Source organism: Cheilinus undulatus, linkage group 12 (assembly GCF_018320785.1).
Source record: "Cheilinus undulatus linkage group 12, ASM1832078v1, whole genome shotgun sequence".
NCBI classification, from domain to species: Eukaryota; Metazoa; Chordata; class Actinopteri; order Labriformes; family Labridae; genus Cheilinus; species Cheilinus undulatus.
Genome location: NC_054876.1, coordinates 45478482 through 45545782, shown reverse-complemented (window position 1 = coordinate 45545782; position 67301 = coordinate 45478482). Strand labels below are relative to the sequence as shown.

The 67301-nt window shown below is 40.0% G+C and overlaps 1 long non-coding RNA gene across 1 annotated transcript; it reads left to right on the top strand.

Moving 5' to 3' along the window:
* Positions 1–19903: 19903 nt before the first annotated feature.
* LOC121519314 lies at positions 19904–20344 on the top strand. Its single transcript, XR_005992698.1, has 2 exons — positions 19904–20090; positions 20231–20344. It is a non-coding gene; the product is annotated as an uncharacterized LOC121519314 (long non-coding RNA).
* Positions 20345–67301: the final 46957 nt, after the last annotated feature.

The following is a 67301-nucleotide window of genomic DNA, read 5'->3' as shown; positions in this document are numbered from 1 at the left end:
CGACTCAAACCGTCTCTGTAAACGTATTCCATCAGCTGATGATCTGTACTGACAGCGGTTAACATCATTAAAATGTAGTTGTTTTTTTTAAAAGCACTTTCAGCTGAAACAAAGCTGTTTAATGCTTATTCCCAACTGATTTCTGTCACTCATCCTTTCTATAACTCTGCGGCTGGACCAGCAGACTTCCGCTGTCTGTGACTTCACATTCATCGCCTTTACAGCCCGCCAAACAAGTGAGGGGACAGGTGTCTGTGGAAACGAAAACTATTTTGGGGTTTAGCGTACCAAACCATACCAAACTGAACTGAATCAAACCGGACCCCCTGATGGAAACATGGCTTATTTATCTCAAATTTTGAGCCTTTAAACTTATCTTTTTGACTTCTTTTAATCTCAAAATCATTTATCATCAGTGCTAATTTTCCCCCCATAATTCATTACTGTTGAAAATATGGTTGACAGTTTACGGTCAAATGTTGACCCTCAGATTTGACCAAAATTCAGAATCTGGCCCCTGCTGTGATTGAGTTTGACACCCCCACTAGAACATAAACAACATATCAGATGAAAGTGAAACATTTTCCCATTTTATATATAAAAAAAAACATTAGCAGCAACTTATCTCAATAGGTAGTTCTGTCTCCACTGAAATTTTACAAAGTGTCCCAACTTTTTTGGAATTGGGGTTGTAATATTGTAACCGTAACCCTCAAATTCTACATACTCCATCTGCATGTTGTTGCACCTCTAGGCTTTGCTTGAGATGTTCGCTGCTCTTTTTTCAGCAGGCGCCGCTGGCCTTGGTCAGAACAAAACCACTGTGCAAATGCAACGCTCCAAAAACAGAGTATGTGCATTTAGCAGGTAAGAATGAATAGTTGGTATAATCCTGATACCCAGCATTGGGGATGATTCCTATTGTTTTTTGGAGAATAACTTGTGCATATATATATTTGCAATTTACTGCCCCAAACCTCTCCCCTGCAGGTGAAAGCAGAGAGCGGTAGAGAATCAAAGTGATAAAGACTTTTATTTTCGTCATCACGTTTCCTCTCTTTGTGAGACGGGGATACACATGATTGCACAATCACACAGAAATAAATGAGTCATTGGGCTTAAGTTCACGTGTGGCGTTGGACATAGTTAATACCAGAGAGAGTCTGGTGAAATAGTGGAATTAGCAGGTTAAATATGGCATATAGCAGACAATAATCCATTATTATAACTAGTTGCATAAAAGCTGTAACACTGTACATTTTGATGTAACAACGGGCTGCTCCTTATCTACGCTGGATCAATTCTGCGTGGGCACACAAACGATGTCAGTCATAAAAGCTGCTCTGATAGGGCATTTCCTTACATGTTACAGCAGGTTTAAAGAAGCTCTAGTCATGGTGAGTAATCTCAGCAACCAGAAATATCTGACTGAAGCTGAAGCTTACAGATAAAGAGACAAATCAAAGATATGCTGATAAAATGTAGCTGATTACTTACTGAACAGGCCAAAAACAGTGAAATACATGATTCCAGGAATATAATTTTAAGAGGAAGTTGTTTCAGTAGTTGATTATTCAAATAAGAGACTGAGCCGTGTTTATGACGTGGACATACAGACTGAGAAGTGAAGCCTGAAGTGCCTTAAAGGGATAGTTCTTGAAGTGTAGCTGTATGAGCTAATGGTCAATATTAAGTGTATCAGTCACAGGAGATGTTGGCCTTTTCATTGCATACCAGCTGGAGTATCTTCATGGAGTCTATGGCTATTTGCTACTGCAGACAACCACTGAACAGAGAAGTGGTTCCTAACCTTTTCACCCCTGAAATAAGGGTGCCAGAGACTGGAGAGCTCGACTGTACCTGAAGGTGGTTGAACACAACCATGCATGTTTAAGAATAGTCATGTACAGACAAAGCGGCCAGTAAGGGGGATAAAAGGGAGATCTTTCTGGGCCCATAGAGGTCAGCAAAATCATGGCCCATTGTAAAGTTAAGCTGTGATATCCATATTTATATTCAACCTGACTAAAAACCACTTATCAAAGCAACAAAAGTATTGAAAAAAATGAATTAAAATGGGTTAAAATTGCTTAAAGGTCACTTTCTCCACCTGTCAGAAAATGTGTGCTGTAACATGCCATTTTCAGGTTTTCCCCTCATGATGTCATGTGGGGAGTTAGCCCCGCCCCCAGGCTCAGTTGGCCCTCTGTTCTTAAAAGAAAATTCCACCCTCATCTCCTGATCCTCCTCTCAGCTGAACAGAACCACATCCATTAAGCCACATCCATTTACTTAGAGGGGCGGAGTCAGACCGCTTATTAACATTTAAAGCCACAGACACAGAAACAGCTGGTTCTGAAACAGAGGGGTTTTTAGACATGCAAAAATCCAACACTGGAGTGTTTTTTCAGCAATAAACTTCCCAGGCATGTTTTTGGGATCTCTGAGACCATTATAAACCTGTCTTAAAAGGGTAATATATGTGACCTTTAAATGGGTTAAAAATGGAAAAGAAAAAAATAAGGAAAAGGTGCTGAAATAGGATTTAGAAGTAGCAGAAACTGGTTAGAAGTAGCATAAATTAAATTAAAGTCGGGGAAGAAAAAGCTAAAAATGGCAACAATAGGTTAAAGTGGGCATTATAAGTGAGAAAAGGGGATTAAAAACTGGGAGAAATGTATTTATGATGGCAACAATAGGTGGAAAATTTGGTGAAATGGGATTTAAAAGTGAGACAAAGTGATTTAAACAGGCAAAAATGGGTAAAATGAGGCAGAAAAATAGGCAGAAATAAGCAAAAATGTGCATAATGCATAGTAAAATGTGGTTAAGACTGGCAAAAATGGGTGTAGAAAGTAGGGCTGGGCAATTAATCGCAAAATTGCAATATGGCCTGCTGCAATTTTCAAATAGCAGATGGTGCAATATTTCTTTAACCTGAAATTTGTGACAAAATATCAGTTTAGGTTTTTTTGCATCAAAGACCTTATGCATTAGGTATCATGCAATCAGTTTGGTGGCATATTTTTAGAATAGTGCACAAAAAAATTCCTATTATCTTCATTTTTGTGTTTTTCTTGTTAAATATGAGAACTATTTTAAAATATTAAAATTATCATTCCCTTTAATTCAACAGTTCATATCCAATTTTGTAAAATGAGTTGAAATCATCACCATTACATCAAAATTGTCCAGCCCTTGTTTGATCTAATGTTGTGCTGGTTATAGTACAGAATGAACTATTGCTTGTTTTTGTTGGAAAATACATGAGATGAGGAACTGAAGAAATAATTGCATATTAAATATTTGAATATCTTTTTATCCATTTCAATCCATTTTTGATCATTTATGCTATATATTACTGCTAGCTTGAATGCTAACCATCATATTGTTTCTGTCAACCAATGGCAGGCTGTTCTGTCATCATATTATGCTGCCTGAATGGATCATAATGGAAAGAAAGAGAGAGAGCCTGTGACCCCCCTATGCTATTATTTTAATATTTAGCATTAAGACTCACAATAATGAGCAGGAAAACAACTCTGGGATCACAGAGAGGCGGTACATTATGATTCTATTTGTTGAGTCCAGTTCTGAGTCAGATTTAGGGCTAAGATAATTTACTAGTCTTCCACAGCACAGTTGGTCCAGAAAGTTAACAACGGTATCGGATCTGTACTTGGTCTCAACCACCTTCAGGTACAGTGGGGGTCCCCGGTCTTTGGTGCCTTTATGTTTGGGTGTCGCGGGCTGAAAAGGTTGAGAACTCCTGCTCTAAGTGATAACGATATTTGAAGACCATTAGCTCCTGTCTTTAACACTCTCGGTGTTTTTGTCTTTGTCTCCTGTTGCATGTTACAGAAGAGAAAGTAGAGCAGAGTACATTTGCAATCATAATTTTTAATGACGAGCTTGTTGCATAACTGTCATTTAAAAGTTACCAATCAGGTTGTTTAGTTTCATTCTCGGACTGACAGAACATGACAGGGATGATTAGGGAAATAACTGGCTGTACCAATGTGCTTCTGCTAAAACAAAGAACATGGCTAGCCCAGTATTTGTACTATTCAAAAAGTATATTATTAATTTTACTACAGAGGGCACACCCTTCTTTGGGAAGTCAAAAATAGTTTGAGATATGTCAGCATCGGTTTTATTGCATCATGTGGCCTGAAGCCGGGTCAAACCAGGAGAACCACGCCTCCCTTTGGGCTCAGACTAGCTCAAGAACGTCCTGTCAGACACGGCGGCACGATTATATCTACCCTAGATTTTAATTTGCTCAAATTATAAATTGATGCAACCATTTTTAAGATTTTTTATGCTCCGTGTGTCAGAGTTCTCCTTCAGGTCAACTTCTTCTATCTGACGCCAGTTAAATAAAGAGCTGTGGTGTGAAGTGATGGGAAGTCTCTCTTTCTTCTTGCCTGGAGCTCAGATCTCCTCCAAAATGCCACTTATGTCACCCATTTTTCATCTGAACTGGTGTGTGGTCTTGGTCTGAATCATCTGTGTTGTTGGTTTTGTGTCAGTTTAGCTCACTGGGGGACTCTGATGGACATGGAGGTCTTCCTCCGTCAGTGCACAAAGTTCTCAGAAACGCTGCAAAGGTGCTCTGTTGGAGTCCCTCTATGATGCATTGAATGTGATGAAGTGCCCTTCAGGACCAGTAGCACTCTCTAGGGCAGTGATACTCAACGTGTGGCCCTGGAGCCACATGTGGCTCTTTTGTGATTATTTGTGGCTCTTTAATGTCTTAATTTTAAGTATAATTCCCCCAGAAAACCTAAAGAATAGGAAACTTTTGCCACTTTCACCATTTTTGCCACTTTCCACCCATTTAAGCTATTTTTTGCCATTGAACACCCAATTTTTCCAATTTTCTTTTTTTTTTTTTGGCCATTTTGCAACTTCTTTTTCACACATTTCTCTATTTTTTCACTTCTATCCCATTTTTCCCCCCTTTTCACCATTTTTGCTACTTTTTGTCCATTTAAGCTTCCTTTTGCCATTTAATACCCCTTTTCCCTATTTCCCACTTTTTGACCATTTTTTGCCACCTGTAACTCATTTTTTGTCACTTCTCACCCATTATTGCTACATTTTGACATTTTTTCCCCATTTTTCCTCCCCTTTTTGCTTCATTTTGACTATTTTTGCTACATTTAACTTATTTTTATTGCTACTTCAAGCCATTTTTGCCACTTTTCACCACTTAGATTGTGGCTTTTGCAAATGTATTTTTCAACATTTTAGCTCTTTGGTTGAGCAGGGTTAAGTAACACTGCTCTAGGGTCTACTCCAGTTGGAAACATGTGAGAAAATTCCCACTAAATGGCCCATCCAGTGGACTAAACACAATTGTCCTCTTCAGTGCAGTCTAATTGGCCAGTGTCTTCTAAGATGCCCTTCCATCAGACTAAATGTGATAAAGCATCGTCTAGGCTGTCCCCTAATGGGACCAAATGCAGTGAAGTCTCTCTAAGGTGCCTCTCATGGGGCAAAACGGGACAAAATGCCCTCTTAGAAGCCCTTCCAGTGGATAAAACTTGGCATAGTGCCCTCTTATTGAACTGAATGTAAGAATTTGTCTTCAAGGGTGCTCTTCAGTGGACAATGGAGTGCAGTCATTCTCAACCTTGGGGTCAGGACCCTTTTGGGGTCTGAGAGGGGGTTTCCAGATTCCCCCCAAAAAATTAAGAATATTTTTCAAGTCCCACTGTTGCCACTTTATGCTATTTTGCCAAATTTGAACCAGTTTTCATCATTGTTTTCCACAAATTTTAACACATTTGTTTTTTCCATTTTAAACCCTACCCTCCCCTTTTTTCTGCCTGTTTTTGCCACTTCTAAACCAATTCTTGCCACATAAGCCTAATGTTGCCTCTGTTGACCACTATTGCCACTATTAACCCCATTTTATAACTTTTTATGCCCAATTTTGCCCATTTTAACCACATTTCACCATCTGATATGCACATTTTTGCAAGTTTGACCAGTTTCTGCCTATCCTTTGTTTCTCAGTTAACACTATTTTTGCCAGTATATATCAATTTTACTTCCCATTTCACCTGATCTCCACATATTTTTGCCAATTTAAAGACTTTTCAGCCACTTTTTAATTCCCTTTTACCACTAGTCATGCCCATATTTGCCACTGTAACCATTTGTTTCTTTTTTCGGTTATGATTTGCCATTCTTATAGAATTTTTGCCACTTCTAACCCATTTCTGCTACCTTCTCCACCCTTTTTGCCATTATTAACCCATTTTTTAAATTCTTAACCCATTTTATTTATTTATTTATTTTTAAACAAAAATGGATTTACATTTTAAAGAAGGCTATATACTACACAAATGATTTAAAAAGAGACTTGTTCCACTGATAAGAGTGGTTATTTTTTCAGGTTAAATATAAAATATGTATATCACAGCTTAACTTTACAATAGACCATGATTTTGTTGACCTCCTAGGTCAGTTTGGCTGGGCCCCAGAAAGCTCTCCTCTTTGCCCCCTTATGGACGACCTTGTCTCCACATGACTATTCTTGATTGTGCATGGCTGTGTTCAACCACCTTCAGGTGCAGTTGGGGTCCCCGGTCTCTGACACTTTTATTTTGGGGGTCACAGGCTGAAGAGGTTGAGAACCCCTGGTCTAGTGGACGATTTTAAGGTGCCCTATTGGGCAAACACTTGGTAAAGGGCCTTAACATTGGACAAAATATGATCAATTTTCCTCTAAGGTGTACTTTCTTTGCAAAAAAAAAAAAAAAAAAAAAAAAAAAACATAATAAAATGTCTCTAGGGTGCCTTTCCAGTGAAAAAGGGTTGTAAAGTGCTCTCTAAAATGCCCATTTATCAATCAAATTGTGATAAATTGTCCTCTAGCGGTCCCAATTGGTGATCTTGGGTGCCCTTCCAATGGACCAAACTTGGTATGTTGCCCTGTAAGGTGCACCCTCTGGGTTGCTCTTTCATTGGACAAAATGAGCTAAACAGCCCTTCATCACCCTGACCAAGCCTCACAAAATAGTTAATACCAAATCACCAGAGACAGCTGCTTCAGATTGACCCAGGCACAGTCTCTGCAGCTGTCCAATGAGAGGGACGTCCCATCTGACTCAAACACATGGCCCAAAGAAGGACTACCTCTACCTTGCTCTTCACTGGGTTTATAGTGCATCTTTGTACCCACCGGTTTAACTGCATTTACCTACTGAAGGATTTTCATTTTCTTTGACTCAAGGCCAAGCTTTATAACTCCCTAGGCGTGGTGGATAAATTGGCGCCATGAAGTCCGTACAAAAAATTCATTAACCTGTAAATAGACGTTCATGTGGCATGTTCAGACAAAGAGTTTTACATTGTAGGGTTGTTATTTATTTGTTTATGAGGCATGCAATGGTTGTTGATTCACCGCAGATGAACTGAGAAGGTGGGGTGCAATCAGAGTAATTAGCTGTCTGAGTAACAGTCATTTAAGACTTTATCATTTAAACCAGTGTTACTCAACCCTGCTCAACCAAAGAGCCAAAATGTTGAAAAATACCTTTGCAAGAGCTGCAATCTAAGTGGTGAAAAGTGGGTGAAAGTGGCAATAAAAATAAGTTAAAGCTGGCAAAATAGGTGAAAAAGCTAAAAAAAGCTGGCCAAAAATGGGTGAACAGGGGTAAAATAGACAGACAATGACAAAAACTGGGTGAAAATTGACCTAAATGTGAAGAAACAGTGGCAGAAATGGGTGAGAAGTGACAAAAAATGGCTTACAAGTGGTCATAATGATAAAAAAGCAACAAAATAATCAGTGAAAAGTGACTAGAAATTGCCAAAAAGCAGCAAAAAGGTGGAGAAAATGGGAAAAAGTGGCATGTAATGACAATAGGCACCTTAAATGGGCAAAACGAGCCAAACAAGGGAAAAAAAATGCAGTTTGTGAAAAGCAAGATAAATGGGTCAAAAAGTGCAAAAGATTGCAATGGAAATATACAGACAAAAATAAAGGTGGCCAATTAAAGCCTACTGTATAAGTGTGGGAAACTAATTGCAATGGCTAATTCTGAGGTCAACATTTCCCTTTTTTATGGTTTTCTGGGGAAATAATATTTCAAATGTAGACATAAAAGAGCCACAAATCCTCACAAAAGAGCCACACGTGGCTCCAGAGCCTCGCGTTGAGTACCACTGATTGAAGCTAATCATTTATAATGTTACATAAAATCAGGTTTAATTCTAGAGTTAACATCCATACATTTATTTTCTCTTGGTTTATTCTTTGCTATCTGTTAGTTAATTGTGCATAAAAACAGCCAGTTTAAAGATGGTGGTGCACCAGTCAAACCTGCTGGAACATTTTGTTCAACATAAGAAAAGAGAAAATACACATGGGCGTTATTTTCTGGTCACATCAGTTTACTGGTGTCAGACCGGAGGACTGTATGTCATTACATACCGTGAGAAAATGCCTGTTATACTGAATGTTATACCAATAGGAACTGCCCTCATCTGGTTGAGTTTGTCCCACTGGTTGTTCTGCATATTTTCACAGTATTATAATACCGCAGAAGGCTATATCAAGCTGAAATTAAACAGAAGTATCCTGCATACTGTTTCACATATCAATGTCGCTGGAAATACTTCACATTCATCCGGGCAACACCCCATGTATGGTATTTGGGAACCTTTTATATCATTATGGGCCGATTAAAGTGACTTCTCTGCTTTTAATTGATATATTTCCACTTCGGATCTTTCTACCACTTTAGCTGTATCCATGCTAATCTCCTGACCTGCAGGCCTGCAGTTGCTCAAACGGGACAACATTCATAACGTCACCTTGAAGCTCTGAAAGATGGACCTGCCTGATTACAGACTTCGAACTGGCCAGTCCATCTGCTTTTCAGGGTGAAAAACTGATTCTAAATCCTGATCAAAACAAACTCAAAGAAAAGCCACTGCAACTAACTTCTACTTGGGACCAGCCAATAATCTTGCTGGAGCTGGACATTTGAGGCTGGCTGCAGAAACACCGGAAGTCACGCACACAACACATGTTAAAAAGTTGTTTTTTTTATGTGAGAAATAAACTGTCTTACAGCCTGGTTCAAAAACCAAACGTGTCATGCAACCACCCACAAAAAACATAGCCTGTCAACACCCTTGAAATTAAACATCAAAATAATCTAAGTTCCTGCCTGCCTCTTTTTGTCTCTGTCCTGTCTTGTTGTAACTGTTTGTACTGTCTGAATTGCAAATGTATTGTCCCCCTCTTTTCTTGTTATGTCTTGCATCACTCATTAAAAAAAAATCCCATTTTTCCTATTTTGCCCATTTTTGCAACTTCTTTTTGCCTCTTTTCCCACATTTTTGCCACTTCTATCTCATATATGCCCCCCCCCTTTTTTTTTTACCATTTTGCCACTTTTCGTCCAAATAAGCTACCTTTTGCCATTCAATACCACTTGTTTCCTTTTTTCCAAAGTTTTTGCCTCTTCTTTTTCCCACTTTGTTGCCCATTTTTGCCCCTTTCCACCATTTTTTGCTACATTTGCCCATTTAAGCTATCTTTTGCCATTACATACCACTTGTTTCCTTTTTTTTGGTGCATTTTTTCCAATCTTGACTGCTTTTTGCCCATTTTAGTCACTTTTCACTCATTTTTTTGCCATGTTTTTGCCACTGTCTGACCATTTTTGCCACCTGTAACTCATTTTTTTAAAGCTTATTATTATTGCTACTTCAAGCCATATTGCCACTTTTCACCACTTAGATTGTGGCTCTTGCAAAGGTATTTTCAAAAATTTGGCTCTTTGGTTGAGTAGGGTTGAGTAACACTGCCTTAAATAGAAGCTGTCTGATAAATTGAAGTAGGCTAAAAGATCACCACCACATTATGGTGCCATCTAAAGAAATTCAAGAACACATAAGAAACAAAGTCATATCTATCAGATAGCACTATAGACATCTATCAGCCTGGAAAGGGTTGCAAAGAGATTTATAAGGCTTTGGGCGTGTTCTATTCCACAGCATATGTGCATTCTGGGATTGCTCCTATGAATGTAGGAGTGCAATTTTAAGAGTGTTTCTCCCTCATAGTGAGACATTTAGGAATAAAAACTAAATGTGGTTGTTTCTTTTTAGACCTTATGAGATGCTATTTTTATTGAACAGTCTTCAAACTGGATAATCAAACTTGCTGCCATGGCAAAACACACCCCGTTACCCCCAATTTCCACATCCTCATGCTGCACCGTGAACCGCTCTGTAGAGAAAACAGTTCCTTGTCTTTGCGGTTCCACTTTGGTAGGACTACGGCGTGTCCCAGAAGCGCCACCACACTCTGCTCTGCTGGAGATATGCACCAGGTCTTTTTTTAGCATCGACCTCTGCCAAATGGCGCCAATTGGCCTCAGAAGATTGATCTGAACATCTGGAAAAAAGTGCAAAACATCGACTTCAAAATACAACACAATGCAAAAAAAATCACTTTCTCAACATCACGTCTCATCCTGTGGCACAAGCAAAAGCTTCCCATCAGTCAGAGGATCACAGAGCTGCTACGGCACCATTGAGGAAAAAGTTAACTACAGAATTCCAAATGAAATCACACATCCTTCATAGAAAACATTAACCTTTTAACATCTTAATGTACTCATCTGTGGTAGAAGCAAAATAATCATGTAGTCATATCACAAAGAACTGAATGGCTAATGTCTCTCCATTATTTTCCAGGACTCTATGATCTGTGATGACTGCAAAATCAAACTTAAAAAAGCTAAAGTGATCTTAAACTTTGTTTTGAAGAACATAGTAAAGAGAAATGAAAAGCAGATCATATAAAACTACCAAGGTAGAGTTAAGTGCACACAGAGCTTTAATGTAAAAACGCTTTGGTGTTGCAGCAAGTATAGAAGCTTCATTTAAACATTTAGATCTTAAAGACAAATAATAAATCTGTCATGAGGAAACCTATGAGAACAGACTTTTGCTTTCCTTCACTCCACTGTCTTGCATCACTCTGCTATTCATCATGATATGCAAATCAGACATGATTAGAGCAGTCCTGATATAAAAGGGTTCATATTACACTGGAGTTACAAAGTCTTACATGTTGAAGGATTTTATGGAATGACTGTCACTCTGTGTTTTTCTGCAGCAGTTTTAATGTTGAAGAGATCCTCTGTTAATCACAGAAGTTTGAGGGATTGCAGCATTTTCTTTGAATTAAATTTGATTCTGATGGGTTTTTTGTCAGAAAAAGCTGATTTGAACATTAAACAGCTGTCAAGCTACTTTTTTTTTTTGCTTCCACCAGTTATTCTAGTATGCATCGATCCAGGCAGGAGCACAGACAACTCTCACCCCTAAATTACACATACTCCACCTGTGCAGAGATCCATATGTGCTACATATTCTTAGTCAGTCAAATCTTTTCTTCTAAGGCCTGCTGCCAGTATGTATCTATTCAAGTAGAAACACTGGCAATTGTCACCCTCAAATAACACATACTCCACCTGTGCAGAGATCCATATGTGCTACATATTCTGAGTCAGTCAAAACTTTTCTTTCAAGGCCTGCTGCGAGTATGCATCGATCCATGCAGAAACACTGGCAATTGTCCCCTTAAATTACACATGCTCCATATGTGCAGGGATCAATATTATAGTAATATCTTGAATTTATATTGCACCTTCCAAGAAATCCGAGGACGCTTTACAAGAACACATAAGACATGGACAAACTATGTAAGGGGTAGGATGGGTGCTACATGTGCTACATATTCTGAGTCAGTCAAATCTTTTCTTTCAAAGCCTGCTACTAGTATGCATCGTTCCATGAGGAAACACTGGCAACACTCACCCTCAAATTGCACATACTCCATCTGTGTAGAGATCCATATGTGCTACATATTCCTGAGTTGATCAGATCCTTTCTTTCAAGGCCTGCTGCCAGTATGCATCGATCCAGGCAGAAACACCAATAACTCTTATCCTCAAATTACACATACTCCATCTGTGCAGAGATCCATATAATTATAATATTATATTTATATCTTGAACTTATATAGTGCCTTTCAAGAAACCCAATGACACTTTACAAGAACACACAAGACATGGACAAACTATGTCTTGTGTAGACATAGTTGTAAAGGGTAGGATGGGTGCTACATGTGCTACATATTCTGGAGTCAATCAAATCTTTTCTTTCAAGGCCTGCTGCGAGTATGCATCAATCCATGTGAAGCAGCTGGCTATGAAGGAATATGCAGAAAGGGTATTCAAACTATGATACAGTGCATGAACTCCTATTGAAAATATCATCACTATATTAACATTAAGCCACAACTGGTGGTATACAGCACAGGTAAAGAGTTAACCAGGGTCACAGAGGTAACACCATGAATGGAGAGAAATAGAGAAGACAATATATTACTAGACACCACTCATCCTTTCAAGAAAACATACACCTGAGATCACCTGATAATAACTTAGATCAAACAGAGAATAATATGTAAACGGCTGATTCCATTACTTTTCTGAGGTTGATGTGGTGTTCATTTCAATATTATTCTGGGATTTTTTTGTGAGTATGATGAAATTATTGTGACGCTCCTCATAATAAAACCAGTCACTGGTTAATCAGTATTCCTAGCTACCATTATACAATGAGGACAAAAGAACACTCTGAGCAACTCAGAGAAAAGGTTATTGAATAGTATATGTCAGGGGATGGATACAAGTTCTTTGGTCTGATGAGACTAATATGGAGCTTTCTGGCAGTCACCACAAACACATCATCCCCACTGTGAAGCACAGTGGTGGCAGCATCATGCTTTGGGGATGCTTCTAAGCAGCCAGGCCTTGAAGGCTTGTAAAGGTAGAGAGCAAAATGAATGCAGAAATATAAACAACACGTTTGCTTAGACATTTGTTTTTGCCCTTTCCCCATGTGCCACCCAGATGATGAAAGAGGTTTTTGTTGTGCAGATATGACAGTTTTGTGCCTGCGATTCTCCAGTTATTCTGCAGAAAGTCTACTGACTGTTTCATCAGTAATCCACCTGGCAAAAAAAATAAAAATAAAAAGAAACATGATTCACTGGAGTGCAGCTCAGAACAAAAGCAGAAACCTGTCAAACCACTTCGATTTTTCCAGTCGTGATTGTGCTTGTAACGTTTGTGTACACAAAACCAGAAGAAAGCAACAAACAGAGTTAAGAGAAAGAAACATACGGAGCGTTTTCATGAAAGCTTTGTTGAGCAGACAAACCGCTTCATGTATGACTGAAAGAAAGGAGACTGGGTGAATATGCTGCATTCCTCTCTCTAACTGTGGAAGTTGTTATTAAGCAGAGGGCAGATGAGGACACACTCAGCTGGTTAACGCCCTGCACATCTCTGCTCACGAGACTGCAAGCTGAGCTCGAACTCTGCTAAGAATAGCTTCTAAAACAGAATAAATCACAGGAAGTAGGGTTTCTGATCATAACAAGACTTGATTGGCGATAGTATGATTTATGTCATACCTTAATTTTTGCAGGTGTCTTTTACTCCAGAGCACAAAAATGATAAAACAAATCTGAAATGTAAATGATTTGTGTTTTATTTAAAAGAAGTTAATATTAAATCTCAGCTACATCTCAGATCAGCTGATGACTCACAGGAATAAAATGCATTGCTGTACTGAGGAATACTTGCTGCCTAAATTTCGTGTCGGCTCATGTTTCTGGCGCACGTGCAGCTGACTGTGTGGTGAAAAGGCTTAGGAAGAACATCCCCAGGAGCAGTTCTTCATCAGTCATACAAGTGTCATGACTGCATGCCACGATTAGTGAAATCATGTGGCAGTGAGGAAAGATGCACATTTATAGAACTAGAAATCTTTAACAGCTAAGCTTTCTAACCCATGATGACTCTTATGCTGACAGGCTCAACTGACCAATGATGGCATGTCTACGCCTTTCCTGTAATAAAAACAATTGTCTGATAGTGCCGGTTAGAATGGGCTCAGCCATGATTTGGGCTGGTTTTCCATAAGTAAAGAGGATTATTTATTTTATTCTAACAGATTGGATTACATGTTTAATTGTAAGGTCAGGTTAGGTATAGAAGCATATGCTGATTAAGCACTTCTCAACATCAACGTTGGTTCTGTACTGCTCTGGCCTCCTCCTCCTAGTCCTGATGGCCATCATCCAGGCCTGCTCCAGCCCATGCCCCATCTCCAGGTGTGCCCCTAGACCTGGCTGTGCCCCTGAAAACCCCCCTGAGAATGGGCCCTACCCAGTTCTGATGTATTGATCATAGCAATGCATTTGTGTTGGATCAGTAGCATTGGGGCTAGAAATCACTGTTTTGGAGTTGAAGTGTGTGAATGAATGGACGGACGGACGGACGGATGGACAGACAGAGAGACAGATGGGTGGATGGATGGATGGATGATGGACAGATGGATGGATGATGGATCGACTGATGAATGGATGGTGGATGGATGGATGGATGGATGGATGGATGGACAGACAGATGGATGATGGATGGACTGATGGATGGATGGTGGATGGATGATGGATGGATGGACAGATGGATGGATGGATGGATGGATGAATGGATGGATGGATGGATGGACAGATGGATAAACGGATGGATGGATGGACTGATGGATGGATGGATTTATGGATGGATGGATGGATGGACAGATGGACTGATGGATGGATGGATGGATGGATAATAATAATAATATCTTGAATTTATATAGTGCCTTTCAAGAAACCCAAGGATGCTTCACAAGAGCACATAGACAAGGACAAACTACGTATGTGAGGAGAAGGATGAGTGTAAGGGCTGGTTTAGTGAAGACTGTATGCTGTGGTGAACAGTTGGTGCTTGAGACGTTTTTTGAAAATGTCCAGAGATGGAGCACTACAGATGTCTGCAGGAAGAGTGATGGATGGGTTGTCATTGTCATTGTCTTATTACATGTTTATGTATTTTACTGTCCCCTAATTTCCTTTTCAGTCTGTAACAAGTTCCTTTTTCTTCAGTAAAGTTCATGTTAAAATCTCCAATCCACAAATTAAGCAGCTGTGTCTCCGAACAGGAAGTCATTGACCCCTGGTTTCAGACAGTAGAAAAATTTCAAATGAAATAATAAATGTTCAAAATGTAAATGTGATATTTACATTTTGAACATTTATTATTTCATTTGAATTCATTTGTTGTACCCCCCCCCGTCAATGGTTAGTGTCAGACCATCATCAGTCTTTCTTTTGGTTCCTGATTTTCTGAAGAGGAACCACAGACTGATCCTATCTGCTCCGTCTAGACATCAGACAGTCACTAGTGCTAACCCTGCAGCAAGGAGATCCTCCTCAGGGCCATCAGATCATCCAGATCAGGCCTCTTACCTCCACCTTTCAGCCTGGAAGGACCTACAGATGAACAACTTGAATACACAATGCCTCCAGCTTGGGCTAAAATCTGGCATTAGGGCACAAAAATGCCAGCCACAAAAGAAAGACAACCACACCTCAAACTTTTACTGTTTGTCGGCAGCATAAAGGAGACTTAAGGCCCTAATCATGCCTCAAAGCCTGCATATTCATCAGGCTTCCAAACATTCCAGTCTGACCTGTAGGGACATAAATGTGAGTTGTTATAAAGTCATCATCTGATTAGGAATAAGTGTGTTATGTAACATTTGGTCATCAGTTGTGTTTAATTCCTTATAAAGAATGAGTTATTGACTGGATAAATAAAAGATAAAAACAAAAGGAACAAAATGTGCCACAACTCTTTATTATGGACAGTAAAGAATGTGGCATAATTATGGTTAAAATAATGGGATGAGCAGTTCTTTAATTGTAGTTTCATATTTTATTCATACATGTGATGAAACGAAGGCATCAGATTGGACGTTTGGACTTGGAGTCGTCTTATTGACTCAGGGAGGAACCCGTGAACAGCCTCTGATTGTTCTCAGGAATGACGCCTCCAATACAAGCCTGTTGACTTTTCTTATGGCCAGAGCTCAAGCACTGATCCGAGTAAACTCAGAGCTGCCCAGCCTCATATACGTCAGCCATCAGCAGTATGTACAGGGGTGAGACCGTGTCAAGTTTAAGGTGAGAGGAGGGACAAAAGGAGGGCAGGGGCAAAAGAAGAGGCTGCCAGAGATAAAGAAAAAAACCCCCACAGAATCTACCTGTGAAAAAATGTCAAGCTGCACCAATCAATATAACCCATGGATTCTAATGCCTCACCAAACTACACTATATGGACAAAAGTATTTGGCTGTATCTGTAGTTGAAGAGTTCTGATCTTCCAATGGCATTAATGTAAACACAAAAACTGTGCAGCAGGAGCTTCATGAATGGGTTCCATGGTTGAGCAGCTGCCTGCAAGCCTCACATCACCAAGTCCAGTGTAGTGTTGTACTTAAGACTAGTGCCCCGCACGGGCCTATTATCTGGGCCGGAGTCCGGCCCTGGCCTGAGGGGGTGAAGCCCCAGCCCAGCCCGGCCCAACAGGTTTTCAGAATTATCAGGCCCGAACCCGTATCAAGCCCGACTTTTTTTTTTTTGCGCGCGCGCAATGCAGCAGTGCACAGCAACAGCTGACCTGCATATTGCAGCAATTGTATGCCTATTAACAAATAAACACTTCTATTCTATAGTAGAACTATTAATCAAGTCTGAACATGGCGACGTCCAATTCAACAACAGTGAGCTGCTTAACATGGCAAACTCTGTTCTTTAAACACCACAAGGATAACAGTCTGTTTACTTGGCATCATGCAGAAAAAGAATAGCATCCACAGTTTCAGGGGCAAGTCCAGTCCTCCTTTCTTCTATCACTCTTCCAGCTGTGCAGAAAGCGCGCTTGCTGCTGCTACTGCTGGCCGGGACATGTAAAGCGGACACATAGAGCGGGGAGGGAGGGGCAGAGCAGCTGCTGCGTTCAAGTGTTGCCATTTAATTTGGTTAAACACAAACACGACAAATAGCTCTAATTGGCAGGTTAAAAACAAAAGAGCCCGAGCCCGGCCTGTGTCCGAGGGAATGGTATGGTCATTGGCCTGAAGCTCGGCCCTCAGGCTGTCAAGCTGTCGGGCCCCTCAGGCCTAGGGCTCCAGTGCAGGGCTCTACTTAAGACCACACTTATCTGAGATCAAGACTCACCCGAGACCAGAGTGCACCGAGGACAAGACCAAGACTTTTGGGGGTCAAGACGAAGACAAGACCGAGACAAGCAAAGACCATAAAAATAAATTTTAAAAAACATGTCAAGGTTGAACAGTCAAAGAGCATTCCCTCTTTAATTTTAGTTTTCTTTTAAATAAATTTGGTGGATAAAAACAAGGTGTCTGCAACTCTTTCAAAGCACAACTTGCAAAAATCTAAAATCTTTACAATTTTTTCAACTAATTTCCAGCAAAAAAATAAATCTTTGCATGTATTTAGAAGCTACTAAATGCCGGAATAATTTCAAATTTTTGAAAATAAGATGTTTATCTAAAATTGTCAGGTGAATGGGGCCTAAAGTAAGTGTTCAAAGGTATTTCTGACTAGAATCTAAGTTTTTGAAACTGAGTTTTTGCAAGTGTAGCAGTGCTTCTCCTTATTATCACAATAATGAAGTTGAAGAATAGCAGATCAGCGCTGGTCTCGACCGGTCTTTAGATGGAAAATCCAGAGTCCAGCCAATCCGAGACAAAGACAAGACCAAGTAAAACTGCTCTTGAGTCCGAGACATTCAAAATGTGGTCTTTAGACTGGTCTCAAGACCAAGACCGTTCTCGAGTAATACAACGCTTGTCCAATGCCAGGCATTGGATGGAGTGGTGTAAAGCACATGACTCTTGACTGTGGAGCAGTGGAAAAGTGTTCTGTGGAGTGACCAATCACGCTTCTTTATTTGACAGTCAGATGAGCAATTCTTGGTTTAGGGGATACCAGTAGAACTGTGAAGTTTGGTGGAGGAGGGATAATGGTGGCTCCCTTATCTCCAGTGATGGCCAGTCTTAGGCCCGGCCCACACAGAGACAAATTCAGGAGTATACGCAAATTTTTTTTTGTTGTATCGGTGTTTCATCCAGAAGGAAACAGGTGACTGCAAATGATGCTTTTTGAAAATGGGTCCCAGAGTGTACAAATCCGTAAACGACTACCGTTTCGTCTCCGTGTGGACAGCCAGTTGCATCTGTCTGGAAACGATTATGTCACACATAGCGTAGCTCCCTTAAGACGCCTGCACGGGTACCACCAAAACAACAATGATGGATTACAGGGTTGTGTTCGTGATGCAGAAGCTACTGAGCTTGTTATGGCTTTTACAGCAAAATCCTCCTCCGCGAAACGCACACACAAGATTTTCTTAAATCCAACGCCGAGAACAACCAGAAGGGCAACTAGAAGAAAGTTTGTGTCCGTTTTCTGTAATCTTCTTCCCTCCTTTGGTGCATTTCCATGGCAGCAATACAGCGCCACGTACAGGCTTGACATATGCACTACAGCGTTTTCTGTCATTTTCAGTGGTTCTGTGCTTGTGCGGATATTTCCTGAAATTATTCTGTCTTTATGGGGAACTTTTTCAAAACGAAACTGCAATATAACGTTTTTTGTCTCCGTGTGGACGAGGCCTTAATGCTTCAGCGTACCAAGACAGTTTGGACAATGCTATGCTTCCAACTGTGTGGCGACAGGCCCTTTTTTATTCCAACATGACTGTGCCCCAGTGCACAAAGCAAAGACTATGAAGACTATAAAGAACTTGACTGGCGTGCACAAAGCCCTGACCTCAACCCCTTCCAGCACCTTCAGGGTAAACTGGAATGGAGATAGCGAGCCAGGCCTTCTGGTCCAACATCACCTCAAAAATGCTCTAATGGATGGACACAAATTCCCACATAAACACTCCAAAAACTTGTGGAAAGCCTTCAAATAAGAGTGGAGGCTGTTATAGCTGCAGAACTTCATATAAAAGTACATGTGTTTGAATACATGTCATTACCAGCCCTGTTGGTGTAATGGTCATGTGGCCAAATACTTTTGTATTTGGGGAGCTTTAAAAAATACATTTCTGTCCATTTTATTTCACAAGAGGCCACTACAAAGAGACATTATGTTAGACTTCCTCCTACACATTGATGGATGTCACTCAGTTACATCAGAATCTTCTGAATCACCTATACGCTGATGACGCCTCACTTCCTGTGACGCCAAAGCCTGTTAGTCAGTTTAGAGCTCTTATCTGTCCAGACACGGCCATTCACTGATCACTGCTCTAATCATTTTATTGATTGTGTTTATTGAAGATACTCAGACAGTTTACAGCTCTGTCCTTCCTCAGAAGACTCAAACCAAAACTGTAAAGACGGACAAAAGAAAATTTTAATATTGAGAAATCACGACTATGACAGGAAGAAGTGACTTCAAATCCAGGAAAGTCATTAAACATATGACAATAGACAGTTTATTGCATAACAACAGAACGTACGGGAAAAAAAACATAAATATTCCTTAATATGCAGTGATGCAGATCCCAGCATCATTTTTGTACAGGACAGTAAAACAGCTGAACATTGAAAACGATAATTAAACAATAAATTTAAGAACATCCATAACAGCTGGAGTTCATCTTTTAGGCAACTGATAAGAGACAGATGGTTTTACAGTGTGAGGCACCAACATGTCTCTAACCTGAGCCTCAGTCAAAGCATCTATGGCCTTGATAGTTTTATTTTTATTGTCTTTTTGCAAAGGTTGCAGCTCAGTTTTTCTTTTAAAACCTGAATGGGGCCACACGTGAGCTTGATAAGGCAAGCAACTCAAACTGCATTGTTTTCTTTGACTGTATGTACTCCTAGTACAAGCTACTGTGGTGTTTTTTGTCGTTTTATTATCTTATTTTGGTTAGCTTCCGGTTCCGGAGGCTGTTTCTGGCTGCTAACTTTCTTTGCTTTCCCTGAGGCATTCACCCCTCCCCCCCTGGTGCTGTGGAGAGCGCACACCTGCAGCGAATCACTCATCGAGGATCACTATTTAGGACCTGCTGCAGCTCTCTTCAGCGCCTGAGTCTTGCCAACCTTACCTTACGGTAAACGTCAGCTCCAGGCTCCTTCTCTCGAGATCTCCCAGAGAAGTTTCCAGTGCTCTTTTTGAAGAACCTTTTTGAGTAATTTCCAGTGCTTGTATTTTGCTTCTTGTTGTTAACGTGCCTCTCCCTCTTCTTTCCAGTGCCTCCTGCCCTGATCACCGCAGCCAGCTCCAGCACACTCTCACTTTCCCTTGGACTCCTGAGATCCCCCCTCCCTTTGTCACTTACCTGCACAATAAATCTGTTAAATCTGCTCCATCGTCTCCGCATCCTGAGTCCTACCATTACACCAACACAACAGAAGACTCAGGCCAGAAATGGACTCAGCGGACTCGGACACCCTGAAAACAGCAATCACTCACCAAGGACAACGTCTCGGCCAGCACGAATCCATTCTCAAAGGTATCATGCAATCTCTACAAACCCTCAACTCCCAGGTCTCCAATATCTCAGAACAGTTACTCTCAGCCACTCAGCCTCACCACCCTTCACCAGAGCCTCCACCTGTTAACAATCAGCCACCCTCAGTAGATCTTCACCTTCACCTCCCCTCCCCCACTTTAGAGAGCCTCAAGTCCCTCACCCAGATTTCTTTTCAGGAGAGATTGGTAGCGCTAGAGGTTTTTTGTTACGCTGTTCCCTAGTGTTTGACCAGCAACCCTTGAGTTACCCCACTGACAGAGCTAAGATTGCTTTCGTTATGAACTTGTTACGCGGGAAGGCCTCCCGCTGGGCCACTGCAGTATGGCATACTGAATCCCCAGTGTTAGCCTCTTATTCTGACTTTTCTAGTGAATTATGTCGCATCTTTGACCATCCCCTTCAGGGCCAAGAATCAGCTCAACGCTTATTTTCCCTCTCCCAGGATTCTAAGTCTGTGGCAGATTTCTCTATTGATTTTCGCAGTGTTGCTTCAGAGAGCGGGTGGGGGGAGGTGGAACTTAAGGGTGTGTTTTTGAGAAGCCTTTCAGAAGAACTTAAAGACGAACTAGCCTCTCGGGATGAGCCCGACTCCCTCGAGGGTCTTATATCTTTAGCCATTCGCATTGACAATCGCTTGAGGGAAAGGCAGAGGGAGAGGAGTCAGCACAGGTCATTCAGGCCCCGTCCTGTAGCACCCCCTTCTGGTCACGCCACTTCTCCCTCTCCTGTAAGACTGAGACCTCCCAGTGAGTTTTCCACTACCCCTGAAGACGAGCCCATGCAGTTAGGTCGCGCCAGGTTAACCCCTAGTGAACGCCAAAGGCGTAATCTTAGATTATGCATTTATTGTGGTCAAGCGGGCCATTTTCTTGCCAATTGTCCCCAGGCGCCAAAGAGAGGCTCACCCGTGACCGAGGGCACTCGTGTGAGCCAGACCTCCTCTTCCTCTAGCCCTCCCCTGCGCATAGCTGTTCCCTCGAGTGTCCTTTGGGGGCGCGATTCCGTCCCCATACAAGCACTAGTTGATTCAGGAGCAGATGATAATTTCATTCAGGACAGCCTAGTTCAACAGCTCCAACTCCCCCTAGAACCCCTGTCTGCTCCCAAGAACGTCACCGCCTTAGACGGCCGACTCATTGCCAGAGTTACTCACCGGACTGTTCCGATAACCCTCATTATTTCTGGTAATCACCGTGAGAGTATCCAACTTTTTGTTATCCCTTCTCCTCATGCTCCCATTGTGTTAGGTCTCCCCTGGCTTCAGTTACATAACCCTCAGATCAATTGGAAAACCGCTACCATTACCAACTGGAGCGTCCATTGTCACTCCCACTGCCTCCGGTCGGCTATCCCCTCAGTTAGTCGCTCCCCTGTCGCTCCTGCTCCCCCCGATCTGTCCAATGTTCCCCCCGAGTACCTTGACTTAGCACAGGTCTTTAGCAAGGAGTTAGCCGTCTCTCTTCCCCCGCATCGTCCTTACGACTGTGCGATTGATTTACTCCCCGGTGCATCCCTGCCTAGCAGTCGCCTCTATAACCTCTCCGCCCCTGAGAAATCGGCCATGGAGACGTACATTCATGATTCCCTGGCTACAGGTCTCATTCGCCCCTCCTCGTCCCCACTCGGGGCTGGATTCTGTTTTGTTAAAAGAAGGACTCACTCTGCGTCCTGTATCGACTTCAGAGGCCTTAATGACATCACCGTCAAGAATAAATACTCTCCCTTTGATCGACCCCTCCTTTGAGCCTCTCTGCTCCGGTGTTTTCTAAGCTAGATCTTAGAAACGCTTATCACCTCATCAGGATTAAGGAGGGGACGAATGGAAAAACTGCCTTTAGGACCCCATTGGCCACTTTGAATACCTAGTCATGCCCTTTGGACTCACTAACGCCCCGCAGTTTTTCAGGCCCTCATTAACGATGTGCTCAGGGACATGTTAAACCGGTTCGTGTTTGTCTATCTAGACGACATTCTGATCTACTCGCTCTCCAGGAGCATCAACAACATGTCAGGCTAGTACTTCAGAGATTACTAGAGAACAAGTTATTTGTCAAGCCTGAGAAGTGTGAATTTCACACCCCTTCAGTGAGTTTTCTAGGGTTCATCATCGCCCAAGGACAGTTACAGCCTGACCCAGCCAAAATCAGCGGTTACTGAGTGACAGAGTGGCCCATCCTAGCACCCGCAAAGAGCTCCAGAGATTCCTAGGGTTTGCTAATTTTTATAGGAGATTCATTAGGGATTATAGTAGGGTGGCTGCTCCCCTCACTAGACTCACCTCCTCCAGCTCCCCCTATCGGTGGTCCCCAGAGGCTGCTGAGGCTTTCTCCCGCCTAAAGACTCTGTTCACCTCTGCCCCCGTCCTCAAGCACCCTGACTCATCCCTCCAGTTCGTGGTTGAGGTGGACGCCTCTGAGACCGGAGCTGGGGCGGTGCTTTCTCAAAGAGACCCCAAGACCCAGAAGCTTCACCCGTGTGCTTTCTTTTCTCGTCGGCTGTCCCCTTCTGAGAGAAACTGACGTCGGGAATAGAGAGTTGCTGGCTGTGGTGTGGGCACTACAGGAGTGGAGGCACTGGCTGGAGGGCACGCAGCACCCTTTCATAATATGGACGGACCACAAGAACCTCGCCTACCTGCGCACAGCGCGCAGGCTGAACCCTCGTCAGGCTCGGTGGGCCCTTTTCCTCAGCCGCTTCCACTTCACCCTCTCCTACAGACCAGGATCCCGGAACACAAAACCGGACGCCCTATCTCGTGTGGACTCTCCCTCTCGTGAAGACCGCGAGCCCGACTTCATCCTTCCCCCGTCCTGCATCGTCGGAGCTGCCACCTGGGACGTCATACAGACGGTGAAGGATGCCCAGAGACTCCAGCCGGATCCCGGTACCGGTCCCCCGGGGCGTCTTTACGTTCCAGACTCGGTTCGCTCTCCAGTGCTCCAGTGGGCCATTTCCAAACTTACATGCCACCCCGGTTTTCAGAGAACCCTCAGTTTCCTCCAGCAAAGCTTCTGGTGGCCTGGTATGACGAAGGACACCCGGGAGTTCGTGGCTGCTTGCTCCATCTGCGCCCGAGGAAAATCCTCCCATCAACCCCCAGCTGGTTTGCTGCACCCCCTTTCCACTCCTGGTCGTCCTTGGTCACATATCGCCTTGGATTTCGTCACCGGCCTACCGCCCTCTGATGGGAACACTGTCATACTCACTGTAGTGGATCGGTTTTCCAAGGGCGTACACTATTCGCCCCACTCCCAAGCTCCCTTCTGCCCTGGAGACCGCTCACCTTCGTCCTTCATGTCTTCAAACTTCATGGCATTCCCTGCGACATTGTCTCGGACCGCGGACCACAGTTTGTTTCGTGTGTGGAAGGAGTTCTGCAGTGAGCTGGGTGCCACGGTCAGCCTCGTCCTCCGGTTATCACCACCGCAGAGCAACGGCCAGTCGGAGAGAGCCAATCAGAGCCTCGAAGCTGCTCTCCGTTGTGTTGCTGCTCATCACCCCACCTCCTGGAGCTCTCACCTACCATGGATTGAATATGCTCACAACTCTCTCACCTGCTCTGCTACCGGCATGTCTCCTTTCATGTGTTGCCTCGGTTACCAGCCCCCCCTGTTTCCTGAACAAGAGGTCTCCGTGTCCCTACCATCTGTGCAGCAACATCTTCAGCGCGTCAGAGAGGTGTGGCGGACAGCCAAGGCTGCGCTCTCACGCACGACGGAGCGTAATCAAGATTGGCTGACGACACCGCACGCCTGCCCCGAATACCATCTGGGCCAGAAGGTTTGGCTCTCTTCTAAGGACCTACCTCTGCAGACCGAATCCAGGAAATTGACCCCGCGCTTCGTTGGACCATTCGAGATCACCAAGATCATAAACCCCTCTGCTGTACAGCTCAAACTCCCCGAGTCGATGAAGATCCACCCCACATTCCATGTGTCATTATTGAAACCTGTATCCACCAGTGACCTGAGCCCTCCAACCGTCGCCCCTCCACCCCCCCGGATCATCGATGACCACCCTGCCTTTACTGTCTCCAAGATCCTGGATGTTCGGCCACGAGGCCGGGGCTACCAATTCCTGGTGGACTGGGAGGGGTATGGTCCGGAGGAACGTTCCTGGATCTCCAGGAGACTGATTTTGGACGACAGCTTATTACGAGATTTCTACAGGGACCACCCGGACAAGCCTGGTAGGACGCCAGGAGGCGTCCGTTGAGAGGGGGGTACTGTGGTGTTTTTTGTCATTTTATTATCTTATTTTGGTTAGCTTCCGGTTCCGGAGGCTGTTTCTGGCTGCTAACTTTCTTTGCTTTCCCTGAGGCATTCACCCCTCCCCCCCGGTGCTGTGGAGAGCGCACACCTGCAGCGAATCACTCATCGAGGATCACTATTTAGGACCTGCTGCAGCTCTCTTCAGCGCCTGAGTCTTGCCAACCTTACTTTACGGTAAACGTCAGCTCCAGGCTCCTTCTCTCGAGATCTCCCAGAGAAGTTTCCAGTGCTCTTTTTGAAGAACCTTTTTGAGTAATTTCCAGTGCTTGTATTTTGCTTCTTGTTGTTTACGTGCCTCTCCCTCTTCTTTCCAGTGCCTCCTGCCCTGATCACCGCAGCCAGCTCCAGCACACTCTCACTTTCCCTTGGACTCCTGAGATCCCCCCTCCCTTTGTCACTTACCTGCACAATAAATCTGTTAAATCTGCTCCATCGTCTCCGCATCCTGAGTCCTACCATTACACCAACACAACAGCTACACCATCACTGCCCTGACTAGAACAGTGTAACTCAACCAAAGAGCCAAGTTGTTGAAAATACCTTTGCAAAAACCACAATTGAAATGGTGAAAAGTGGCAAAAACGACTTGAAATGGCAATAAAAAAGTTAAAGGTGGCAAAAAAATGGTCCAAAAGAGGAAAAAATGTGGCAAAAAATGAGAGAAAAGGGGCAAAAATGGTGGGAAAAGGAGTCAAGAGTGGCAAAAAAGGGCAAAAGATGAAACAAGTCATATTTAATGACAGAGGGGAAGGTAAAATTGGTGAAAAAATGGTATAAAGTGGCAAAAAGAAGTTGCAAAAATGGGCAAAAAAATTGGAAATAAGTGGTTTTTAATGGCAAAAGGTAGCTTAAATGGCTAGAAATGGGATAAAAGTGGCAAAAAGTGTGGAAAAGGGACAGAAATGGGATAAAAGTGGAACCAAGAAGTTGCAAAAATGGGGAAAAAAATGTAAATAAGTGGTTTTTAATGGCAAAGGAAGCTCAAATGGCTTAAAATGCAATAAAAGTGGCAAAACATGTGGAACAAGAAGCAAAAAAAGTTGCAAAAATGGGCAAAGAAATCAGAAGTAAGTGATTTTTAATGACAAAAGGTAGCTTAAATTGCTAAAATGGGATAAAAGTGGCAAAAATTGGGAAAAGGAAGCTAAAAGAAGTTGCAAAAATTGCCAAAAAGAGGAAACAAGTGGTATTTAATGGCAAAAAGTGACTTAAATGGGCAAAAAAAAAAAAGGTGAAAAAGGGTAAAAATGGGATAAAAGTCGCCAAAAGAAGTTGTAAAAATGGGAAAAAAAATCATAAATAAGTGATTTTTAATGGCAAAAGGTAGCTTAATTTGCTTAAAGTGGGATAAAAGTGACAAAAAATGGGGAAAAATAAGCTAAAAGAAGTTGCAAAAATGGAAGAAAGTGGTATTTAATGGCAAAAAAAACAAAACAACAACAACAACAAAAAAGGTCCAAAAGTGTAAATATGGGATGAAAGTGGCCAAAAGAAGTTGCAAAAACAGGGGATAAAAACTGACATAAGTGGTATTTAATGGCAAAGGTAGCTTAAATTGCTAAAAAATGGGAGTGGCAAGAAATGTGGAAAAAGAAGCAAAAAGAAGTTGCAAAAATTGCCAAACAAGAGGAAACAAGTGGTATTTAATGGCAAAAGGCAGCTTAAATGGGTGAAAAGTGGCAAAAAAAAAAGGAAAAAAGGGCAAAAATGGGATAAATGGGACAATTAAGTTTGAAAGTTAAAGCCTTCTGTATAAGTCTGGGAAACAAACTGATCAATGTGATTAATTTCTGAGGCCAAAGTTTCCCCTTTTAAAGGTTTTATGGGGAATAATATAAAAGAGCCACACCTTGAGTATGAATGGACTAGAGGTTTAAAGATATTATAGACTGCTCTATATTAATGGTCTACTATTAATCTTTAAACTCCTGCATGTGTTCAAATAGACTTTGCCCCCCCCTTTGCAGGTATAACAGCCTCCTCTTTTCTTGGAAGTCTTTCCACACAATGTTGGAGTGTTTCTGTGAGAATTTGTGCCCATTCATTCGACAGAGCATTTATGAAGTCAGGGCTGTGAGCGAGCCACACTGAGCTCATCAAACCATGTCTTCATAGTCCTAGAAAAGGGCCTTCCCCAAACTGTTGCCACACAGTTGGAAGCATAGCATTGTCCAAAATGTCTTTGCATGCTTGAAGCATTAAGATCAGCCTTCATCTGCAGGTATCTGCAGAAGAGGAGGACAGAAAGACTTTTAAAATCTCCTTATCCTGCATGCTTACACAACCCTGATCTGACATTACTCACAGGATGTCGGCTCAAGTCATAGAGGAGGAAGATGGGAATTTCAGCCGTTCAAGTCAAGACATCTTTTGAGGTTTGGAAATTTGCAGAAACTGAATTTGCTGTACAAAAGAAAAGAATGTGATGATAAAGTATAACCTGTTTACAGGGTAGAAACGACTCTCCACTGGTCTGATCTGAACATCAGATCTCTGACAGGAATCCTGTAAAAAGACATGTGTTGTATTAAAAAGCATTAAAGTAGGACATTTATGCTTGTTAAGACAATTATGGGTGCTGATGCTGGTAAATGTTAGGTTTAACAGAGACATTGCTTCACAACGGCAGAAATGGCCCTGTCCCTAATTTTTTGAGACGTGTTGCTGCCATCAAATTCAATATGAGCTAATATTTTTTGTGAAATGGTAAAAAAGTCTTAGTTTCATGTTTATGAACATGTCTATGTTTTATTGAGAATAAAATATTGGTTTAAGAGATCTGACAGTCATTGACTTGTGTTTTTATTTACATTTTATGCAGCGCCCCAACTTTTTTGGAATTGTAGTTAGGGTTGTCTTAAAGACTGTTTTCTTATCAGAATGGATTTCTAGGAGCCGTTATTGTTGGAATTGAGCAGATAAAAAGCAGAGTTATTTGATGTTTTACTGATAGCTGCTATTTGTGAGGTTCTTTATTGACATAAATGTGATTTCTTGGAGACGTTGCCTATAAAACATGAGCCATAAAGATAAGAGCATGCTACATTTCTTCTGAGAAGACAAAATGGAAAGGAAACTCAAGCAGTTTATGGTCATATATTACTGCTACTATCGCTCTTATATAGGTCGGCATTACATTGCAAATTACTGCAAGTGCTGGCAAGTGGCAGCACATTTTCTCTCTCGGCAATTTGTCTCAGAAAAGTGCTGGAATAAAACAATAAATGTTTGATTACAGAATGATTAAAATGTAGAAGTGACACATAACTGAGCTTTCATACAAGTTCCAGAGAGTATTTACATACCAGACCAATCACACATCACATCACATCCTTCTCGGCAGAATTATCAAGCAGGATGAGAGCAACGATCAATGTTTCACAACCCTCAGGTTGCTGTAAATCCCTGCAGGATACACGACCATATTTGGGTTTCAGGAAGTCCTGGAATTCCTTCAGCTGAGATATGAGTGGGTTTATGACATCATCATGTGGGAGGGAAGGAGGAGGGGGGTAGAGTACAGGTGAAGGAGGCGACCTGCTCTCTCTGAGCATGCTGTGTTTTCCTGAAAGTTCTGATCCCACTAGGATAGACTGAAGGGTCTGGAATCATGGAGCAGGGCAGATTTCAATTTTGTCAAACAATCTGGTGTCAGACAAACAGCATGGAGTGATTACTGTCATGAAAGTCTGTGCCAGGGGTGTCAAAATCAATCATAGCAGGGGCCGGATTCTGGATTCAGGTCTAACCTGAGGGCCTAACAGGGTCAACATTTATCCATAACTGTCAACCTCATTTTCACCTGTAATAAAATATGAAGAAAACCCAGCGCTGATGATAAATCATTTGGAAATTCAAAAAAAAGTAAAAATGATAAGTTTAAATGCTCAAATCTGAGATAAAAATTTCTGCTTAATAGTTCAAAAGATCAGAACACAATATTAAAAATAGAAAAATGGCGTTTTAAAAGAGCAAATATATGAGGAGGAAGTTGAAATTATAAGTTTAAAAGTCAAAATATGACTTAAAATTTAAAATTGTGAGTCTGGTAGGTCAAAATATGCGATTAAAAAGCCAAAATTAGGAGTTGAAAATTTTGAAATATGAGCTAGAATTAGAAATCATGGCTTAAAAAGTTAAAAAAATATTACTTAAATTCAAAATTGGGAGTGTAAAAGGTCAAAATATGATATAAAAAGTACAAATTATTAATCTAAAATGTCATAAACAAGAAAAAAATTAAAATATTAGTTTAAAAGACAAAATATGACTTAAAATTTGAAATTGTGAGTCTGATAGGGCAAAATATGGGATTAAAAAGCCAAAATCAGGAGTTGAAAATTTCGAAATATGAGCTAGAATTAGAAATAATGACTTAAAAAGGTAAAAATATGACTTAAATTTAAAATTGGGAGTGTAAAAGGTCAAACTATGATATAAAAAGTAACAATTATTAATTTAAAATGTCATAATATGAGAAAAAAAATAAAATCATGAGTTTAAAAGTCAAAATATTGGATTAAAAAGCCAAGGTAAGGAGTTCAAAAGGTCAAAATATGATTTAAAATTTATAATTGTGAATCTAAAAGATAAAAATGTGACATATAAAGTCCGAATTCTGAGTTGAAGATATCAAAGTATGAAATTAAAAGTCAAAATCGTAACTTTGAGTTTTAAATTTTGAGATTCAAAATTGAAAATATGAAATAAAACACAAATTAATATCTCTACCCACATCCTTGACATTTTATGAAACGTTTTTTTCTCTTTACTTTTCAGATTTTTATGCTAAACAAGGACATTTAAAATAATCAAGCTGAACTTTACATTATTATATTGGAGGAAATCTGCAGACCTCATACTGGTGGGCCAGTTATAACACAAATATGATAAGATCTTGCGGGCCAGATATAATCGTTCCAGGAGCCAGATTTGGCCCCTGGGCCTTGAGTTTGACACCCCTTGTCTATGCAATGCATGAATAGATCCATAAACCTGCAGCATGGTTAGAGACTCTCTTAATGCATGTGCACATCTGTGTCAACATTTCTGGGTATTATTCACCCATGTTTTAGTCTGGCTCTGTGGGTGCATTTGCAGATCTCGTTTGTAAATCTCCATGTATCTAATACTCCAGTTTCGCTCTGAAAACAACAGATTGTTAAACATACTTTGACCCCTGAACACAGAAAACTCCCGCTGTATCAGGTTACCCTCCCACCTGTCTAAGAAGGAGAAAAAAGGGGGTAAAGGTGAGAAAGAAAGAGAGGAATGCCCAAAGAGCAGTGGGCTGAGCTTCTATTAACTCTGTATTGTTGGTGTGTGAGGTGGAAAATCTCCCCACTGGGCCAGCGGGATTCCCACTTCAGTCTCCAGTAGAGTATACTGGAGCCCTCTGTCATCACAGATTCATCAGGAAACTGTTAGCAATCATCGTTAGCATCGGCCGATGAACGGGTCAGAAGCTCATTTCTCATCATATGGACTATAAAAACTCAACTGTTAAATCTGTCTTTATTTACCATCAAGTGTGGGGTCTACCATTAAAAGAAATATTGGTTAAGGTTTTAAAAATCTTCTAGGTTTACCTTGTCAGCTGGACTTCTCATGTTTGTCAGCTTCACTACCTTCATGGTCGATTAGAGGGAGGCATGACGGGCTGCGGGAATCAAACAACCATGGAGGGCGGTTTCACCGCTTCAACTAGAAAATGAAGACAGTGAGGAAATTATAAAATATTATCAAATGCAATTAAGACAGTTATGAAATTAGTAGAAAAAAACTGAAGTTAAAATAAATCGCAATTATGATATAAATAAAGTCATTGAGTAAAAAAAATTAGGATAAAGAGAGTCAAATGTTTAAGGTGAGTCAAAAGAAAGCTAAAGTTAATTACTACCTTATAATTTTCAGTTTTTGACTTAAATGTCAACTATATGTGCCATAATTTGGAATTTAATCTCATAATTGTCTTTTTATCTCATAATTTCAGCTTTCAGTTTTTTAATTATGACATTTAATTAAAAAGTGTATATTTTTAATCTCATAATTTGGATTTCCACATAATTGTTACGACAACTTATATCATACATTTTACTCCTTCCATAATAATAATTTTCTCTTTATATTTCATGATTTAGAATTTTTGAATCTCATCCAAAAACTTCAAATTTTTGAGTCATAATTTTCCCTCTTAAATAGAAAATTTATACTTTTTTCTCATACTGATTTTTTAAATTCACTTTCAAATTTGATTTCACAATTCTAATTTTTTTAGTCTAATAATTTTTAGTCTTTTATTACTTTAATCTTGTCAATTTCCCTTCTGAAAACATGTTTTCGGTGTTCTCATTTAAGACTTTTAAGCTCATATTGGGACCTTTAATTTCATTTTTTACTTTAATGTAATAATTTAGATTTTTAATCTTCTTTATAATAATTTTGAAATTTTTTATCTCATAATTTCAACTTTTGATGTTTTAATTATGACATTTAATTCAAAGTTGTGTATTTTTAATCATAATTTGGATTTCCGTGTACTTTTTTTTCTTTAAGTGGCAGAAATGGTCTTCCATAAAATAGTTTCATGTTTACCAGACCACACAGAACAGAACTCCTCCATGCTGTGGCTTTCAAATGCAAAAACTAGAAAGCAGTAATTTAATTTCCTCAGACAATAAAGACCAGTGTGGATGTCCTCCCCCTCTGTTTTATATTAAAGCAGACAGTCTAGTCCACAGCAGTGGTGCAGTGTACCAAAGTGTTGCTTCATGTTATTTCCACTGTACGTGAGCTTTTCCAAAGTAGCACGATTTTCTGATTTATGGTTTTGCAGCACGTGTTTGTGTTGATGCAAGCTTAAAGAATGCTTTTACAGTTTTGTTTGTTTTTGTTTTTATTTCCTTGAGGGACATGTTGGACACTTCTCTGGAAACTCATGAAAGATGCCAACCTGTTGTCTCATTCTGTCATTTTTCATTACCTGTTATTCCTGTTTATTTTTAACCTCATTATTTGGATTTCCATATCATAAATTGACAGCCTTTATTGTAATCTGGACTTTATATGGTCATATTTTGGCTTCAATTTCATATTTTTGACTTTTCATCTTTAATTTAGACTCTTTTTCCTCATAATTTTGATTTTTAATCTAAAAATATTAACATTCATACTCATAATTTTCACTTTCAATCTAATGATTTTGATTTCTAATCTAATCATTTTCACTTTCTATTTCATAGTTTTGATTTAAAAAAAATCTTATCTCATGACTTTATGTCCTAATTTTTGATTTTTAATTTCATAATAAAAAGTTGAGTCTTGAAATATAAAATATAAATCTCATAATTTTTATGTTTTTCTTAAAATTGTAATTTTCAGTCTCATAGTATCAAATTTGATTTTTTTTACTTTTAATTTCATATGTTTTTACTTTTAACTTTATGATTTGGATTTTTTATCTAGTAATTCAGATTTTTAATCTCAGAATTTTGATTTCATTTATCTCAGTGTTCACTTTGCATTTCATATTTTGATGTTTAATCTCAAAATTTTCTTTTTTAGTTTCATAATTTTTAATTACAATTGAATAACTTTGAGCTCCTCACTTTTCACTGTGAATCTCATAATTTTCACTTTCATAATTTTGATTTTCTTATCATCATCTTATAATTTAAGATCCACAGTTTTGAGTTTTAGTTCCATAATCTTAAATTTTAATCCTAAAATGTTCAAATTAAATCTCATAATTTTCACTTTAATGTCTTAATTTAGAGTCATAATTTTAATCTTTAATCTCACAGTATTAAATTTGATTATTTGACTTTTAATTTCATATATTTTTACTTTTAACTTTATGATTTGGATTTTTTATGTAGTAATTTAGATTTTTAGTCTCAGAATTTTGATTTCATTTATCACATAGTGATCACTTTAAATCGCATATTTTGATTTTTAATCTCATCATTTTGACATGTTATCTCCAAATCTTCTTCAGTTTAACATTTTTTTTATCTAAAATTTTTTGCTTCCATCACATGATGTTTTATTGTATTTTTGACTTTTAAACTCATAATTGTGACTTTTAATTAATTTTTTACTTTTAATGTAATAATTCATATTCTTAATCTAGTAATTTTGACTCTTAACCTCATAATTTTTATTTCACTTATCTCATAGTGATCACTTTTAATCTCATATTTTTGATTTTTAATTTCATCATTTTGACATCTTCTTTAGTTTTAATTTTGTTTTGTTACCTAAAATTTTTCACTTTTATCACATGATGTTTTATCATATTTCTGGCTTTCATCTCATAATCTTTAACTTTTTATGACTAAATTATGATTTTCCTTCTGGTAATACCTCTGTGAGATATTCTTTATGATAATTACCTGACTGGCATTCTTTTTTGTCTTTAAGTGGCAGAAATGGTCTGCCATAAAATAGTTTCATGTGTACCAGACCACACAGAACAGAATTCCTCCATGCTGTGGCTTTCAGATGCAAAAACTAGAAAGCAGTAATTTAATTTCCTCAGACAATAAAGACCAGTGTGGATGACAGTTTAGTCCACAGCAGTGGTAAGGCGTACCAAAGTGCTGCTTCATGTTATTTCCACTGTACGTGAGCTTTTCCACAGTAGCACAATTTTCTGATTTATGATTTTGCAGCATGTGTTTGTGTTGATGCAAGCTTAAAGAATGCTTTTACAGTTTTGTTTGTTTTTGTTTTTATTTCCTTGAGGGACATGTGGGACACTTCTCTGGAAACTCATGAAAGATGCCAACCTGTTGTCTCATTCTCTGTCATTTTTTTATAACCTGTTATTCCTGTTGCTGGATGTATGTCAGATGTCACAATGAAGATTTGTCTGTGCCTGTTTCCAGTGAAATTTTACATCAAAAACATGAGCTCAGCAGCACCAAAAACTTGAAAGATAACATGAGAAATGCAGAGAGGAGAAATATCAGAGAGAAGTGGAAGTCTACACCAACAGCTGATACAAAAACACTCAACGTCAGGAGCTCCTGATCCATCAGCATCAGGTTCTGGTCACGGCAGCGTAACTTCACCCCGTCACGACACTCTCAGAGTGCCAACGGAGGCATAGTGGACCACAATGCACCTGTAAAACGATGCGCTATTGAATGTGTGACAGCCAAGTGGAGCTTCATTTACCAGCAGGTCAATATCAGGACACTGGATATTCAGCCAGGTGTGCTTATGTTGCGTTGTATTAAGGAGACTGAGAAGGGAAGCGAGTTCTGCTCAGATCCTGCATCAAGCGTGATTTAGGTGGTTTTCACAGAGAGCACTGCAAAAAATGAAATCCTAGAAAATGTTGTAGTCCAGTGTAATAAAAATAAATCCCAGTTTCTGATCAGAGATATCTTATTAAAGTTGAATTTGGCCAAAATCACCTGATAGGATGGGAGATAAACATTTTATCTTAAGACATAATAAGTAAAAAATCAAGTCTGGTTTGAGTTTAAGTTGTCTGGCATTGTAGCTAGCAAATTTTACTGGTTAGTAGTCACTGGTTAATCAGTATTCCTGGCTACCATTACACCATGACGACAAAATAACACTCCAAGCAACTCAGAGAAAATGTTCATGAAAAGTACAAGTCAGGGGATGGATACAAAAAAAAATCCAAGTCTCTGAACATCCCCCAGAGTTCAGTTAAAGCCATCATGAAGAGATGAAGGAATATGTCACATGGGTAAATCTGCCTAGATCAGACCGTCCTCACAAAGTGAGGGAGCATGCAAGAAGGAGACTAGTGAGAGAGGACACCAAGACACTGATGACTACTCTGAAGGAGTTCCCAGCTTCAGCAGCTGAGATGGAGAGACTCTGCAGACAACAACTGTTGGCCGGGTTCTTCACCAGTCAAAGCTTTGTGGGAAAGTGGCAAAGAGAAAGACATTGTTGGAGAAAACTCAGATTCAATCTGGACTAGAGTTCACTAAAAGGCATGTGGGAGACTCCATGGTCAAGAGGAAGAGAGTTCTTTGGTCTGATGAGAATAAAATGGAGCTTTTTGGCCATCAGACAAGACACCAAACACTGACATCACCATAAACACACCATCCCCACTGTGGAGCACGGTGGTGGCAGCATCATGCTGCAGGGATGCTTCTCAGCAGCCGGCTCTGGAAGGCTTGTAAATGTCAGGGAGGACAGATTTGAATCAAATTCACAGAAAAAATATAAATACTTCCCATGAAAACGTTTAAACTGTCATAAAGCCAACCAAAAGAAAATCTAAATTCTCATGACAGTGGCAAAAAAACCCCCAAAATCCTCCAAAACTTCTACAAAATATACAAACACATCCCCAAAATGTCCATGGAAATACTCTCTAAGCAAATCCCCCAAAATATCGAAACTAAAATTTCCATGAAATTTCATAGCAATTTAATTTCAAGCAAAAAAAATCTCAGAAGTCGTTATTATTTAATTTTTTTCCATGCTGTAGAAAAGTCAGAATGTAAAGACCGGATATGTACATGCAGGGACTTAGTAACCTGACACGCCAGATGGATGTGTGAAACACATCCATCTGGGAAAGCTTCAATAGGAAACGTTTGAGAAAAGGCAGAGGATTTGAAAAAAACTCAGAATGTCATTGGATGAATGTTCTGTCTGTCACATCTCTACGGGCCAATCAGAGCAACAAAACACGTGATGTAACAGCTATCGAGCTGCACTTGCGCTGCTACCAAGGATTGACGTGAAACATGGCATCTATAGACACGTTAGTACTCGACTTTTGTCATTTTTGAAAAGAAAACAACTCACTGCTGATCTTTGTTCTTCTTTTCATGAAGACATATCATCAACTTCTGATAAAACTGGCGCTTTAGCAGCATCCACGCTAAGCTCTTCCTCCATAACTGCACCAGCTTTTGCTGTTGCTTGTTTATGTCATGACACTGCCGTGCCTGAAAGTACTGCCCCTCGTCGCTGATTGGTCCTGTCACTGGCTAACCGAGCCCAAACAGTTCAGACGGGAGCTTAACAAGATGGATTCACCAGTGAAAAACAAGGAAACTGGTGTATCCATCTGCTTTGCAAGGTTAGGGACTTAGGAGGTTAAAGTAGTTTATTTATTTCCTCTTTGTATATGTGCACAAGATAAAAGGTGCCACAACAATCGGTGCCTAACAGTGATTCAGTATCTATTATTCTTGGATATATGTGAAGTCGAGTCAAACTGGCAGCCAATCCATGATAATCATTAAAACAGTGTTACTCAACCCTGCTCAGCCAAAGAGCCAAACTGTTGAAAAATACCTTTGTAAGAGCCACAATCTAAGCGGTGAAAAGTGGCAAAAAAGGATTGAAGTAGCAACAAAATAAGTCAAAGGTGGCAAAAGTGGTCAAAAAGCAGCAAAAATTGGTGAAAAGGGGCAAAAATGGGGATAAAAAGTGGAAAAATATGGGTGAGAATTTACAAAAAACTATGTTACAGGTGGCAAAAAATGGTCCAAAAGTGGCAAAAACAAGGCAAAAAAAAAAAAAAAAGGAAAGTGACTTAAATGGGTAAACAACAGTCAAGGGTGGCAAAAATGGCAAAGGGATGTTTAAATGAGCGAAAAATGGCAAAAGAAAAGGGTAAAAAGTGCAAAAATTGAAAAAAAAAAAAAAGTTGCAAAAAATAGGGCAAAAGTGGCAAAAACGGCTTGAAGTAGCAATAAGATGGCAAAAATGGTCAAAAAGCAGCAGAAATGGGTGAAAATGGGCAAAAATGGGGATAAAAAGTGGAAAAAGATTGGCGAAAAGTTACAAAAAACTGAGTTACAGGTGGCAAAAACAAGGCAAAAAAGAGTGAAAAATGACAAAATGGGAAATAGCAGTCAAGGGTGGCAAAAATGGGCAAAATAAAAGGAAACAAGTGGTATTTAATACGAAATGATGCTTAAGTGGGTGAAAAAGGGCAAAATTGGGATAAAAAAGGCAAAAAGAAGAGGCAAAATGGGGAAAAAGGGAAACAAGTAGCATTTAATGGCAAAGGGTAGCTTAAATGGGCAAAATGTGGTAAAAAAAAGGTGAAAAGGGCAAAAATTGGAAAAAGTTGCAAAAAGAAGTGGTAAAAATGGGCAAAAAGTAGGAATAAAGTAGTATTTAATGACTAAAGGTAGCTTAAATGCATGAAAAGTGGCAAAATGGTATAAAGGGGCAAAAAGTGTTCCCTTTTTAGGTTGTCTGGGCATTAAACCATTAAACCCATGAGTGCAATAACATAGAAATTCAATGAAAGCCATAAAATAGAATTTGTGGTATTAGTTCCTAAGAACACTCTAGTTCTCCTTGTTGACTTGCCAAAGTCAAGAATTCAGATGAAACATCTTTAATTCCTATGAAGAACCCTAAAGGCTCCATTAATCATCACAAAAGTTATTGGAGAATTTCCAGTGACTTCCGACTGCCCTAGCTGCTGCACATGGCGTGGTTTGCATCAAATCCTCACTAAATTTGACACCAGCCCCATTGTTCACTCTGTTTTCTGCTCACCTTGCTAGCACAGACACCAGACGTGCACACAACAGGAAGTAAATGTTGAACATATAAGATGGACGGCCACAAATCCAGTCCACTTTGTTTTACTGTGCTCAGACTTCCTACAACTGTACAAGACCAGACCTCCACAGTCCACATGCTAAATTTAGACCATGTGCATTGCTCTGTCCCTGGACTTAAAAACATCAGGTGGTGTGGGTGTCCTTTAAGACAGTGACAGGTCACACATCATGTGTCTGTGAGCTGATTAGCTCCAGCAGTGTTGTGTGATAAATTGGCGGACATTAATAATGAGTGAGATAATGCGTTCTGCCTGGTTGACTGTGGAACGGACACCACACTCCCTGAACCACCTGATGGACACATGTAGGTCAGGTCAATAAATATAAACACATAAACAACATTTTATCAAGGTTTTACACATCAGTCATGATCTGGGCTTTGACCCAGCCACTACGGAACATTCTCCTTGTTGTCTCAAAACCATTGCTGTACGCTTTGACATACTGGAAAATAAATCTCCAAAGCCATAGTTTTCTTGCAGAAAATTGAAAACTTGCAGACTGGATTTTTTTGTATCCATTCCCTGACTTATACTGTCCAATAGGCTTTAGTCTGAGTTTCTTGGGGTGTTCTTTTGTCTTCATGGTGTAATGTAGCCATGAATACTGACGTCTGGACCTCTTGAAATTTAAAATCAATAAAAGGGTAAAACATCCAAAGGAGTTTTTAGATCATACACTAGAAAAAACCAAGGGAATCTGAGGTCAAGTAAAACAGAGCAAGTCTTCAATCACTCAACCGTTATCACCATGGAATCAGATCTATTATAAGAACGCTGTCATAAACAAACCACGTAAACATCAGAATTATGTCTTATTGTAATAATTACCCATAATTTTATCGTTATTTGCATGTAAACGTTACAGCTGCCTGAGGGAGAAGAGTCAGGGACAATGCAGCGGCGTGTCTGAACGGATGATAGCAGAGAGAAAATCTGAGTTTGTTTGATCTTTCTCGGCACGCACCGACAGCACTGAGCAGAGCATTTCCCCCCTTCAGAGACGTGAAACTGAAAAAATATACATCTGTGACTTCCTCTGCGTCACGAGCACATTCCTAGATTTACTGGAGAATCCTGATTGGTTGACAGGGGTCAAACTAATCCATGCTGCCGTAGTGTTTTGGCAACCACATCTAAACTTTCAAGTACAATGCCGCGGGGCAACCAGTGTTTTCCACTGGAATATCCTCAGTCAGATGGGAATCGTTGCTGAGTCTGCTTCTTTCAAGAAAAACTTAGAAATGAGCAGGAAAAAGGCAGAGAAAGGTGTTAAAACTAAAAGCTGGAAATGAAATGACTTGCTGTAGATTGTTAAGACTGAGCACAGGTATATCAGTCTGGCATGTCAGAGGTGAGGTGATGCTGCTGTCCCAACAGAGAAAATTACAGAAATACGGTGGAGGACTTTGCATTAAATGCTGAAAAACGTTGTCATATTAACCAAATTCTGCTTTCGAAACCGCATGCTGCTGCTGCATCACACGCCAAACCTCTGTATTTTTGGAAAGAATTGAGGTATAACAAAAACACTGTAGTTCAGCTGGAAATGGAGAGGGACCTGGATGCATCCCAGGACCTCCACTTCACACCGGAATTCTCACTTTAACTGAACGTCTTCTGTTGTTTTCTTCGTGTATCGCCACCATAATAATAGAGGCAAGTCCACCACATAAGGAAATATAAGCAGACAAAAAATATGTGACTTTTCAGACTAACAAGCACAGCAATTACATAACATTAATTTTACTAAATTGATTTATGATCCAAATTCAAGTATCACTTTGCACAGACATAATATGCAACAGGAGTTTGGCTGGCCGGATGCTGACATCACCGCCATGTTGCCAGAGGCAAGTCCAAAACATCGTTCAATACAGCAGACAAGGATTTTGCATGTTTTCGGAAAAAAAAGCTCAAACCACAAGATTACATGGATTTTAATGAATCATTTAATAAATGATCCATCTAAAAACTAGAAAAGCACTCAGCGAGCACAAACCTCCGCCATCAGCCCTATCTCCCAATAGCAAAGAATCCTTTAAAAACATTGCTTGATCCATGCGGTGGTCCGGATCCCTCCCAAAATCTAATTCACCGATTACTCCCGCCCCAGTGGGGTGGAGACACGGTGAGGCAAACAATGGCTTCGCTATGTGTGGACTGTCATGGTGGAAGCACCCATGGTCTCACTGGGCCACTAAAAGTCATGGCAGAGGGTGAATATTCCTCTATTCCTCCCAGCATTGTGAGTATTCTCGCTACAATCCGCTGTCTTTCTCTCTGTTACACTTTGACTCGTCTCCTTGACCTGGCATGCGTATTTCAAACTCTATAAACTCCAAAACTTTGAATAGAAACACACCCAAAATGCTGCTGGGATTGAAGTTACTCATGTCCGCCATCTCCTGGTGTAAAGTGGTAACAGCGCAGAGCTCCGCCATTATCCCTATCTTCCAATAGTAAAGAATCCTTTAAAAAAATTCCTGGATCCATGCGGTGATCTGGATCAGTCCAGAAATCTAATTAGTTCTTCCTTATGCCATTTCTGACATTTCCTGAAAATTTCATGAAAATCTGTCCATGACTTTTTGAGTTATGTTGCTAACAAATAAACAAGCAAACGAACAAACCCAACCGATCACATAACCTCCTTGGCGGAGGTAATTATGGTAGTGTGTTCTCTGCACCCTGCCAAACCTGGGGTCCCTGCTTTCTACAGCTGAGAGACAGAATAGATACAGATGCATTGTTTTTAGACAGATTAACCCACAGTGGAGAAATATCATGGATTTTAAATGTCCGACAAAAACTACATTACATTTTAGTCTAGTTTTAGTCATCTTGACGAAAACTAAACTTTGTTTTTGTCAGTTTTAGTCACCACAGATATATTTTTGTTAGTCTTAGTGTAGTTTTTGTCATGGAAAAAAAGGCTGTCGACAAACATTTTTAGTCATAGTTTTTGTCAGTGAAATTAACACTGCCTCTCAGTGTTACTGTTGCCTTCACAGATGTGCAAGTGACCCCTGCCATGGGCACTAATATACCCCAACACCATCACATATGCTGCGTTACGTTGATGAGCATCTAGTGACCATCTAGTGAGGACTCTATGGCCATTATTTCTGAAAATCAATGTGAAATGATGATGGTTTTGAATGCAGCATCACCCGAGAAGGTCAGACTTTCTCTGCAGTCTTTTGTAAAGTGAAGAACCTTACATAGTTGTTGGCTGTGAATGACTGAACCTTACAGGAGTGCTTCTTTTACATTGTACTATCACCGGTTACCAATCATCTTACTTACCTGTGGAATGTTCAAGGTGTTTATTAGCATTACGCAACCTTAAAATTGTTTTCTTGCTTCTGTTCCAACTTTTTTGGAATGTGTTACAGGCATCAAATCAGAATTTTTATTCATTTCCAATCAATCAATAAATAAAGTGCATCAATTTGCCCATTAGATATCTTGCCTCATCACTGTGTTCAGTTGAACACCAACTGAGATTGATTTACAGATGACTGTCTTCTGTTTTTATTTAAATTTGAGACAGAGTTCAGCAAAGTGCAGCTCATACAGGGCTGTGTTAGGGGATGACAAGGCCTGGATCTCAGCCCAGAACACATTCATCTTAAACGGGATGTAAATGTGAGCTCGTATCACTTTAAATGCATTCATATTGGAAGATAGTACTGAACTAAACACCCAATTATTTTCAAGTTCTTGAATATTTTACAGTAAAGACACTGCAGGTCGTGTATCACATAAGAATATAAAGGTGTTTGTGGTATGCAGAGGGATAAACAGGAGAGGGTTTAAACTCTTCTCAGGTTTCAGACATCAGAAGGTGTAAAAAGCAGTCTGTCAAGCTCTAATTGGCAGCACTAGAGTTTTGTGTTTCAGAGGTTGAACTGCTGCAGGATTCCAGAGAGGAGTTTTCCACTCACCCTTGTTCTCAGTCAGTCTACAGTGCTGCTCCTGAGTCCGTTACGTGGGCGTCGGCAGTGACTGCATCGCTGACGTGTGCCGGCCTCTATTACCATGCTGACTCAGGTTCAGCAATGTGCTCACACGCGTCTGCAAACAATGCACTTTTTAAAGAGCCCGGATTGGTTACGCATGTGGAAGAAATGACGAGGAGGGAGGGAGAAACAATGGCAGGTGATGAGAGCGGGAGAAGGGGAAGAGCATGGTGTGAGATAAGACTTTAAATCTGATCCATACACCGAAACAAGAAATGTGGCAATATTCACAGATCAGAGTTTTGCTTTAACCCCCTATTACAGCCAAACAGCCTCCACTCTTCTTGGAAGGCTTTCCATAAGATTTTGGAATGTTGTGTGGGAATTTGTGCCCATTCACTCAGTAGAGGATTTATGAGGTCAGGCACTGATGTTGGACTAGAGGGCTTGGTTCTCAATCTCTGTTCCAGTTCATCCCAGAAGGGCTGGATGAGCTGGGGTTGAGGTCAGGGCTCTGTGTGGGCCAGTCAAGATCTTCAACACTGAGCTCATCAAACCATGTCTTCGTAGTCCTTGCTTCGTGCACTGAGGCACGGTCATGCTGGAATAGAAAAGAGCCTTCCTCAAACTGTTGCCACCAAGTGGCAACCTTCAGGCCTGAAAAATGAAGCCAATGCGGAAGTGCAAATAATTGCAATAATGCAAGACTGTCCACTTCAGGCTGGCTGCAGGAAACCTCACTGTGCACTGATTGGCGCATCTCATTTGACTGACAGATAGCTCGACAGGCAGAAGCTACATTTCTGTCAACCAGATTGCTAGCTAGCTAGCTGACAGGAAGTCGCACTTCGGTCTATGGTCGTGATTGACCAAAAGCACAACAAGTTTCACTTGCGCTTGAAGTAACTTATGACAGCCTCATACTTTGACTTGAAGAAGGCCACAATGCGGTTGGTCTTCTTCAGCCTCAACAGGCGGGTCTTCAGAGCATCCACTATAGACTTGGCGATATTCTCATTCTGTAGCAGCATGCTCCTACACAGCACCTCTTTACTGACGCCGTTGCAGAGTTTCATAGAGCAGCTCTGTCATGGCTGTGATGATATGGATGGATGATAGCGATGGATTTGTCAGGCATACCCTTTTTAAGGATATGTTTAATCAGTCCGGCCACCAAAATCTCACACGTCAGCCTGTCCCACATGTCTTCGTCAGACTCCTTGAATGAAGCTGGCTCTTTGTCCTCTTCTTCATTAGAGTCTGAAGCCGGCTCTTCTTTCTCTTCTTCATTAGAGTTGGAAGTTGGCTCTTTGTCCTCTTCTTCATCAGCTTCAGAAGACAGCTCTTCGTCCTCTTCGCCATTAGAGTCTGAAGCCGGCTCTTCTTTATTAGAATCTGAAGTCAGCTCTTCTTCCTCTTCTTCATTAGAGTTGGAAGTCGGCTCTTTGTCCTCTTCTTCATCAGCGTCAGAAGACGGCTCTTTGTCCTCTTCATCGTTAGAGACTGAAGTCAGCTCTTCTTCCTCTTCGTCATCAGAGTTGGAAGCACAAGAGGCGGCATACTCAAAGTTCTCCATCTGACTTTGGATTAACCTGGGAGTCCTGCTTTCTGCCACTACGCCCTCAATCTTCTTCATTGTGGCGGCAGTGTGGCCTGTTCTCCTCTTGTGCTTTTGCACCTGCTCGTTGAGCCAGCTCCACATTAGCTTCATGAAATCGTCCACTTCAGTTTGAATGAATCCCATTAAATGCACCTTTTGCTTCTTTTCATGAGAAAGTTTGCTGAATGTGAACTCAGCTAGGTGCTTCTTCATGAATTCACACTTGCGGTTTGTGATGTCTCTCGCCATTCTCCTGTATAAACATGTGACTGATGATTCAAAACCATGCCCGCTGCTTCGTTCTCACTGGCTCACCCCCACCCAACCCCTCCCCATCTCTCTCTCAGTGTTGCCAACTCCTCAGTAAGGAAAGTAGCTATTGGCTGTCATAAAAGTAGCCAGAAGTCGCTTAATGACGCCATCGCCTAATTTGCATAATCGTCTGTATGATTTAATCGTAATGGATGGTGTAGGAGAGAGGAAAAGCGCCATCAGAGACACAAAAAGTGAGTAAAAGACCCTTAATATGTGTAGAACTACAAATGCACTTGCTTCTGTGATTCTTGTTTGTATAACGTCACAATTCCAACCCTCCTCCTTTATCTGGGATTGAGACTAGCAAAAATGACTCAAGAGAAACTCAGGCAGAATTACTTTAATTTTTATTTTAAGTTTATTATTCTATTTTCTTACAAGTTTCATTTAGCTTTAAACCTTATGATCTACTTAAAAGCCTACAACAAATCCCAGTGAAACATTAACATTTTTCCCAGCGCAGTTAATCTGCACGCGAGACTTCTGACGTGCTTTCATGTCAGAGTTTCAGTGTTGCCAACTTAGTGACTCTGTCTCTTTATTTAGCCAGTTTTCAAACCCCCCTAGCGACTCTTTAAAAAAACAACTGGCGACAAATCTAGCGACTTTTTCTGGTGTTACTGGAGACTTTTGGAGACTCTGCCATCATCTGTTCTCATCAGCTTTGCACATCCGTCCGATTGCACTCAGACACACCTTTATTTTCAGCCCATCATCACGCCGTAGTCATGCACGTTTCTCTATCTCCACCTCCTCCTCCTCCGAATCTGCAGACTCATCACTCATTTCATCACAGATTTGAACAGACCTGAGATCACATTTACCTCTATAAATGTTAACAAGCATAAATGAATCTATCTTGGATTTTTGAATGAAACCTGACAACATATTACACTCATAAACCTTGTTTACACTGTAAAATATTGGCGTGATATTGCGTAACTGCATTGTCTTATTGTATAATATTTCACAGGAAGTGAAAGGGCGGTTTTCCTCACTCTTTATTTTGGTTGAGTTTACACGTTGCCAAGGTACCAGCTGCCCCTTCTGTACTGAAAAGCATGCTTTTAGCACATTTTAAGCTGAATAAGGCTACAGTGGAGTAGTAGTGAGGCTGATTTCTTTCTGGTTATGTTTTTCAGTTGTAAAGATTCATAGAAGACAAAAAGATGAAGTGAGAGACTCAGAAGGAAAGAGAGGGGATGCGTGGGCGAATGGCTCCATGATTGCTCACTTTAGTTTGTTTTCTAAGAGATTAGAGCAACAAAAGCTGCAATATGGAGCAACCTTTGACCAGGTTGATTCTGACAGTTACTGTATGAGAGTGTGATGGAGAGACGCTGAGCTAACTGGCTGTTCAAACACTCGTACCCTCTCTGTCATAGCTACACACAAACATTTAGACACAAAGCTCCTCTGCACACAAAGGTTTACTTAACCGTAACAAGTGCACACCTATACAAAGGCGTGTCAGAGCGCTTTAAAGAAATTGTGGTTGGGACAGTTCTGGGGAAGGCTACAAATACATTTCCCAAGAGCACAGTGGTCTCCAGAATTCTCAAACGGAAGATTGGCACAGCTAGGGCTCTTCCAAGAGCTGGTTGCCCGGCTGAACTTAGGAGGAGGAGGGTCTTAGTAAGAAAGGAGACCAAGAACCTGATGGTCACTCTGACTGAGCTCCAGAGATCCTGTGTGGAGACAGGGCAAAGTTTTCAGTCTGCAGCCCTCCACTGATCTGGGCTGTATGGCGGACATGGAAGCCTCTCCTCAGTGCAGAAAAACATGAGAGCCTGCTTGGAGTTTGCACAAAACTCCTTTCATGGAGAGTCTTCTGTCTAGCCCAGTGATACTCAACGTTTGGCTCTTTTGTGATGATTTGTGGTTCTTTTATGACCCCGGAAAACCTAAAATAAAGAAAACTTTGACCTCAGAAATTATCTATCGCATGTCACATTAATCTGTTTCCCACACTTATACAATCAGCTTAATTTGTCACACTTAATTGTCAACTTTTTTTGTCTGTGTATGTCTTATTTGCAGTTTTTTTGGTCACTTTTATCCAGTTTTTGCCCTTTTTAAAATCAGTTTTTGTCACTTTTATCCAGTTTTTGCCCCTTTCAAAATCAGTTTTTGTCACTTTTATCCAGCATTTGCCCCTCTTAAAATCAGTTTTTGTCACTTTTATCCAGTTTTTTACCTTTTTTAACCAGTTTTTGACACTTCTATCCAGTTTTTGCCCCTTATTAAATCAGTTTTTGACACTTTTATCCAGTTTTGCCCCTTTTTAAATCAGTTTTTGGCACTTTAATCCAGTTTTTGTCCTTTTTTAAAACCTGTATTTGACATATTTATCCTGTTTTTGTCCTTTCTTAAACCCGTTTGACACTTTTATCCTGCTTTTTTCTTTTTGCAGTCTTTTCTATCTTTTTTTTTTTGCCATTTTTCTCACTTCTCCCCCAATTTGGTTGCCTTTTGTCAATAAGTGCAACTTTTTTCTAATTTTTTCCCATTTCCCCACCTTTTTGCTGCTTTTTGGCAATTTCAGTCAACTCATTTTTAGTCACTCCACGCCGTTTTTGCTACTTTTCACCCAGCTTTTGCCATTGTATTACCATTTTTCCCTTTCACCTGTTTTTGACACCTTAACCTAATTTTAATACCTCTTTAAATCAAATTTTGCTGTTTTTTGCTGCTTTCCCTGCTTTTATTGTATGTAAATTAACCCCCTTTTTTGCTACTTTTTGCTACTTTTTCACCTATTCAAGCTGCCTTTAGCCAGTAAGTGCCACTTTTTTCCTCAGGTTTACCCATTTTTCCCAATTGTTGCTGTTTTTTACCATTTTTGGTCATTTTTCACACATTTTTGCCACTTTTCACCCAGTTGTTGCCATTTTTCAAACCTTTTTTTTTTTTGCCATTTTATGCCTATTTTTCCCCTTTCACACATTTTTTTGCCCTTTATTGCCACTTGCCACCCATTTTTGCCACTTTTCACCACTTAGATTGTGGCTCTTGCAAAGGTATTTTTAAACAATTTGGCTCTTTGGTTGAGCAGGGTTGAGTAACACTGGTCTAGCCAGAAAGCCTTAATAAGGAGCCGAACAGAGGTAAAACCTAGCTTGAAAATGATACAGAAATCATACAGATACAGATATCAGCATCTTTCTGCCTGTTTCCCTGTCTAAAAATGTTAAAAATGAATTTTGAGCTCCAATCCTTCAGAAAATCAAATTGTCTCTTACATGTCCCCAAACATCAGGTAAAAGTTGCTCACTATTGTCACTGCCTGTGTGTATAACTGCTACCACTATTAGATGATACAGCTCCCCCTGCTGGACATAGAGGGTATCTTTATTTAACCCATTATAAGTCAGGGTGAAATTAGTCAAAAACTACCCTGGTATACCCAATTTAAACTAAATGTTATGTTTGAACTTTATGGAGTACAAGCACAAACAAAGGGTCTTTAGAAAGGTAACACTCTGAAGTTTCTTCACAAACTGTCAGATTTACTGCAGCTGCTACTGGTTCTGAGTAATACACAAAAACAAAATAGTGTTTTTCCTGTCTGAAACAGAGTCGTGTTGAAGACTACCTAGGAGGAATTAGCTGCAAAACTAAAGCATGAATCCTTCAGTTCAAAGCTGAAGAGAAAATGAGGATTTGACACATTTTTTTATGAGGAAAAGTCATTTACTTTCTATATAGCAATGCTGATAATTACCTGGGAAAATACATTATAACAGCAAATAGAGTGGACTATTGAAATTAAACAAACCAGTTCATGGATTTTATGTATGTAATCCTGTTTGTGGACTAAATATTTGACTGGATCTGGATTATAAGGACTCTTTCTGAAGCAGGCCTGTTTTCTGATGGAATATTACGATCAGCAGAGCTTCTCATGGTGAGCTCTGTCACTTTTATTACACCGCATTCCAAATGATTATGCAAATAATATTTTTCTTTGATTTTCACAAATAGTCAATGCAAATGAGTCAATATAATTTTCAAGTCATCAACTGTTAAAGCATACATCAAGTTTTATTGAACAAACCTTCCAATGGTAACTTTTTTTTTTGACCAAAAAAAAAAAAAAAAAAAAACTTCAAAATGCACTGTTCCACATTATTATACACAACAGAGTTTCAGAACATTTTATATGTTGTAAAGGATGGAAAATGGTCATTTGGTGAATTTGCAACATTAGGAGGTCATATGTACAGAAATCAAAGCTATTTAAATCAAAAACATCTTAATAGGTCAAGTTTCATGTTAACATAGGACCTCTTCTTAGACATCACCTTCACAATTCTTGCATCTATTGAACTTGTGAGTTTTTGGAGAGTTTCTACTTGAATTTCTTTGCAAGATGGCAGACTATCCTCCCAGAGCTGCTGTTTTGATGTGAACTGCCTCCCACCCTCATAGATCTTTAGCTTGAGGATGCTCCAAAGGTTCTTAGTAGGGTTGAGGTCAGGGGAGGATGGGGGCCACTCCATGAGTTTCTCTCCTTTTATGCCCATAGCAGCCAATGACACAGTTGGATTCTTTGCAGCATGAGATGGTGCATTGTCATGCATGAAGAAAATTTTGCCACAGAAGGCACTGTTCTTCTTTTTGTACCATGGAAGTAAGCGTTCAGTCAGAAACTCTATATACTTTGCCAAGCTCATTTTCACACCTTCAGGGACCCTAAAGGGGCCTACCTGCCCTCTCCCCATGATTCCGTCCTAAAACATGACTCCGCCCCCTCCTTGCTGACATCACAGCCTTGTTGGGACATGGTGGCCATCCACCAACCATCCACTACTCCTCCATCTGGACCATTCAGTGTTGCATGCCACTCATCACTAAACAAGAAAATGAGTCTTCATGTATTTCTGGGCCCACTGCAACCGTTTCTGCATTGGTTAGGGGGGCTGAATAGTAGGTTTATACATGACTGCAAGCCTCTGGAGGATCCTACGCCTTGAGGTTGGTGGGACGCCAGAGACACCAGCAGCTTCAAATACCTGTTTGCTGCTTTGTAGTGGCGTTTTAGCAGCTATTCTCTGAATCTGATGAATTTGTCTGGCAGGAACCTTCCCCATTATGTCTTTATCTGCAGGAACCCGTCTGTGCTCTGAATCAGACACAAATTTCTCCACAGTACGATGATCACGCTTAAGTTTTCCTGAAATATCTCATGTTTTCATACCTTGTCCAAGGCATTGCTTGATCTGAGGCTTTTCAGCAGCAGAGATCCTTTTTCTTTCCCATATTGCTGAAACCTGTGGCCTGCTTAATAATGTGGAGTTTTCCTTTAATTGGGCTCACCTGGCAAACTAATGATCACAGGTGTCTGAGATTGATTTCAGTGATCCAAAGAGCCCTGAGACACAATACCATACATGAGTTTAACTGAAAAACTAAAAACAGAATGTTCATGACACTAAAATCCAATGTGCATAATAATGTGTTACATAGTGTATTGTTTGTTTCTAGTCTGACAGATGTATTAATTGTGGCTGCTGTGGTGGTTTTATTCTGATATGGCTAACAAAGTTAAGATCCTGGAAATCAGAGCGTTCTGGCCTTGCATAGCATGTATTTACTTTTTGTAAATTACTGAATAGTCTGCTGGCCGCCGAAAGGCCCTTGGGTTTTTATGGTGTAAAAAGACAAGCCTCTGACAAATGTTATATATATATATATATATATATATATATATATATATATATATATATATATATGAAATAAGAATAAAAGATTTTAAAGGTCATTACATCACAGTCCATTAAATTGCCGGTACATTAACAATTTAGATTATTTATCAACCCTTGTACATAGAGCATTTTTGCTTATTATAATACTGTAAAATTCAATGGATGGCTCCTTGTTTTGACATGGAGGCTTTTATTTTGAAAAGCTCAAATTTCCCAATGGGTCACATGATTTTTGATTTAATGAAGAAAACAAAATAACAGAATTGAAAAAACAAAAATTAGACCCCTTTTTAAAATGTTATTTCTTTTTCTGTTTTTGTGACCAAAATTTAAAAAATGGAAAAATGACGTGTTTTTTTGGTCAGAAATGAAAACAACAACAACAACAACAACAAAAACGCAACATCGTGAGTTTCTCCCAATTTTTGAGTCTGGTTTCAACCAGGACATGGATCTGCCAGAAAACACACTGACCAGAGAGCCGCCTTAGCCAAAGGCAGGCCGTGCTGGATTATTTACAACAGAGACGCTCAGACGGCGTGGAGGATGAGGTTCTGCTAGAAATAAATCACATCCAACAGTTGCAAATATGAACTTTCTTGGAGAGTCGTTATTGTAAGTAAAATACTAAACATCTCTCTCGTCATCATGCACGCCCTAACCAGAGACTTGACTTCTCCCAGTAATCTGTGGTGTGATTCTCTAACTTTATTTATGATTGCTTTTGTTGTATCATCCTGTTCTGAGCCCTCCTGGTGTAAAGGGGTGTTTCTCTGGGCCTTTTTATCCTCGACTGATGACAATGTTGCAAATGATTTGCGATTAATTGTGAATTAACAATGAAATATATTTATATTTTATATGAGGGCTTTAAATTTTAGTTTTAAAATGTCACCAAACATTTTTTCAGTCAGCATTCTGACTTAAAACTTCAAATTCTGAGATTTTTGAAAAATTACCTGCAGTTATGTCTCTATTTTTTTCCCCTTTTTTATGTTGGCCTAAATCCTCTTCCATAGATGTAAACTTTAACATACCTGTAAAATAATTTTAAGTTACCTGTAGTGTTTTTTTTTTCTCACAAGACTGAACCCAGTCTCCAGAATCAATTAGAAAACCTTGAACCAGAGTGAATCCCACACGTCACTCATCTCTGAAGCCCCTGTGATCTGCTCCACCACTCTGCTTCCATGTTCCCACCCACCCAGCCCACACCAGTCCACAACCAAACGAACCCCCAGGAGAGCCGACAGTGTGTGAGTGTGTATCATGGTTATAATGTGTGTCATTGTGGGTGTCCCAGGGGTGAAGGGGATTATCTGGGGTCTCTCTGGAGGGGTCATTAGGCAGCCATGATTATCTCTGATCTACACAAAGAAAAAAAAACACTCAGGCATTGATCTGTGTTGGTCGGCTCACATCTGTTAACCACAGGAGGAAATCCGACACCTCACCCTGTCAGGAGAGTGTGTTTTTATGTGTGTTCATATCTTTAATGCCCATTTTACCTCAGGATGACACAGTAGAATAAACAGACCAAGCCTCGCTGACTTTGTACCAACATGTCAGTTATAATGGTGTGAGTGGGCAGCTGCACAACTGTAGCAAAATCACATCGGCTGTCTTACAGTCACTGTTCTTTTTAACTGATCTGGGCTTTAAGGCGGAGCCGCTACACAGAAGCCTGTCCTTAATGCAAAATGCACAAAAGCTGGATTGGCTTTCACGTGGAGTTGTTTGCAGGGTCGAGGCAGCTTTTCACGTGTTTTGCATGGGTTTCTTTGCAGATGACGTCACGTTGGGGGGCAGGAAGTGATTTCTGCATAGAGAAATGCAACCAAAGGCCATGTTTGAGCTGTTTACTAGTGAAACTAGTGAAATATTCAGGCAAAAGAAAAACCTTCAAACTCTTTTTGCATTCTTCGTACGGGATGGATTGATTATTTTAAATATCCTTGTTAAGCCATAAAAATCTGACAAAGTAAAGAGTAAAAAAAGAATTTCATAAAAAGTCAAGAATGTGGGGAAAGAAATTAATTTGTGTTTTTATTTCATATTTTCAATTTTGCATCTCAAGATTACGACTCACACCTATGAATTTGACTCTTCATTTCATTTTCAACTCACAATTTGGACTTTCTATGTCACACTTTATCTTTTAGATTCCCAATTTTAAATTTAAGTCATATGTCGACCTTTTCAAGTCCTTACTTTGGCTTTTTGATCCCATATTTTGACTTTTAATATCATGATTTCAAATTTTTCTCATATTTTTACATTTTAAATTAGTAATTTTTACTTTATATATCATATTTTGACCTATTATACTCCCAATTTTAAATTCAATTAATATTTTTAACTTTTTAAGTCATCAATTTTAATTCTAGCTCATATTTTGACATTTTCAACTCCTAATTTTGGCTTTTTAATCCCATATTTTGGACTATCAGACTCGCAATTAAAAATTTTAGGTAATATTTTGACTTTTAAACCAATGGTTTTAAATTTGATCTCATATTTTGACCTTTCGGAGTTATGATTTTAACTTTCTCCTCATATATTCTCTCTTTTAAAACATTATTTTTCTATTTTTAATATTGTGTACTGATCTTTTCAACTAATAAATTGGAATTTTATTCCAGATCTGACCCTTTAAATGTGTCATTTTTACTTTTTTGAATTTTAAAGTGATTTATCATCAGTGCTGGGTTTTTTTTTTTTTTCATATTTTATTACTGGTGAAAATGAGGTTAACAGTTATGATTAAATGTTGACCCTGTTAGGCCCACAGGTTAGACCTGAAGCAAGAATCCAGCCCCTGCTGGGACTGAGTTTGACACCCCTTCTCTAGACTCTTGTCTCCCTCTATCCGTTTATCTCCCTCTAGCCAATAGAAGGGAAGAGTAATTTATATTTTATATTATATGGACTGTGGTAAAATCCCCTTTTTGTAAAGTCTAGGGATCGCACTAAAATTTTGTAGAAATTGTCTTGTGATAATTGGAGCATACAGGTCCATTTAGAGCTTTAAAGTACTAAATTTCCTCCATTCCCATTCATTCCTAAAGGCTGAATTCCCACAGTCTGAACTGAGTTTGGAAAGAGGCTTTTAAGTTTTCTGCACCTCAGTCTGCAGACTGAAGTTAAACGGCAAACCCTGGTGACCCTGAATGTTTTTAAATCCCTAGTGAAATCTTGTGTTGTTGTTTTTTAGGTGATGTTTCATTACTTTATTGATTGTGACATGTTTGAGAGCTTTTGGCTTCTGGATCTCTGTGTTGCTGCCAGGTTTACCAAGAAAAAGAGATCTCAGATCTCAGTGGGACTAATGTGGTTAAATAAAGGTTAAAGAATAAAACTGTGTGAACTCAGTGGTTGCAAGATGTGTCTTGTCACAGCATCCTCCATGATTAGACAGGTTCTGGGCTAATGCCTCACCAACGCTGTCCAAACACATCAAAACCCAAAAAGTGATGACATGTAGACATAACCTGTTTAACTGATGCCTTTAATCAAACATGAGGGAGCACAGATTTTATCTGCAAGCATGCCTCTCCACTCTTCTTATACGCTGTGTTAAACACCTCCCTATACTGTAGGCTTATGTGTCCATTTCAGACCATGTCTTTTAGGCCTGTAGTCAACCAAAGAAAAACTTCGTCAACCAAAATCACACCCAGGCACCAACCAATCGATTGGTCGTTCAGGTAAAAGACATAAAAAGCCAGTTTAATCCATACTGGTTCCTGACTGTACCTGTCTGGTATTCTAAATCAGGGTTCTCAGCCCACGACCCCCAAAATAAAGGTGCCAGAGACCGGGGACCCCCACTGTGCCTGAGGGTGGTTGAACACAATCATGCACAATCAAGAATAGTCATGTGCAGACAAGGACATCCATAAAGGAGGATAAATGGGAGAGCTTCCTGGGACCAAGCCAAACTGGGCCCATAGGGTTAAAGCAATATCATGGTCCACTGTAATATTAAGCTGTGATATCCTTATTTTCAACCTGAATAATAACCACTTTTATCAAATAAACCATGTGTTATTCTATTGTGCCATAGTAAGTAGCTTTCTTCAAAATGTAAATAACTTTGCTTAAAAACAGAATTAAAACGGGTTGAAAATGGCAAAATAGGTGGGAAAGTTGATGAAATGGGATTTTGAAAGCAAAAATGAATTAGTGGCAAAATTATATAAAAGTGGCAAAAATAAGCAAAAAATAGAAAAAATGGGTTAAAGTGGCAAAACCAGGCATAAAAATTAGTAGAGGTGGATTTAACACAAGCTGATACGAGGTTAAAGTGGCAAAAATGGGTTAACTGAGGCAGAAAAATAGGCAGCAATGGTTAAACTGCCAAAATAAACAGTGAAATGTGGTTAAATGGGCAAAAAGGTGGTAAAAAGTGGCTAATAGAGGCAATAACTGGCAACAATATGCAGAAAGTGGCAACATTTGGTTTAAAAGTGGTAAAAACAGGCAGAAAAAAATAAGTGGAAAGGGTTTAAAATGGACCAAAATGGGTTTTAACTGGCAAAAATGTGTTAAAATTGTGGGAAAAAATAATAAAAAAACAAGTGAAAATTTGGCAAAAGTGATGTCAAGTGGCAACAGGGTAATTTAAAAAATATTCTTAGTTTTTTAGGGCAACTGGAGACCCCCTCTCGATGTCTCATGACCCCAAAGGGGTCCTGCACCAGAGGTTGAGAACCCTTGCTCTACATGATCCTAAAATGAACATAACAAGCCTTTTAAAGCATTAATACATTTTTCAGGCTCATCACGTCGTACTTAGAAAAATAATTCATTGAGAGATGATCAGTGTGCAATCTGCCTTTGATCACATGAACTCTTAAAACTCATACAGCCTACAAAATAACCTCAGATCATCGTTTTTCATTCATTTATAATGGTAACTAATAACAGGATCACTTGATCCAGCCCGCACTGTGTCATTTACCAGCATAAAGCAGACAGCATGTAGCGTTTATTTATGGTGGTGAGAGGGAAAAAGTTTGCTAGTCAGGACTTAATGACCAGCAGACATCGTCTTTTATCTCCTCTGCTCTCTGTCTGTCTGTAGGAGAAGCTAACGTGAACACTTTAAGGAGATGATACCACACAGCCTATTTACCAACAGGTGAATTAAACTGACCACAGGAGTTGATGCTGTGAGGGAGGGCAGAGCAGAGACAGTCGGCAGCACCACTTCAATACTATCTGCCCCCTGCAGATAGGGGGAGATGGGGTGGGGGCACGACTCGCCAACCAGGGTGATCTTGGTCAGACAAAAGCTTTTCAACCAAACAATCTACCATTCGACTCAGAGCTGTCAGCCCTAGTATCTTTGTAGAAATTCAAGACCAGATGAGGAACAAAGTCTAAGGCTTTGAGACTCTGTCCAACCATGGTGAGAGCCACTATCCACAAGTGGAGAAAACTTGGAACAGTGGTGAACCATCCCAGGAATAGCCAGCCAACCAAAATGACACCATGAAGGCATCAAGAACTCATCCAGGAGGTCCCAAAAGAACCCAGAACAACATCTAAGGACCTGCAGGCCTCATTTGACTCAGGGTGTACTCACACTAGGCCATCCGTGCCGTATTCTAACCGTGCCAAAGCGCATTTGACCCCCTCCCCTGTCCCCCCTTTGGCTCGCAGTCACACTGCTCAACGCATCCAGGCCTGGGCACAGATACATCACGCGCCGACATCACAGGAAGCATCCACCATTAATGAATTTATACGTGTTGATGACTCAATATACATAAGTGCTGTTGTTCAGGCTGTAAAATAGCAGCAGATATATAAGATATCTGATCTGACACCGGAGTTATTTGACCTGACCTGGGATCAGTAGTTACATCATTAACTATACAGTGAGGAGAGAGAGAGAGAGAAAGAGAGGGAGATAAAGTGGCTCACAGCGGCAAATTATCGCTCACAGCATATAATCTTGAGCCTTATCAGAGTTCCAAGCACTTCTGCTGAATAAAACCCAGACTTTTTTGACTCGTATGAGCCCCTGCAGTCATTCCTCTGCGTGTCCGTGTACTATCTGAACCCCCCTGGAATTATTTTACATGTCATGAACTGTGCATCTCTCTGCGTTTGGATGCTGTTCAGTGCTTCACCAAACAAACTCTCATGTCACAGGACAGCCTGTGTTCAGAGCAGGATTAAATGTTCAGTTAAAAGTTTTTTTAACGGTGACGAGACAAATTTTAACCATCTGATAAGAGCTGAAAGTGAAAACGCCACAGGATTAATAAACGATGCTTGGTTCAAATGTCAGCGATCAAGATCCCAATTTCACCTCCTGATAAGATGATATAGAATTAGAGGTAAGTTATTTCAGTGGATGATAGTTTTGCATTATAATTTTTTAATAAGAGAGGTTAAATCAGCTGTGTGATTAACCCCAGCATACACTTGTCCGCATATTTGGCACTCTCCTTTACGCATGGAGGATGAAAGGTTTTTGTTATCCTGTGAGCTGCTGTTTGTGACTCAATCAAGAGAAGAAGTTTTATTTCACTAACCAAAAATACCTCTCACAGTCGTTAAAGCCTGACTTTGCTAGAAACTGGTTAGAAATGTGGACTGGACTGTAATCCATGAGAATGAGATCGTAGAGCTGTGCAAAGTTAAATTCTTCAGCTCTTATAAAATCTTTGTAACTTGTTGAAATACAACGAGACAAAATATATATTTCTCCCTCTCTTGAAAAATCGTGCTGTCTCTAGTGTGCAGCTGCTACCTCTGCTCTGGGGCAGGTCCTCTTGTTGTTACTTCATGCTACGTCACATTCCCGTGCTTGTGCTCCTTCATTTGCATCCGTGCCGTGCCTAGGCACACCTCGTCCTTCCGTGCCGAGGCCACGAAGCGTGCTGTGCCAAAGCACAGAATGATTGCGCTCACACTGGCCAAACGTACCGGACTTTAGGCTGAAACGGGCCCAGGCATGGTACGGATGGCCTAGTGTGAGTACGCCCTCAGTTCAGGTTCATGATTCAACAATCAGACAAAGACTGGGTAAAAATGGCACTATGAGAGAATTCCAAGGCCAAAAGCACTGCTGAAGAACAGCAGAAGAGAAAGCCTTAGGTGGCGCTGGTTTAGATGGTCAGAGACATGCTTCCCCAGCTTTAGATGCCCAGAAGAGGTTCTGGGATGCCTCTGAGGTATGCTAGCACAAGGCGCTCAAAAGACTTTAATACAACAGAAGTCAGGGAGATGGGGTCTGTAGCAATGATCTGAAGCACACCATCAAGTCCACAGCTGAATGGCTGAAAAAAATTAAATCAAATGAAGGTTTTGGAGTGGCCTAGTCAAAGTCTGGACCTTAATCTGATTAAAATGCTATTGCATGACTTTAAACAGGCCGTTCATGCTGGAAAACCCTCCAATGTTGCTGATTTAAACAATTCTGCAAAGAAGAGTGGGCCAAATTTTCTGTTATCAAAACTGCTTGCTTGCAGTTGTTGCTACAAGGGTGATGACTTTTTTTTAACTTTTGTTAGTATCGCTCTGATTTTTTTCCACCATGTAAAGCACTTTTAGTGGCTCTAGGCATGAATGGAGCTATGAATGAACAAGCCTCACCTTGCCTGAATAATCCAGTGAGTATTGGAATTTTCTGCAGAAAAGAGAACATGAATAGACTGCATCTGCATCCTTTTGTTGTGAGGTGAACAGAAAATAACAACAGCAACACTGAAAGTCGTTTGATCTCTGCACAGCTTCACCTTTCCCGTGCAGATAAAAGGAGACAGAGGGAGGTTTTATCAGACAGACCTACAGCTGCATGTTAGGAAGGAGATCTTGACAACAGGAATGAAACACATGTTCTCTGTCTCTCCTCTCTGCGCTCTACAACTCTGCAGAACAGTTCAAGAAAACAAGAAGAAAGGAAACTAATTCAGCATCTCCTTCAAATTCACCTCTCCCTCCGCTGTGGAAGAAGCGTTTCATCGTCTGACATGATCAGTCGGAACATCACCTTAGGCTACCATCAGCTCCAATGTAGATCACCTGCCAGCAGAGAGCAGAGCAGGGCCGCACATGGAGAGGTTGCACCGTGTGAGACGCCCAGCTCACCACCAGGTGGCAGTGCAAGGTAGAGATGACTTGCATGATGCAAGGTGCCAGTCAACACAGTTTCCTTTGCTGGCAGAGAGCCATGTTTATATCAGGGACGGTGTATTCACAGCTAATTGGCACCTGATGTTCACTTAATGAAGACAGAGACAGGCGGAGTGACGGGCCCTGAGAGGGAAACAGAGGCAACTCTCCAGACATGAAGAAGAAAAGATACCAGCTCCTGGTAATTAAGACACAAACATTTACACAGAAACCCCACAGATATAAACATATGCACTCATACACGCTAATGAGAGCAACAAGCTGTTCTAATCAGGATAATTAACAGGAGAACCTGATGCTCACAGAGGCCTTCTCCTGATTAGTGTTGTTCTTTTTCCTGATGTGAACTGTTGTTTCTGTGGATCATGTGTTTTAGAACAATGGCCAACTTTGGTCACTTTGGACTGAAACAAATTTCCCAAAATGCTTTTCTATGTTTTTACAAAATGAATCCAGGCTTAGATGTTTTTCGGAATAAGAGCTTTATCGATCCCCATATCCAGACGTGAAATACAAAAAAAGTGACAACACTGCACATGAGAAAAGACACCAAACCCACGAAGCATGGAAGCAAGATGGGGGCAGCATCATGCTGTGGGGATGCTTCTATCCAGATGAATGTTAAGGTTAATATTGTGCAGTACTTCATGCATTAAAGCAGGGGTTCTCAACCTTGGGGTCGGGACCTCCTTAGGGGTTGCAAGAAACTAAAAGAGGGTCTCCAGATTCCCTAAGAAAAAATTAAGGATATTTTCGAATTTCCACTATTGCCACTTTGCAACAATTTTGCCAAATCTTAACCAGTTTTGATCATTTTTCCAACAAATTTTAACACATTTCTGTCGTTTAACACTTATTTTTGCCATTTTAAACCCTTTCTACCACTTTTTTTCTGCCTGTTTTTGCCACTTCTAAACCAAATCTTGCCATATAAGCCTAATTTTGCCGTTGTTAACCCATTATCGCCGCTATTAACCCAATTTTACCATGTTTTATGCACATTTTTTCCCATTTTATCCACATTTCATGTTCTGATATGCCCATTTTTGCTAGTTGACCAATTTCTGCCAATATCTGTCTATCTTTTCTTTCTCAGTAGGCACTATTTTGCCAGTTTATATCTTTTTTATTACCCATCTCACCAGATCTCCACCCATTTTTGCCATTTTAAAGCCTTCTCAGCCACTTTTTAATTCCCTTTTACCACTATTTATGCCCATTTTTTGCCACTGTAACCTATTTTTGCCTTTTTTGGTTATGTTTTGCCATTCTTATAAAATTTTTGCCTCTTCTAACCCATTTCTGCTACTTTAAAGATCCAATTTCACCCCTTTCCACCATTTTTTTTTGCCATTATTAACCTTTATTTTTTTCAATTTTTAACCCTTTTTAATTCTTTTTTTTTTTTTCAACAAAATAGATTTACTTTTTTAAGACGGCTATATACTAAACAAATGATTTAAAAAAGAGATTTGTTTCATTGATAAGACCGGTCATTTTTTCAGGTCAAATATAAAATAAGGATATCACAGCTTAACTTTACAATAGACCATGCTTTTGTTGACCTCCATGGGCCCCTAGTTTGTCTGGGCCCCAGAAAGCCCTCCCCTTTACCCCCCTGGACAACCTTGCCTCCACATGACTATTCTTGATTGTTCATGGCTGTGTTCAACCACCTTCAGGTACAGTGGAGGTCCTCAGTCTCTTGCACCTTTATTTTGGGGGTCACAGGCAGAAAAGTTTGAGAAACCCTACATTACAGAACTGTTGCTACACACTACAGGCAGGGTAATGCTGTGTCTATAATAACTAAAAATGCACAGAGAAACAGGTCTAAATCACAGCTTTTACTACATTTAGGGCCAGATCTACTAAAGGTTTGCGTATATAAAAACGTGTGCAAACTCATTGCACACGCAAAAAAAAATACAAACTGATTTACTAACAGGGCGTGCTAAGGGTTGCGTTTTTCAAAGGTGCATAATAGTGCGGCTGCATCCAGTTAGTACGTTCACCTCTATGAATATGCAATACGGGCGTTTACACACAACTGTACATTTACTGGGAGGAGAAAATGTAAATATATTATTTTAGCACACGCAAAGCGATTATCAAACCTGAAAGCGATATTGCCAATAGAAAATTTAACACGTCTCAAAGGGAGGTGCAAATGGTTTGTATGCGTAATTGCGCACACATGGCTGCAGTTATTGTGGCAAGAAGGAGACATCAAAACGATGAAAGAAGACAGAGAATGCATTTTTCACCTTCGTGTGAACATTTTTGGAATAAATGAGGAAACAGTCATTAAAACATATCGCCTATCCAGCTTTGCCAGTTTGAAGCTGTTGGAGGAACTCAGAGCAGATTTGGAGCCAGCCATGAGAAGCAGTCACGCAATACCTGCAATGACAAAACTCCTTGCAAGTTTACTTTTTTTTGCATCTGGGTCATTCCAGCGTACGGTAGCTATCACAGCCGGGATCTCCCAGTCCTGTTTTTCTGATGTTCTGGGTGAAGTTGTAACACTTAACTTTTCTCAAGCTAGCTTTAAACACACACTACGGGGGAACTTTTAAGGAAAATAGATAGCTCTTTAAAATAAAGAATATATCAAAATACAGTAAACAACAATTCTGAACAAATATAATCAATAAATCTCTCAAGAGAACAAATGACTTTAAAGCACTTCCTATTTAATTAACCTCCCCAGGACATAAACGCACATCGTGCTTAAACTCAAATGAAAAGTAGGTCACAACAAAATAAAAGATTTTATCTCAGTCTTTATAATTTCATAATAAACTAAAAGTCCATATCTAATGAAAACAGCAACCTCGTCCTTATCTGAGCACTTTTAGGTGTCTTTTAAATCTTTTTTAAATGTCTATGACTCGCGTAAACGCAAAGGCAAAAGTCTATAATCCACAAGTCTCCTCAGAAAAAAAAAACAAAAAAACAATAAATCTACAAAGCAAAAACCCCCCAAAACACCCAAATCCAGGAAGCATAATCTAACAGGGAAAACTCTTTTTCTTTTCCCCAACTCCCCGAGGGCTTCTTTGCTGTAGCTCATTTAACTGTTTATTGGCTTCATCCATCAACTCCTCTAATTCTGTAAGGTTGAATTTCATTTTGCGTGTTCGGCTTTCATGCTGCAAACCATGAAACACGCAAAACCCTCATTAAAATTGGCGTGTCCCCAACACGTTTATACCTCTTTTCATTTAGGCAATCACTCTTAGTGACTAACACTTAAAAAAAAAAAAAAAAAAAACAGGTTTAGTTTTTGTCAAGATGACTAATGCTGCATTCCAGGCAACCCGTAACTCGGAGAGTTCCCAGTTGAAATCTCCAAGTTCCGACCTGAAAGCGTTCCAGGCAAATTAGGTCTTTGGTTTGGCATAAAACTAGACTAAAATGTAACCTAGTTTTTAACGGACATTCAAAATCCATTATATTTCTTCACTGTGGGTAAATCTATCAAAAAACAATGCATCTGTATCTCTTCTGCCTCTCAGCTGTAGAAAGCAGGGACCCCAGGTTTGGCAGGGTGCAGAGAACACACTACCATGATTTGGTACCAGATTTAGGGAAGAGAATAAATGCTTGGACTACAAGGTAAGACTGAAATGTAAGGAGCTTTATGGACTAAAACTAAAACGTTTCTGAGTTTTATCGACTAAAACTATAGGGTAGAAGGGTAGAAATGACTGAAGTGTGACTAAAACTGATGCCAGCTTTACACCTGAGGACTTTACTAAAACTCTTCAAAGACTGTCAAAAGACTGACGCCTAAGACCCTCTCACATCTAAAGACAATTTGTCAGCAACATTGTTAATTTTGGCAGCTTTTTTTTTTATTATAGTCTTAGTTTTAGTCTTTAAATGACATGAATTTTAGTTTTAGTCACATTTTAATCATTTTTACCCACGCCAATGAAATCGGCAGGGGGTTTTGTAAAGGGTTCCGTATCTTTGACTGTTCGTTTGTTTGTTTGTTTGTTTGTATGTGTACAAGATAACTCGAGAACAGAAAATCGGCTCTTCACCAAACTTTCAGGGAATATTGGGATAGTGACAGGGAATCATCGTTTAGATTTTGGTGATGATCCGTGCACCCATTCGGTTTTTCTCGGACTTCGAAATTTTGAACGCCATAGTTATCAGTGGGAGTGTAAGTTCCTCGGTGGCGCTGCTTAGGCGTGGGTCTGCCGCCTCAGATGGCCATTCTAGTTATCCTTTTAGTTTTGTCTAGTTTCAGTCAACGAAAACTCAAAACATTTTAGTCTAGTTTTAGTCCATAAAAAGTCCTCACATTTCAGTCTTTACTTTTAGTCAAAGCATTTATTTTCTTGCCTAAATCTGGTACTAAATCATGGTAGTGTGTTCTCTGCACCCTGACAAACCTGAGGTCCCTGCTTTCTTCAGCTGAGAGGCAGAATAGATACAGCTGCATTGTTTTTTTTACAGATTTACCCACAGTGGAGAAATATCATGGATTTTAAATGTCCAACAAAAACTAAATTACGTTTTAGTCTAGTTTAAGTCATTCTGACAAAAACTAAACTTAGTTTTTGTCAGTTTTAGTCATCACAGATCTGTTTGTTAGTCTTAGTCTAGTTTTTGTCATGAAAAAAGGCTGTCAATGAATAGTTTTAATCATAGTTTTAGTTGATGAAATTAACACTGGTCAGCAAGCCACTGAGTTTTTCTTTTTTAAAAGTCAATGTTGCCGTTGTAGTTCTGTGACCCACTGACCTCTTTGTGACCCCTTACTCTCGCTGCAGGATGAGACCTAATGTTGTTATAGTGATGATTTGCGACCAGGAGTCCGTGCATTGTGTTTATTTTGAAAGAACCGGACAGTCTACACTTGTGACTTCCTCTTCTGGAGCTTTCTGATCGATGGGTATTGATGCGGTTTGGCAGCGGCCAGCACTGAAAATAGACCTGTAGTGTATCTCAAACGAAGTGGAGCGAAGTGGCGGTCCAGACACGTGCCGCTGCCGGTCTGGAGGGCCAGATGTGGAAATGCTCTGATAGACTAGAGAGGAAGTGATGTGCTCTGCAGTATGATTCGCCGGCAGTTCACGGTGCATTTGCTATATGTGGAAATTGGAGCTTAGGTGAATTTTAAACAAAGACACTACACTTTTACTTAAGTACATTATTCTTTCAGTCTTTCCTCCCCTTTAAATCATAGCTTAAAACACCATATGTCCATTTTATGTTCTAAGATAGATAACAATCATGTTTTAAAATTTGAATGTAGGGATCAATAGGTAAGTACTTTTAAACTTTTACATTAATATGAAAAATTTACAGATCTCTACTAACAGTTTTTAATCTGGGCAAAACTTATTTTTCTCTAAGGACTGTTTGATTTTAATAAATGTTGTTTTATTTAGCTTGGCTCAACTTATATCACAGTTGCTATGTTCACATGTGGACACATGTCATCCGAAGCCACACCCCACTGCTGTTTTGCTTCTCCTCCAAGCTGAGAGGACCTCAGACTGACAGACAGAAAAACCTCCTGTTCATGAAGTTTAAGAAGATTCATGATGTCCCATGAATGGAACTCCTAACACAACAGGCTTAAAAGGCTGTTAATACCGTATCAGTCTCAGGAGATTTTTGGATAATAGAACTGCGACACCACAGTTTGGCTGTTTTGAGTCCTGTGTCGTTCTCTAGAGCAATGTTTTTACGTATGCCAGCCCACTGTGCTCCACAGAAAACACTTGAAAGCACATACTGCATATGGATTTATACTCACTTTCACTGTTGCTGTCTGACCAAGTGTTTCTTTCTCCCGCTCACTTCTGTGTATTTTTAAGTGCTCCAACTGTGCGATGTTTGAAGCATCACCCCCTGTCCACATTTTCCAAAGAGAAGACCCTCCTTAGTCTGCCTCTGATTGGCTCTATTTCTTAGCTGACCAATCCAACAGACAAATGCATGGGTATAAACCAATCAGTGGCAGAGTAGGACATTGGGGATGAAAACATGGAACAATTTGCGTCCCGTATTGACTCAAAACAGGAGCAGCATTTAACTGTCAAATACAGGACGGTTCCGTATTTTAAGGGATGGTTGGCAACCCTAATGTAGGCATTTAAACCGGTGCAAAAATCCATTCTGTGGCAGAAATTTGACCAGTGATGGTATTAATACCGGTTTACCGCCCACCTCTACCGTGCGTTACGTCCTGTGACATGTAAATGCAGACAAAGTGTTGCCATTGCACTTTTGTGATAAATTTTTATATCGAATCCTCTGACAAACCTCCTTATGAGAACGTAAAAACTTTTGAGCGATATTTTGAGAAGTTTTTCAAAATTCAGTTGTTTCAATTACCAGTTTTTATTGCGCTGTTTAGATTTTGTGCATTTCTTAGGATAATGGAAACACAGCTACTGTTGGCTTCAACCACAGAAGCCCAAAGACTCGGTCTTGATCCAGATATCTGAGCAGCAGATAAACCACTATTGTAGAGCAGGAATTGATTTAACTTTGAAGCTCATAACAGATCTGATCTGATGATTGGACCACAGGAGTAAAGCAGGCCCTCTGCTGCTGCTCATAATGAGAGAAAAACTCAGATTTACTCTGACTGCAGAGGAATATAATGTTTCCACACAGTGCCTCAGTGTTTCTGCCCTGCAGTGTGAAGAAGCTGCCCTAACTGACTCTGTGGTTCATTAGTATAAAGGTTTATGAAAAGGCTTCATTAAAATTGCATTCAGCATTTCAGTGCCTGTAATGAAAGTTAGTGCGAGTGTCAAAACCTCTCCCGTTAACCAAGCTCAGACTGCAATACGCTGCTGGGGATTCATACATCATGCTGGCTGAGTTCTGGACTGGAATAATATCAACATAGAAATAGTTTTGTTCATCAGCTTCTGCAGACCAGGCATCCTTATTCTTATTTCTGAATGCATTCAAACCTCCTTTCTCCATCTACTTAATTTCCAAACACTGTGTGTAATTTTGTTTCTGGAGAATTCATGTTTACTTGTTGTTGATTTGAGGGATGCCTGAGCTAGTGCCATGAAATTCAGTAAACACATGAGCCATCATTGTGGTACAGTTAGTAAAATGGGATCGCCTGGGGAGTGTCTAGACGGTCCAGTCACTGGTTCATCAGTTTTCCTGGCTACCATTACACCATGGAGTCAAAGGAACACTCCAAGCAAAGAGAAAAGGTTATTTAAAAGTATAAATCAGGGGATGGATACGAACACATTTCAAAGGGAAAAATCCCCTTAAGTTCACGTAAATCCATCATTAAGGGATATTGTACATGTGTAAATCAGCCTAGATCAGACCGTCCTCTCAGACTGAGTGAGCGTGCAAGAAGGAAACTAGTGAGAGAGGCCACCAAGACACCTATGACTACTCTGAAGGAGTTCTAAGCTTTAGCAGCAGAGATGGAGAGACTCTGCAGACAAGAACTGTTGCAAAGTTTTATGGGAGAGTGGCAAAGAGAAAGACACTGTTGAGGAAAACTCAGATTAAATGTGGACTAGAGTTCCCCAAAAGGCATGTGGGAGACTCCATGGCCAAGAGGAGGAGGGTTTTGGGACCAAAATTGAGTTTTTTGGCCATCAGACAAGACATCAAACACTGCACATCACAAACACACCATCCCCACTGTGGAGCACGGTGGAGGCAGCATCATGCTGGGGGGGATGCTTCTCAGCAGCCAGAACTGGAAATCTTGTAAAGGTAGAGGGTAAAATAAAGGCGGCAAAATATAGGAAAATTCTGGAGGACAATCTTATTCAGTCTGTGAGGAAAACTACCACTTCGGAGAAGATTTATTTTCCAGCAAGAAAATGAGCTGAAGTACTGAGAGAAAGCTACACAGAAATGTTTGGATCTCTATGCAACCTGACAGAGCTTTAGCAGTTTTGCAAAGAAGAATGGAGTAAAATTGCAGTATCCAGATTTTGAGCCTGACTTACACCTATGCACTCAGACTCAGTGCTGTGATTGCAGTACAGAGTCTACTAAACACTGACTTGAGTGGGTTGAATATTTATCACTTATTTTACATTACATGTCATTAAATTGACTTTACTGTGTAGAAATCTGTTTTCAACTTGACATTTAAAAGTTTTTTTTTGTGATTTTTCCATCCGAAAAGCCTCATAGCAGTGCCCCCATGCCCCATATTCCTGCAGTACTCCTTACATAACCCCCCAGACTTCTCTAAGTCCACAAAACACATGTAGACTTGATAAGCAAACTCCCATGCTCCCTCAAGCAGCCCTGCAACTTCACAGAATAGTCCCTTCCAAATGTGTGTCTATACGGGGTGACATCTTTTACTCATCCTTAGAAGTTTGATTTTGGGCCTTGACAGACCTCTTTTTTTGCTGCTGTTGGTTTTTTATTGTTCGTATAATATTCAGCTTTGAGCAGCAAAGTTTCAAGCGGTGGTAGAAGTAAAAGTTTGTAGAGAAAGACTCCTCGCCTTAAATTCCACATGAACCGTGACTTACAGCCTGCAGCTCCTCTTCCTGGTCTTTCTATTTACATACTCGGCTGAAGGCCGGTGGAATCTCCCGTTCTCCTAAAATGTTTTACCTTTCAACGTGAAATATGACTTGGACGTCCAGTGTGGAGGATGATGTGTTCATTAGTTCAGAGGTCTGAGTGGTAGCAGTCACTCCGGGTCCATCATCACCAATCCTCGCTCCTTCTCTTTCCTGTTCTAATTGCCTGAAAAGTCCTACTGCTGCTGCCCATTAGTCTAATATCCATTAGTCTGCCTGAGCTTCCCCCAGACCACCACTCCCCATCTTTACTACACCTCTGAGACACAAACGCACACTTATGGGCAGAGCGTAACACAGAGACATATAGAGAGGCCTCCAATGGACATGTACGAGCAAAAACGGCATGTTTATGTTTTCTATTTTCTCTAAATCATAACTTACTAAACGTCCTTAAATTCCACTGACTATTCAAACTTTTACCCTCACAAGTAAACACACAATAGTGAGATTCCTTTAACTCTGCAGCCGCCTACTGATCTTTGCACTTTTGTTTGCTTTCCAACATAAAATGATTGTGGAAAATGATGCAAATGTGTTGAAATTGTCTACAGTGTAGTCTGCATGAGTCAACCTGCATGCCTTTTGCAGCTCCATGATGCATTTAGAAATAGCAGGTATGCAGAGTGACTCTAATGAATCCAGTCCACCTTGTTCTGTGAAAAGTATTTACTCCTTATTCCTTATGTTTTGCATATTTGTCACACTAAAATGTTTATCTTTAAACAAATTTTGATATTAGACAAAGATAACCTGAGTAAATACAAAAGGTTTTTTATGTTTTTAACTGATGATTTCATATTACTAAGGGAAAATTAACTGTGATTGACCACATTTTTTATTTTGGTCTAACCAGCCACAGCCAAGCCTAACTACTGCCAGACCTGTTGCCAGAAATCTCTTAAATCAGGGGTATCAAACTCAAGGCCCGGGGACCAAAATCGGTCCTGTTGCACAGTTATACCCGGCCCACCAGATCATATTTTTATTATAACTGGCCCACCAGTATGAGGTCTGCAGATTTTCTCCAGTATAAAAATGTACACTTAACCTTGATGATTGAAAATATCCTTGTTAAGTCATAAGAATTAGAAATAGTAAAGAGTTAAAATAATGTGATAAAAGTCAGGAATGTGGGAAAAGATAACAATGTTTTCATTTCGTACTTTCTTATCTGCATCTCTCAATTATGATATAAAGTTATAGTTTTGACTTTTATAATATATTTTGACCTTTTTTAAATCATAATTTTGACTTTTATCTCATATTTGACCATTTAGATTCACCATTTTAATTTATGAGTCATTTTGACATTTTAAAGTCATGAAATTACATTTTATCTTACATTTTGACATTTTCTGCTCCTAACTTTGAATTTTAACCGCAAAAATTAACCTTTTATATTTCAAATCTTACATTTTTAGCTCATCTTTGGACCTTTATAACAAAATTTTTTAATTTGATCTTATATTTTGACATTGAAAACTCATGATTTAGAATGCTATCTTATATTTTCCCCTTTTAAACTCGTGACTTTTAATTTTATCTCATATTTTCCCCTTTTCAACTCATAATTTTGAATATATAACAGATGAGAAATAAAGTCACTGACATCTATCAGT